At 38.8% G+C, this 72,089-nt stretch overlaps 1 protein-coding gene across 2 annotated transcripts; it reads left to right on the top strand.

Moving 5' to 3' along the window:
• The first annotated feature begins 22,593 nt into the window (after nucleotides 1-22,593).
• LOC114280926 (phytyl ester synthase 1, chloroplastic-like) lies at nucleotides 22,594-54,857 on the top strand. 2 transcript variants are annotated; one of them, XR_014337666.1, is made up of 5 exons: nucleotides 22,594-23,441; nucleotides 24,459-24,617; nucleotides 24,737-24,841; nucleotides 27,438-27,533; nucleotides 54,410-54,857. XR_014337666.1 is itself a non-coding variant. In XM_028223335.2 (4 exons), the coding sequence occupies exons 1-4, from the start codon at nucleotides 23,420-23,422 to the stop codon at nucleotides 54,436-54,438; spliced, it is 315 nt and encodes a 104-aa protein (XP_028079136.2). In that variant the 5' UTR covers nucleotides 22,640-23,419; the 3' UTR covers nucleotides 54,439-54,857. The 2 variants fall into 2 exon arrangements, 1 of the variants encoding a protein (XP_028079136.2); XM_028223335.2 differs by lacking the exon at nucleotides 27,438-27,533 and having other exon boundaries at nucleotides 22,640-23,441.
• Nucleotides 54,858-72,089: the final 17,232 nt, after the last annotated feature.

Genomic DNA, 72,089 nt, shown 5'->3' with positions numbered 1-72,089 from the left:
CATAGGCAACCCTTGGGTTCAACCAACTGCATCTGCATTTTTTTTGTGTGCCCAAGTCTTATGGCCTTGTCAAAATGGGTTGTCTTCGGGCTTTGATATTTACTCACGTCATTTCATGACTTCAAGCTCTGTCAAAGAGGGGCAACTGTAGACACCACATTTTGGACCGCCCTTAAGAGTTGGGCGCCTCAAGTTGATCACCCAATGATGAATGTTATGCTTGTCAAGTGCTTAAAAGTCCTCAGCGGATTGCCACAGCTCTGAACCTCAAAACCCTGCAAACCTTGTGCCTTGTTTTTGCACCAAAACCCTAGCCTTTCAAACCTGACAAACTTGGGACTTACAGACCCATTTTTATGGGCTGCCAGCCATCCCTTTTGGCTACGGGCCACCCTTGTGCCTTGCCAGTCAAGTGTGTGACCTGCTAGCCAGAATTAGTGGCTTGCCGACCACAATTGTGTTTTGCAGATATTTTATGACAACTGTGCCAACTGTTTGCACAGATGCTTGCATCTGCTCCCGTGTGTATGGATGGATGTTTCTGAGGGAGTGGCCTATTTTTCTATAAATATGGGACCTCCTCTCCTATTTTTGAGGGTCAAAAAAATTAGAGCAAAAATTAATTTTCTCTCTCTACAATTCTCTCTCTCTTTTGAAATTTGTTGAGCTTTTGCCTATACACTCTTAACCAAACCATACCATCTTTTGAGTTGAGGTACTTTTGAGCCTATTTTGAGATCTTAGGGGTGTGTATGTGTTGAATTGTTGCTTAAAAGTGTGCTTATCTTCAAGAGGTATAAGGCTTAGCTTGTTTCATTACTTTGGTTGCTTTTTTTTCCTACTGTTTTTGGGTTGTATAAAATTTGTATTTTTGGGCTGAAACTTGTGGTGAAAGGCCTTAAACGGTGGTAGGGTTAACCACCCTTCTTTACACCTTGTCTGCTAAGCCTTTACACTTTTGTTTCCTATCTCTTTGTCCACTTTTTTTGAGCTTTTAAGTACTGATTTTTAGAATTATTTCAATGGCTAAAATCATGTCTTGAGGTCCAAAAATGGAGGGGGTACCCTCCCCTCTTTATGCTTTGTTTACTAGCTTATAAAGCTCCATGTTTTAGCTTATTGTTCTAGCTATTTTTGTCTTAATTCTAGCATGTTTTAGGACCGATTTAGCATTGTTTTAGGATTGTTTTTGGTTGTTCATTGCATTTGAGCCTTGTATTGCATGCTTGTAGTGTAATTGTCCTCATAAGCTTGGTGGTTTAGGCCTTAGCCACCATCCTATTTGAGTTGATAGTATTTGTTTATGGCTTTCCATACTTGTTTTCACCCTTAATCACTTCTACAACCTCCCTACTTTCTTGGCTTTTTGCTTTGCTTTGCTTTGAAAGTTGGTTCAAACTAGTTGCTTGTTTAAAGCATGAGATTGAGGTCTTATGCTTAATGGTTTAATCCCTTTGGGGGTTCATTACTGGCGGCATGATACTTCTCTAATGCCTAAAACAACTTTTTGTTTGATGCTTCTTTCCATTAGAGGACTTAAAGCTCACATTTGGACTTAATGAATTAAAGAATAGAAAGGTAATTAAAATGGAATAATAAAACTTGGACTAAAATGATTCAAGATAATAACTTGGTTTGGGTTCAATCGGACGTTAATTGAACCCTTGAGAGTCTTGGATTGTTTCATACTCATGAGTGATGAAAACGATTCAAGAGTCATTGTCGACCACTTCCCTTGATCAATCAATGATAGGGAGGAGGTTTGAGAGTCTTTATTTGTTGCATTTATTGAACTTGTACACTTTGGTTCATAAGCCATCATGCAATGAAATTGCATCCACTGATGGTTTGTGAATCAAATTTACTACTCCTTTGAGCTGTTTGATGATAAGGACGGGTAAGTTGTGCAAACAAACCCTTGAGAATACCTAGTGCTTGCTCTGTTTGCTCTATGTTGCAGCAGGAAAAACTAGTCATCAGTGGCCGGCAAGCCACCACTTCTAGCTTGCCATCCACCTTTGCAAAATCAGGCAGTGTACTTTTCTAACAAAATAGAGTTAGTTTTGAGGTGAAAAATAATGCAAGTGTTCCACTGCACAACAGAGGCATCTGACAGCAAAACAGTGGCTTTTTTCTAGTGGAAATTCGTACATGCATGAGCACTCCTCGTTTCCCGAGGCAAAGTAATTAGAAGAGCTAGCTTAGTGCTTCTTTCTTGTTTAATTAGTTAATCTGTAATTAATTAGTTCACCTTGATTTGTAATTAATTGATTAGTTAGTTCAATTAGTTAGTTAATTTGTTGTAATAATTAGTTAGCTAGCTTAGTTGATTATTTCATTCGGTTTGTAATTCGTAGTAATTAGCTTAGCTAGTTAGTTTATTCAGACCCTCCTGCGTGAGGGCGCAAATGTTGTAATCACGTGTATGTCTTCTAACCCCACGCCTTTCTCCCTTTTATTTACCTGCTTATGATGGTTTTGTTTAGCATCTCTCATGTTTGCGTCCACTTGTGTTGCATGCATCAAGGCTCGGCGCATCATTCTAACTTGCATTGTAGTTAAACATTCTTTGAATACATGCTTAGATATCGCATGCTATCAAATTGATTCATATGCCATATTAGTAGCCGAGCCTAGTAATTGCATATTGCATATGTTGCATTAGTCATATTGCATAGTTAGGATCACGCATTATTCTAATTCAGTCATTTTTTTTTGGCTTGGAGTACTAGGTGAGCATTTCTGTGTTTTAGCATATTGCATTGTATGCTGATATTGCCATGTCAAAAGCATGTTCACCATGAGGCTAAGTGCCTAGATGAAAAACTCTTTGAATGCTTGTGGATGAAGGCTAGTTGCTTGAATTGGAATAATTTGAGCAATGTACATATGCAATCACTTTTTCAAGTGGTACATATTCAAAACAATTTTCAAAAACAAACATGAAATCAAGTGTTCCAATTTTTGCAAGTTAGTCTATACTTGTGTGTGTGCGCGTCACATAGTAATATAGTTAATAAATCGGAACAATAGTATATAATATAAATAAGAATCACATCATGATTAGTAGAGGTCGATCTTTGATCGGCAAGGGGGGTGCTCTATTCATGATCTTCCCCTCTCAAACCTAAGTTCCTGAGCCGAGACAACTTTGGTGATAACACTTTGGCACGAGTCTCGGATTTTCTAAATTTCCCAAAAATATTTAGTTGGCAACTCTATAATCTGGCAAAGCAGTCGATTTTTGACATTTGATTCAAACTTTGATTTTCCAAAAAGAATTGCTGGATTTGGACTCTTTTTGTGTTTTCACTGTTTCACATTGTACTTTGTGAAATCAGATTTAGAACCACAGGTAGGTCCGAATTGTAGGGCTCTCATCTTCCGAAAGGAGTGCAAAAAGTCGAGCGACGGGGTGGTAACTGAGTTTCGATCATTTGAATAATGTTATGAGAAAATGTTGTATTTGAGTTAAATGGGTTGGCGGGACGTGTTCCCTATTTGCAGGAAAGTCTTGCACAAGTTGTGTCGCGGTACTTAAGTTGGGTTATGTTTAGAACGCTGTTCTTTATGTCATTCATGTGTTGGTCTTGCAGAACACAAATGAGACTGCTTGTGGAACAAATGAGAATTCCTGTGGCAGATTGGGTTTTGTAGAACACAAATGAGAATGCTTGTGGCACAGATGAGAATTCTTGTGGTAGACCAGAACACAAATGAGAATTCTTGTGGCCGCAATGCGTTATGAGTATCATGTATTCCAAGATGACACGACCTGGGTATGTAACCTTAGGAGTGGGCACCTGGAATGGTAAGCAGGAAAGGATACCGGTTTGCCTAAAGCCAAGCTTGGAGTGTTGGGTAGGAATGACATTCCATAGAGAGTTGCCTAGAACTAACTTAATTGACTGTTATTCTTGAAAACTGAAATTTGTTATAAGCTCTACTTGGTTATTACTTCCATTATATATTATGATTATTCCATTATTGTGTATTGGATTAGGAAAAAAGGTGGTGGGAATTCAAAGCTAATGGTGTTTAATACCAAGTACTGAAGACCATTAGCTGGTCAAAGGCGAAACTGAAGCATTTGAAGACGTATGGCTATCCTAGAAAAATTAGAAACTAGTTTGTAAACATGTTTTGAGTTTGTAAGTGATAAATCTCTTGTTGTATTTAAGACATAATTTTGAAATTATTATATATCTATTCATATCTTTTGAATTACCTATTCCTTATTTTCTCATCAATTCATGTAGACATTGTGTTAATACCTTGTTAAGATCTGTTATAACGATTCTGATTTTGACCCGACCCATTACTTGACTTTGAATCTAAGAACCCGCATATTTAACTATTGTTCAGCTCATTTCCATCTTGTTGTTTGTTGAGTTTGGCTATTGAGGGTCTTGGTTGTGTTGGAAATAGGTTGGGAAGTTAGTTATTCAAAGTGTTGTTGCCTATATTTTTGCCTGTTCACTCGAGCGATACTTTTTGTGCTCGAGTGGTCTTTTATAGTTTGTAAAACTACTGAGAGTTTGATATCTTCACTCGAGCGGTCTTTCTTGTGCTCAGCGAACTTTTGCAAGTTTGAACTACTAGAAGGGGGTTATTGTGCACTCAAGAGGTGGTTTTGGTTGCTCGAGCTGGTATTACTTATCGTGTTTATTCACTCGAGCAGTGTTTTGGTCGCTCGAGCGGTCTGTCCGTATATCAGTTCGAGAGGTAGCCATTTTCAGTCACTTTTTCATTTCTCTCTCTCTCTAAACACCCCAAAACAGTAGATCCATACACACACTCTCTCTAGCTCTTATTTCTTGCTCCAAATACTCTCAATCTGTGAGTTTCCTCACCCTACTCCTTTGGAGAAAAACGTTCAATACGTCGAGGGCTTCGTTTTGATCGGAGCATCTAGTGTTTTTGGCACCTTGAAGTTCAACCCTTGTTTCCTCATTGTCTTCTTCTTTGAGGTAGGGATTTCTTTGACTCTTTTATATAATTTTTAGCCTAGTTATTTTCTTTTTAAAAAGGGTTATTGATTTGGGAATTTTTGAGAAAACCTAGGGTTTGGTTTGAAATTAAATGAAGGGTTTTCTAAATTGACTCTTGAAAATGCTTGTGGGAAGATGATTATGGATGATTTATGTTGAGATGGTAGATATCTTTTATTAAAATTGATTTTGTAAGAAAATGGGGTTTTGCCGTAATTTTGGATATTTGAAATTACGAAAGGGAAATGGAAAATGATATTGGATATTATGAATTTGGAATAATGGTTTTGTTAATGATGATGATGGAGTTGGATATGTAATATCACTCCCATGGTAATTGATAAAAATGTATCTTTTAATTGGAATTTATCTATTGAATAGAAATATCTATTTTGGACTATCAGTGGAGGATAGTCTTGATTATTTTAGACATTGTACGAGGATTAGGTTGAATTGAATCTAATTTCTCATACATTGTGTATTGAGCATCATTTAATAATGAACATTGTATATGTATTGGTTTTTCAAAAAAATTGGTGAATACCGTGGTAAATCTGGTTAGGTGGTGTGGTTGTGGTTTTATTATGTTGGCCTGTGTGTCCTTGGTGAAAGTCTAGAAACTCGCGTGGGTAGGTGCCGATCCTTCCGGTTAGTATCGGTAAAATGGCTTGGGTAGTGCTTGTATAGCCTACTGGCAGACACGTATCTAGAGATTCCTAGGGCATTATATTCATTGCCCTGTTTTCTGTACAAAAGGATTATTTTCATGAATTGATATATAATTTGGCATTGCATTGTTTTGAGACGAAAAACGAGGAATGTTTGGCAAATAGCATGCATGTGCATTCACCTTAAAATTTTGCTAAGATTCATATACTGTATTAGAGTATCTCTACTGGGCTACAACTTTCAAGTGCTGATGATATGCCTCCGCCAAGGACATAGCTTGGAAGGACTCGGAGCTTAAGGCTTCCCCTTCTGTTTCTTGATGTACATATTTTTGTTCAAGTTTCGGGCATTACTTGTATTGAGTTTAAACTCATTTTGATGTAACCAAGCATCATCTTGGAAAGTTAGAAGCCATTAGGGCATTTTCTTATTTGATTTTGATTTCTTTTACTCTTGTATCCATGCCATATGCTATAGATTTAGATCTAGGATTTGTGAATATATATCGCATATGTCATCTTTTGTAATCAACAATGATAAAATCAATAGAAGATATAAGATTGTTGATCTATTGTAACACAGTTAGGTAATGAGTTAATGTTAATTATTTTCGGGGCGTTACATCTGCCAAAAAGGTAGTTTTGCTATCTAAGGTGGTTGGACTTTGAAGGGAGGCTATATTGACTTCTCGGACATTCTTGAGATCTTACTTGGTTATTAACCAAAGGACTCATCAGTGAAGTTTTCTACTCGTGTAACCTTAGATAAACCATGTATTTATTTGTTAATATACTCCTTGATGTTCTCGATTTTTAGGATGCCACATCGATACCAAGGCCATCCAAGGTCAACACCTTATCTGTTTGAACCATTTTCCCTTAGCTGCTACATGCACTGGGGTCGACACCTCCTTTCATGGTTTCAACACCTGCTGCAAACCTAAATACTACCAGCCACGTTTTTGGACTCTGCCTTTTGAATTTTTGACTTATTCCTCATATATTTTGGGCCCCAATGACCCATTTTACACCCCCACAATAAATAAAAATATTCTATGTATCTATCTATCTATCTATCTATCTATCTATCTCTCTCTCTCTCTCTCTCTCTCTCTCTCTTTTATACTTTCCTCCATTTTTGAGCTTCAAGCTTTGGTTTCATCCCCCTCCACCAAAGCCATATGGTGAATGCATATGAGATGCCATTACAAAGACATGCATTATCTTTTTAAACAATATTATTCCAGAGTTCAAAATCATAGTTTATATATTTTTGCTTCAAAATAGAAAATATGGCAATAAATACACACACTAGTAATCTCTAAATACATGTTTGCAAGTAGGTAATAAAACCACTACCAAAATCACTTTACCAGTAACTAACCAGAAGGAAGGCATCCTAATTGCATGAATTTCTGGACTTTCACCAACGACACGAAGACCAACTTAATTAACCACAACCACACCTAACCAAATTCATCACAGCATTCACCTATATTTCTCAAAATAATACTTTTCAATGTATAAGTACGAAACCAATGCTCAAATGAAATACATAGGTGATTGGATTTTAGTTAACCTAGTTCTCATGCAATTTCTATAACAAGCAATGCTATCCTCCACCGATAGCCAAAACAGTTATCTCTATTCAATATATAAATTTCAAGAGACAAATATAACTTATAATCTCATATTTTCAATAATTTCAACATAGGAGTAACAATAACATGTCCAATCTCCTCTTTTTCAACTCAAATAAAAATCATAATATTCGTTCATAGATTTCATCAATTTCCCTTTTTGTTCAAAGTCAAGAACTACCAAGAACTTCCACAATGCCAAAATAAAATATATTTCTTTAATATTTCTCATTTGAAATCAATTCCCCTCAAGTTTCCCATACCACCCATTATCATATGCAACCTGACAACATTTTGAAGAAAACATCCCAAAACCCTTCTTTTATAAATCAAATCGTGCCTAAATCAAACCCAAAGTCCACCAAAGTTTAATTTAACCAACTAACCTATAACGAGGTTAAATAACATACAAACCATTAAAGAAACCCCTACCTCAAAGCCAAAAGAAAAGATGAACAACAAGCAAAATCGATAGAGACAAGAATCTGAATTTCTTAGATTAAAACAATCCTCTTCTCAAGCCCAACCTTTAATCTCAAAGCATGAATATCAAGAAATCCACAGATCAAGTGAGATGGAAGGAGTTAAACAAGGATTATAGAGAGAGATGACAACAAAAAGGAAAAAAGATCTTTGTAGAGAGAGATGTCAAAAAGTGAGTAAAAAGTGACTTTCTTCGCAACTTTATATAAACAGACTGCTCGAGCGATGAAATCTACACTTCAGTGTCAGACACAATATATAGCTCAAGCGACGAAACCTAGGCTCGAGCGAAGAAACCAAACTCCCAAAAGTTTAGATTGTAAACAGACTGCTCGAGCGACCAAAACAGTGCTCAAGTGAAGAAATCCATACTCCCAGAAGTTCAGACTGCAAACACAGAATCTGGGAGAAAAGAAAGACCGCTCGAGCAACTAAAACACCGCTTGAGTGAACTCAAGACCACACAACCAAAACCTCCCTAGAAAATTCCAAATCTCACCTGTTTCAACATAACTCAAAAATCCAATTCTCAACTCCAAAAGACGACATAGGATCAGAATAGATGTCAACAACACCAATCAAATATAAAACCCAAAACCAAAGAGTATAAAAGGGTCAGGTCTTAATTTGGGCCGCTATAAATTAGGCCTTAAATCATGAAATTGGGTTGATATTTAAAAGAAATGGGTATAAATGTCGGTTGATAGCTATTGCAGGAATAACTATGGTAAAAGTTAGTTCATATCACATAAATTGTTAATTAGAATTGGCATCATAAACTATGAGAAATGCATGATAGTAAATGTGTTGATGTAGCTTGAATGAAAGGGAGTTGATATTGAAGTATGGAAATATTGTGAATAATCATATTCGTTTATTGAGATGAATTTATATTATTATTATTAAATGTGTAGAGGTTTTATCCTTGGTCGGTGGAGGATGGTATTGGTTGATTGTAGAAGGAGTTATATGTGTGGTGTGTTGTTGGTATAATTCTATAAATTGAAATGATGAATGATATCAGGAATTGATAGATTTAAAATGTTGGAAAGAAGGTTCGTTTCTTTCCAGCTTGTGACTAGTAAAGCGTAGCACTTGATAGAGGTTTTGCCTTCCTTTCGGAGTAGTGCCCAGTAAAGCGTGTGGACTATTGGGCTATATGGAGGTTTTGTTTCCCTCCGGTTAGCCATCGGTAAATCATGGTTCTAGAGATAGGTTCTAGATTTCTTTCCGAAGTAGCGCTTGGTAAACTGTGTTGGAATGGCTTGATGAAGCCGATTGTTGGTATGTTGGTGCTCATTGTTAGTTATGCGATTGTATTCATATATAACATGGTGGTTTGGAGTTAGAGGTTCGAAGTGTGTGATTGGAGTACGTCTATAATGAATTGAATCTCATCACGTAGTTATATGAAACATGTCGGTGTGTGTGTGATTGGTGTTATATGGATTATGGTAAGGTGACAGGTGGTAGTGTAATTAATGTGTATGATATATGATCAGAAGAAGTACATGATTAGTTGGACTAAGATATTTTTTTAAGGCAAAAGGGATTTAAGAAATTCTTTGAATCAATACTGATAAGATGAGGAGATAACAAATGAGTTTTCTTTGAAATGTCAAGTGGGATTTTGTGAAGTATCTACCTATGTATATTTTATTTTGGATATAAAAGAACACATTATTTCTCTACTTATCACTTGTTAGCATTCATGATCAGATATATCTATTGATTTTATTGTCGAGAAATATTGTAGATCCTTACTGGACATATTTGTTCATCCCCTGTTGTTTAACCATTTTCAGGGACGGCGTCGATTACATCAATTTGAAGATCAAAAAGTTATTTATTTTGTTATGAATCCTTCATGTATAATGTAAGGCCATTACAACAAAATGCACTTTTGGCGACTAAAAAAAATTTAGTAGCCAAAAGTTATGGAATTGGCAACTAAAACTAATATTAATCGGCAAAAGTTAAATATTTAGCTACTAATTTTTTTTAGTCCGGGAATATTGATTATTGGCGACTAAAAAAAAATTTAGTCGCTACAAATATTACAATTGGCAACTAAAAAAATTTTTAGTAGCCGTGTAGCTAGTTTTGGCTACTAAAATTGTTTAGTAGTCGAATGAAAAGAAAAAAATTATTTTTTATCTTTGGTGACCAAAATTTTGGTCGCCAAAAGTATATTTTCAGCGACAAAATAATATTTTAGTAGCCGTATAATTAGTTTTAGCTACTAAAATTGTTTAGCAGCCAAATGAAACGAAAAGAAATTTTTTTTTATCTTTGGCGACCAAAAGTTTGGTCGCCAAAAGTATATTTTAGTCGCCAAAAAACTAAAACATTTGGAGGGAGATTTCAAATTTTGGAGGGATTAAACAAGTAATTAGTGACTAAAATATTTAGTCGCGAATTGTTATTAATTATATATGTATTTTGTTTCCAACCCAAACCGTAACAAACCAGCAACTCTATTTACATTTTTATTTATTTATAGAAAATCATTAATACCATCAAAACAAATAATCTATATAATGTAAGAGAGATGCAGCTATAGTAGTCCTGACAATTTATGAGTAAAAATAAAAAAAATAAAAAAGTAAGATTTTATATTATTTGTATATAAAATATATATTCAATATGATTTAATAATCTAAATTACTTCCATATCATGTAATGACTAATAATTTATACGTATATTTAATATTTTTACATATCTATAAATGTATAATCCGAGTTTCAGGTTGCTCGAGTTGTTTAACGTCTTTGCCCAAACTTGCCCAAATTTAATTCAGACTTCTGAATTTTTACCCAAACCCATACCAAATTTGAAAATATCTTGTCAAAGCCCTAAAAAAATCTGGGCTGGGTTCACGTTGGTTAGGTTGAGCCCACCCAAGTTGCACCCTTATGTGATATTTTCCCTTTCAAAAATGTTAACAACACATAATGAATTGATCACATTGCACTAAAATTGAAAGTATGAGGTTTGAATAGCTCTAATTGAAATTACGAAAATTAAAGTGAAATGTAACTTATCTCATCCTCATTAACTGGGAAGTATGAATCCTTAGATTTGAATTTTACCAAGTCCTATATTACTCCCCCTTTCCCTACTATCATTTAAGTATTGTTCAAATTTTACAATAACTTTTTTATCCATAAAATTAAGCTTTAAAAGTTATTAATTTAGATAGTTGTCTTCAATCGTACCACATAAGTTGACATAAAAAATTCTAATAAATAAATAAATAAATGAAAGTGATAACTTAAGGGTGAAAAATAATAATAATAATTTATGGGATAAAGATTAAACAAACTTTTTATTTTTATTTTTTATATTTCCTTTTGAAAAAATCAATTATATTCACATGAAACAAGCTTCTGTGGAATCCATTTTCATGTGGACTAAACGTGCAACTGAGCCCACAGAGCTCATCACAAATCTTATTCCAGTGGTTTAAATAGTTGATTTTATTCTTATTATATTTATTTATTTAAAAATAAATAATTTGTTTTAAAAAATATACCTAGAAGTTAGAATCTTCTTGACAACGGGCTATTTTAGTAAAATCAATTGTCAAAGTCATTCAAAAACTCAAAAACTTAAAAAAATTTCAACTCATATAAAAAAATGTTAAAGATTCCTTCTTATTCACTCTAATTTTTGAATTAGTTTCATTTGGTATAACTTTAAAAAAAAGCCCTCGATATAATTATGTTAAATTTGTAGATTTTATTTTATTTTTTAATCTCAAAAAGGTCAGTATAATTTATTCTTTATTTTGTTCCACTTGTTTTCTTTTGTATAGGAGTTTCTATCATAAGCTAATTTTATTAGGTTGATTGACATTTATAAGAGTTCATCTTCTCATTCTTGTGTTTTTCTCCTAATTCAACTCCCTTTAGGGAGAATTGAACTTATGATCCCTCCTTAGGATTAAACCTTCAGAAGAGTCATGCTTATATAAGGCCCATTTGGAAAACAATTTTTTTAGTAACTTTTTGACTAAAATGTGAGGTACAAAAAAATAACAGTAATGATACGCACACAAAGAACCAAATACAAAACCAAACACATAATTTTTTTAAACTTTCTAATACTTTTTTAACTTTTCCACTGAAATCAACACTTCCAAGCGTGGCTGAATATTAGAGAATGGTGGGTCATATTTATGCAGATTTGTTTAGGGTAAGTTTTATACATATATATATATGCAATAATATTTTTTTTTAAGCATTTACATACATATCTCTTAAACTATAAAAAAAATATTATTTTGATTCCTTAAATTATACAAACATATAAATAGACCTCTTAAATTATTGAGAAGTATTACTTTGTCCCTAAACTATTGATATGTTTCACTTTGACCCCTTCTATTAGGGGGTTCAATTGATGCATTTTTATAATTAAGGAGTTTATTTGTACACTTTTATAGTTTACATATAGCATTATTGTATATATAGATATTTTCCTTTATCTTATATATAATTTATTTATTTATTTATTTTTATTTTTTTAACAACTGTTATCCTACTCAGCAAAAAAACAAAAAAAAAACTCTTTATCTTCTTGATGCCCTCTTTTTTTAACCGTTGGCCATTTGGTTGAATTTTTTTTTTCCTATACTACAAATTGATTATATATATATATATATATATATATATATATATTTTGTTTTTTAGTGAATTTTATAAATATTTATTTTTTAGATACACTTTATCCAAATATGCTTAAAAAATATAATATCTGTTAAAATTTAAAAAAAAAATTCAACAAATACAAAGAATATTAAAAAAAATAAATTTTAATACATTTGCTGACAAAAAATTGATTTAGTCGCTAAATGATATGAGTTTTGGGAGGGAAACAAAATTGTTGCCCGCGTTTCCTCTGTTAGACGAAATGATATTCAAACTCTCTCCCACCCAGACTGTCTCACCACCAAACCTCACACGAAATCACTTCACCGCAGCCCACCGTATGGAGGACGTCGGCACGGCTACTCATAGCCGGAAATCACCACCGCCACAGCCACAGATCATAGGTTCTGTAATATCCTTGTTCTGAAGTATGCTAATTGGTCCTTAACATGAATATGATTATGTGTTTGATATGATTTTGTGTGCCATTATGTGAAAATATGTGGTTTTGAATTTCTATCTATTCACCGTAGGAATATCTGTTTGATTGTCTGCTTTGGAAATTAAATTGAAGGCCTTATCGGCCACAGAAACCGAAATTGACTATGCCATTGTGATTGGCATAATTTTTAGAGCCTACGGTGAAATTTAATTGGAAATTGATTTAGATCAGAATTAATTGATTTAATTAATGAATTAGTGCCCAATTATTTATTATTATTAAATTGGAATTAGTGGGGTTTGTTGTAATAAGGCACTACACCCTCAATTCTCTCTTTATAGCTTCATTTGGCTGATTTGAACTCAAAGAAGAGAGTGGGCCGGCTATAGAGAGAGAGAGAGAGAGAGAGAGAGAGAGAGAGAGAGAGAGGGGGGAGAATTGTGTAATCTTGGCTCAAGGTTTGGGGAATTTGAAGATTAAACTCAAGAAATTGCTATAGTTTGGAAGATTGAGCTCCTAGGTAAGGGAATTCATGAGCTTAATGTTGTAAATTGTGGATTCAAGTTTGATTAATGGTCAAGAACATGAATTAGTTTGATTATAAGGAAATTGAGTTGTATTTGTTGAATTTAAAGTCAATAGATGCATACATGTAGGAAATTACTATGAATTTCCATGTTTGAGCATAAAGTATGTAATCCATGTTGAGTTTTGATTAATGACCATGTATTTGATCATCTCTTCACCAATTAAGTTGAGGATATTGTGTATATTTCACATGCAAGTGCAAATCATGGGAGTTTGAGTCTTGCATGTTTGAATCTAGTGTGTTGGCGATGAGTTTGAGTTAATTTGAGACATGCATGGGATTAAATTATGAAATTGAGCTTCATTGTGTTGTAATTTGGTGTTTATACCATGTTAGAATATGTATATGTGAAGTTTGAGCCAAAATCATGCATTTGGAACCTTTGAACATCAAATTGAAGCTCAATAACATGTTCTGGATTTTCCAGAATTTTGATGTTCGCTCGAGCGGGGAAACCACTGCTCGAGCGTGAAATTCATGTTCCCAATATTTTCTGCAGACATGGTGTTCGCTCGAGCGGGGAAGTTCACGCTCGAGCAGGGAGCCATGTAGAGAGGCCTTCCGCTCGAGCGCCAGAGTTCACGATCGAGCGTAAATTTGACATATCTAGTACTTTTGCAGGCCTCGTGGGTCCGCTCGAGTGGGGAAGTCCACGCTCAAGCGGGGACCCTGTTTTCTGAAATTTTGAAAATGTATTCTGTGTTCCGTTTTCCGTTCTCTTTCGCTTGCAAGCACTCTTAGGCATACATTGAGCATTATAAATGAGTTAAAGAGATAAGAATGAAGCCTAAAGAGGAATATGTGGATTTAAGAACGGATTGAATTGTTTGTGACCCTTTTGTGTTCATGGAATGTGTAGGGTCGAGCTCCAGGGCAAACCAACCAACTGGTCACTGTGAGTAATATTAATATCTTGAAACTTGTCATTTGTCCAATTGCTTATTTCTTTATAAGCCTTATAAGTGCCAGTTTGACATAAATGAATGGGCCAGAGGCCATTTCGACATGAATGAATGGGCCAGACGCCAGTTTGACATGAGTGGATAGGCCAGAGGCCATTTTGACATGAATGAATGGGCCAAAGGCCAGTTTGACATGAATGAATGGGCCAGAGGCCAATTTGACATGAATGGATGGGCCAGAAGCCATTTTGACATGAATGAATAGGCTAGAGGCCATTTCGACATGAATGAATGAATGGATGGATGGGCCAAAGGCCATTTTGACATGAATGAATGGGCCAGAGGCCAGTTTGACATGAATGAATGGGCCAGAGGCCAGCTTGACACGAAAGTTTGAATGGGCCACAAGCCAGTTTGACAAATGAAAGATAAATGGGCCAAAGGCCAGTATGTTTGGAACCACAGTCACTTGACCTAAATTATGTATATATATTTTAAATAGAAATATGAATTGGGCCTAAGGCCGTTTGAAGCATGTTGTTTTACATATCGTTTTTATAACTTCTGTATTTGATATTATTCACTAGGCTATCGCTCACGCTCATTCATGTGTTTGTAGGTGAGCCCAGAGAAGTCCAAACCCAGCCCCAGTTAAGTCTGTGTGGAACAACAAAGGTTTTGAAGAGTCGGCCCTCACGTCTCACGCACGAGACTCGCCTTCGCCGTTTTGCCCTTTTGTTTTGTCTTGTCATATTGGCGAAGACCTTGTATCTATTGTACATAGTTTTAATGGGTTGACTTAGACTATCATGATCCTGTATGTACAGAACCTTGTGCGGTACATATTTTGTTGTGAGTTATTAATGTGCATATGTATGGTTGTTACGATGTGCCATGTAAGCACAGCTCTATGGACAAAGTTTTAAATTGCTTCCGTTTGGCCCCCATTAACTCTGCTAAAATACGTTTGGTTTGGTTTGAGGCCGTAGGTAATCTCATGATTACTGGCCGGTTATGTCCTTAACACAAGGGGCCGGGTTCGGGTCATGACAGAGTGGTATCAGAGCACGAGTTAATAACTCACACACTTGTCCAAAAGAGCAATAAGCGTCTAGAAAAGATCTAGGATGCATTCATGTGATAAGTCTGAATTTGAAAGCATCAAGAATATGCTTAAATGTTTTGATATGAACAATTATGTGTTATAAGTTTGTGATTTTCTTGCATTGCAAATTATCTGAATATATATGCTCTTTAGTATATGCATACTTGTGAATCTTTTGTGTGAAAAATAATGCAAGTTTAATCAGATGGTGAGACCAAGAGGTGATGAAATAGAGGAATCCTCTACTGCCAGAATAGACAGAATGGAAAGACTGATACAGGAAATGGCAGAAACTTTGAGACAGCAACATGAGTGGCAACAACAGTGACAACAACTACATCCGCCACCCCCACCTCCGACACCACCCGTGCCAGATAATCAAAATGATGATCGGATAATAGCTCTCACCAAAGAATTCAAGAAAATGAAACCACCACAGTTCCATGGTGGATTAGATCCGTTGAAAGCCAAGGCATGGGTTCTCGGCATTGTGAAATTGTTTGAAGTGTTCCCTTGCTCGGAGACCCAGAAAGTGCTTCTAGCCACTTTTATGTTAGAAGACGAGGCAAGAAGATGGTGGATGTTAATGCGAGAAAATCACAAGGATGTTGACTGGGTGAAATTTTTAGAAATTTTCTATGACAAGTACTTCCCACAATGTGTTCGGGATAAGAAAGTGTCAGAGTTCAGGGAACTAAGGCAAGACAGTATGAATGTAGCCGAGTATGAGGCCAAATTCACTGAATTGGCCAGGTTTGCACCTCATGTGATTGATACCGATTACAAGAAAGCGAGGCATTTTGAAGGTGGGCTTCGAAGTGACATTTTAGAGAGGGTGAATGTCTTGAAGCTGGAAACCTACATTAGGGTGCTAGACAGGGCTATTATATCAGAAGCTAACATAGCTAGACAGACTAAGTCTACAACTGACTGGAAAGGCAACAAAAGGCAAAGCTTCTTCTCAAAGAAGAAATTTTCGAAAAAGCAAAACACGGGCTCCTCAAATACTTCAAATTCTTCCCGAGACACAGCTCCCATGTGCAATATTTGTAGCAAAAGGCATTGTGGGGTTTGTTACCGTGTGTCAGGGGCCTGTTTCAAATGTGGGAAACAAGGGAATATGGCCTGAAATTGTAATCAGAATGGTGGAGAGCTAGCTGCTAGCTCAACTGCATCGATCCCAAAGCCGGGAAATACTTTGAAGCCTGCTACCACCGGGGATACCGTGAGATAAGGGAGAGTTTTTGCGCTTGTTCCGGGCGATACACGGAATGCCAACGTAGTTGTCTCAAGTACCATTTCTATATGTAATCAGGATGCCTTTGTGTTAATTGACTCTGGATCAACACACTCGTTTGTAACATGTGCATTTCCATCTAGACTAAATAGACCTTTAGAATTATTGCCATATCTGCTATGTGTGTCTGCTCCATCTGGGGAATCTGTATTGTGTGAATCTATATACCGGTTTTGTGGTATGCATGTTGAGGATGCTATCCTATATGTAGATTTGTTACCCTTCAACTCTAGGCATTTTGATGTAATTTTGGGCATGGATTGGTTGACCAAATATTGTGCCACCATTGATTGTGTGACAAAACGGGTTGTGTTTAAACCACCAGAACATAAGGAAATTGTGTTTATAGGTAATGGGGTAATGCCTCCACCTTATTTGATATCTGCAATGAAAGCATGTAAACTGATCAGGAAAGGGTGTTAGGGTTATTTGTGTTATGTGTTGTCTGAACAATCTGCGAATGTTGAATTGAACAGTGTCCCTATTGTTAGAGAATTTCCAAATGAATTACCAGGGGAATTGGTAGACAGGGAGATAGAGTTCACTATTGAAACTGTACCAGGCACCCAGCCCATTTCTAAAACTCCCTACAGAATGGCTACTACCGAAATGAAAGAGTTGAAAGAACAGTTGCAAGACCTGCTTGACAAGGGGTTTATTAGACCTAGCACTTCGCCTTGGGGTGCACCAGTATTATTTGTGAAAAAGAATGATGGAACCCTACGCCTGTGTATCGATTATCGGGAATTGAACAAGGTAACAATAAAGAACAAATATCCCCTACCCCATACTGATGACTTATTTGACCAGTTGCAGGGATCATAGGTGTTTTCTTAGATTGATTTGAGGTCCGGGTATCATTAGTTGAAAGTTAAGGCAGAAGATGTTGAGAAAATCGCATTCAGAACGAGGTATGGACATTTTGAGTTTCTTGTTATGCCATTTGGAGTGACTAATGCTCCGGCAACATTTATGAACTTAATGAACCGAATTTTTAAAACCTACCTTGACGAATTCGTTGTGGTTTTTATTGATGACATTTTGATATATTATAAAGATAGACTTGAACATGAGCAGCATTTGAGAACTGTCCTACAAATACTACGAGAAAGAAAATTATTTGCAAAACTAAAGAAATGTGAGTTTTGGTTGGATGAAGTTGTTTTCTTAGGGCATGTGATCAATAGGGAAGGAATTTCAGTGGACCCACAGAAAATAGAGGCAATTATAAATTGGCCTACACCGACCAATGTAACAGAAGTCCGCAGTTTCATGAGCTTAGCCGGGTACTACAGGAGGTTTATGAAAAACTTTTCCAAGATAGCTGTACCTCTTACCCAGATGACTCGCAAGGGGTAATCATTTGAATGGAATGATGAAAGAGAAGCTGCCTTTCATGAACTGAAAACAAGATTGACCACTGCACCAATTTTGACACTACCTTCAGGTACGGAGAATTTTGTAATTTTCAGTGATGCGTCTTATAAAGGTTTGGGTTGTGTGTTAATGCAAAATGGAAAGGTTATTGCTTACGCCTCCCGACAGTTGAGGCCACACGAGAAGAATTATCCAATACATGACCTAGAATTGGCTGCAGTTGTTTTTGCTTTGAAAATCTGGCAGCATTATCTGTATGGAGCAAAGTGTGAAGTCTACATGGATCAGAAAAGTCTAAAATAATTCTTCACGCAGAAGGAGTTGAATATGCGACAGAGGAGATGGCTGGAACTGATAAAGGATTATGATTTAGAGATTCAGTATCACCCCGGGAAAGCTAACACAGTTGCTGATGCCTTGAGCAGAAAATCAACGAGGAGTATGGCTTGTTTGCTTACTGAACAGAAAGAGATCTTGCAAGATTTTGAGAAGTCTGAAATTGAAGTAGTAATGTGTGAACGGGGCGGATTGATAGCCGCTATTACAGCCGAGCCGGCAATCATTGATGAAATCAAACAGAAATAGAAAGATGATGAATTCCTCAAGAAGGTGATAGATGAATTTGAGACAAGGCCAAAAGCAGAGTTTGGCCTTGTAAATGGAGTGTTGAGATTTCAAAACCGAATGTGTGTCCCAGACATTCCGGAACTAAAAAAGAGGATTTTAGATGAAGCCCAGAAATCAGCGTTTGCTATGCATCCGAGTAACAATAAAATGTATCGGGATTTGAAACAAACCTATTGGTGGCCTAAGATGAAGAAAGAGATTGCAGAATATGTGTCCAAATGTCTTCAGTGTCAGCAAGTTAAAGTTGAACATCATAAACCAGGCGGTCTACTGCAACCTCTCCCTATTCCTGAATGGAAGTGGGAGCATGTGACTATGAATTTGTTGTTGGCCTACCTCGGACTTCTCGAGGTATGGATTCTATTTGGGTTGTAGTTGATAGACTGACTAAATCTGCACATTTTCTGCCTGTCAAAACTATAGTTAATGCTTATAGATTGGCTACTATTTATGTTGATGAGATCGTCCGTTTACACGGAGTTCCGGTATCTATTGTGTCGGATAGAGATCCGAAATTTGTATCCAGATTGTGGAAGAGTTTGCAGGAAGCTATGGGGACGGAACTAAGGTTCAGTACTGCATTCCACTCACAGACAGATGGGCAATCAGAACGAACAATACAGACTTTGGAAGATATGTTTCGGATGTGTGCTTTAGATTTTCAGGGGAGTTGGGAAGACTATTTGCCACTTGCGGAATTTGCATATAATAACAGCTTCCACTCCAGCATCGGTATGGCACCATACGAGGTTTTGTATGGTAGAAGGTGTAGATCACCAAATTGTTGGACAGAGGTCGAGGATAGAGCTTTACTTCTGAGGTTGTGCAAGATACTTCTGAGAAAATCAAAACTATTCGGCAAAGGCTCAAAATAGCTCAGGACCGACAAAAGAACTATGCAGATGTTCGAAGAAGACCTCTTGAGTATGAGGTCGGTGACCACGTGTTTATTCGTGTGTCCCCAATGAAAGGCCAAGCCAGGTTTAGAAAGAAGGGCAAGTTGTCACCCCCTTACATTGGGCCGTTTCAGATTCTAGAAAGGCTTGGTCCAGTTGCTTATAGAGTTGCCTTGCCACCAGGATTCGAACAAATCCATAATGTGTTTCACGTGTCGATGTTGAGGGGTTACCTCCGAGACCCGTTTCATGTGATTGATTACCACCGGGTAGCTATTGATGAAAATATGGAATACGCCGAATGGCCAGAACGAATCGTTGACCGACAAGTGAAACAACTGAGAAGCAAGTCCATCCCAATGGTGAAAGTGGAATGGAAAGAACACTATGGGACGGATGCCATGTGGGAAAAGGAGGATGAAATGCGACTACGCTATCCACATTTGTTTCCCAACGAAGGTAAATTAAGTTTGGAGGACCAAACTTCCTAAACGGGGGAAGACTGTAATATCCTTGTTCTGTAGTATGCTAATTGGTCCTTAACATGAATATGATTATGTGTTTGATATGATTTTGTGTGCCATTATGTGAAAATATATGGTTTTGAATTTCTATCTGTTCACCGTAGGAATATCTGTTTGATTGTCTGCTTTGGAAATTAAATTGAAGGCCTTATCGGCCACAGAAACCAAAATTGACTACACCATTGCGTTTGGCATAATTTTTAGAGCCTACGGTGAAATTTAATTGGAAATTGATTCAGATCAGAATTAATTGATTTAATTGATGAATTAGTGCCCAATTATTTATTATTATTAAATTGGAATTAGTGGGGTTTGTTGTAATAAGGCACTACACCCTCAATTCTCTCTTTATAGCTTCATTTGGCTGATTTGAACTCAAAGAAGAGAGAGGGCCGGCTATAAAGAGAGAGAGAGAGGGGGGAGAATTGTGTAATCTTGGCTCAAGGTTTGGGGAATTTGAAGATTAAACTCAAGAAATTGCTATAGTTTGGAAGATTGAGCTCCTAGGTAAGGGAATTCATGAGCTTAATGTTGTAAATTGTGGATTCAAGTTTGATTAATGGTCAAGAACATTAATTAGTTTGATTATAAGGAAATTGAGTTGTATTTGTTGAATTTAAAGTCAATAGATGCATACATGTAGGAAATTACTATGAATTTCCATGTTTGAGCATAAAGTATGTAATCCATGTTGAGTTTTGATTAATGACCATGTATTTGATCATCTCTTCACCAATTAAGTTGAGGATATTGTGTATATTTCACATGCAAGTGCAAATCATGGGAGTTTGAGTCTTGCATGTTTGAATCTAGTGTGTTAGCGATGAGTTTGAGTTAATTTGAGACATGCATGGGATTAAATTATGAAATTGAGCTTCATTGTGTTGTAATTTGGTGTTTATACCATGTTAGAATATGTATATGTGAAGTTTGAGCCAAAATCATGCATTTGGAACCTTTGAACATCAAATTGAAGCTCAATAACATGTTCTGGATTTTCCAGAATTTTGATGTCCGCTCGAGCGGGGAAACCACCGCTCGAGCGTGAAATTCGTGTTCCCAGTATTTTTTGCAGACATGGTGTTCGCTCGAGCGGGGAAGTTCACGCTCGAGCAGGGAGCCATGTAGAGAGGCCTTCCGCTTGAGCGCCAGAGTTCGCGATCGAGCGTAAATTTGACATATCTAGTACTTTTGCAGGCCTCGTGGGTCCGCTCGAGCGGGGAAGTCCACGCTCAAGCGGGGACCCTGTCTTCTGAAATTTAGAAAATGTATTCTGTGTTCCGGTTTCCGTTCTCTTTCGCTTGCAAGCACTCTTAGGCATACATTGAGCATTATAAATGAGTTAAAGAGATAAGAATGAAGCCTAAAGAGGAATATCTGGATTTAAGAATGGATTGAATTGTTTGTGACCCTTTTGTGTTCATGGAATGTGTAGGGTCGAGCTGCAGGGCAAACCAACCAACCAGTCACTGTGAGTAATATCGATATTTTGAAACTTGTCATTTGTCCAATTGCTTATTTCTTTATAAGCCTTATAAGTGCCAGTTTGACATAAATGAATGGGCCAGAGGCCATTTCGACATGAATGAATAGGCCAGAGGCCAGTTTGACATGAGTGGATGGGCCAGAGGCCATTTTGACATGAATGAATGGGCTAGAGGCCAGTTTGACATGAATGAATGGCCAGAGGCTAGTTTGACACGAAAGTTTGAATGGGCCACAGGCCAATCTGACAAATGAAAGATAAATGGGCCAAAGGCCAGTATGTTTGGAACCACAGTCACTTGACCTAAATTATGTATATATATGTTAAATAGAAATATGAATTGGGCCCAAGGCCGTTTGAAGCATGTTGTTCTACATATCGTTTGTATAACTTCTGTATTTGATATTATTCATTGGGCTATCGCTCACACTCATTCATATGTTTGTAGGTGAGCCCAGAGAAATCCAAACCTAGCCCTAGTGAAGTCTGTGTGGAACAACAAAGATTTTGAAGAGTCGGCCCTCGCGTCTCACGCACGAGACCCACCTTCGCCGTTTTTCCCTTTTGTTCTGTCTTGTCATATTTGCGAAGACCTTGTATCTATTGCACATAGTTTTGATGGGTTGACTTAGACTATCATGATCCTGTATGTACAGAACCTTGTGTGGTACGTATTTTGTTTTGAGTTCTTAATGTGCATACGTATGGTTGTTACGATGTGCCATGTAAGCACAACTCTATGGACAAAGTTTTAAATTGCTTCCGTTTGGCCCCCATTAACTCTGTTAAAATACGTTTGGTTTAGTTTGAGGCCATAGGTAATCTCATGATTACTGGCCAGTTATGTCCTTAACCCACGGGGGCGGGTTCGGGTCATGACAAGTTCTCTCTCACACTCTCTTTCGCTCTCGGTCTGTCTGTGTGTGTCTCTCTCTCTCTCTCGCTCATAGTCTCTCTCTGTCTATCTCTATCTCTCGCTCTCTCCCATCCTTTGTCTTCCCCTTTTCTGATTGTTCATTTAGGGTTTAATTTCGTGTTCATTTAGATTGTTCCTTTGTTTCCCGCTTTTCTGATTTTTTTTTTGTTGCGGTTTCCCCCCCTCTTTTTTTTTTTTTCCCTTGGACGTTGCAAGTAATGGGTTGCAATGCAAGAGTTTCAATCTCCCTTGGATGTGCAGTGTCTCCTGTTTATATATAGTTTATTTCAGTTTCATAGCTTCAACTTTTCTCACAACCTTTAGGTTTGGAAGCTGCTCTGTTTTATGCCCAAATGATTGGATCCCTATATTTTTCATTTTGTTGATCACTTATGTATTGCTCACAAGATGTTTGACGAAATAATTTAGGGTTACATACCATTCTTATGGAAAAACAGAGCTTCAGATTTTATCTTTCCAAGATCACTAGTCTTTGACCACAATCTTTCACTTTGACATTGTCATGCCCATAGCCTAGCATTCAAAATACTGTAATTATAATTTTTTTGGGGTACTAAATGATATTCCTATGAATTTTGTATTCCTTTCTTGTGAGTTGACGATGACTGCCATCTATATTGTTGTTAATGCTGACAATTTAATTTGGTGAGATGAACTAAATTGAACATCATTTGATGGGGGAGTAATTACGGATCTTCACAGGGACTGAATTTTCCCTTTTGTGTATTTTGGTATGGGATGTGAACTACCTTTATTTCTTAGTGTCTCTGATAATTGAAAGTGACCCTTGCTTATATTTCAAATGCCAAATCTGTTGTTGGAAGGTATGGACATTTTTCCTTTGAGCACTAGAGTTTTCTAATTCTTTACCTTCCCCTCTCTCTGTCTCCATCTCTCCATTTTTCTTCTCCTTTTTTTATTGTTTTAAGAAAAAAAGATTTGAAGTCTACCCAAGGGAGTTTCTTGAGCTACAGCATGATATAATTTAGTGCTTGCAAAATAGTGCAATGTCTTTTTCAATGAGTTTGGTAAATGAATTTGTCCTAGTTAGAAATGTAATGGCCAGGAAATAAGTGTTACTCTAGATGTCTTTAGGATCTGTGAGAATAATGGCTGATAATTATGGTTTAACAAGGAGGAAAGAAGAGTAAGAATTGGAATAAATACAAAATAGGTTGTGGGCGGAGAAGAAACAATAGAGGCCTGAATTGTTTGACTTGCATGATCTCAATTGGTGCAATCTAGATCTTGGTTAAACAGTTAGTGTCAACAATAAAAAATCAGGACAAAAGGGCATTAAGGGGGCGAAACTATGCTTGTATTGCAATAGAAGTTATTAATTTATTCTGTTTCATTTTTCTTGGGTCCATTGTGATAGAATCTGCATATATGCTGGTCAAAGAAATTTCTTGTCTTACATTTGCATTGTTCTGTTTGAGTAATACTATGATGATGGAAATTCATGTATAGTTTGGTACTTTTTGATTATTTGTAACCCTAATTCTAATATGGGATTGCTTTGAATACAGAGCTTTTGAAGTTTAGTGCCTGCATATTCCTGTTTATGACCGAACACCATTTGAATGTCTTAAACTTCTGTAACTTGTAAATATCTTTATAAGTATTTCTTTGTGTTGCAATGCTGCTTATGATAGTTCATTTGTGCTGCTGATATAGTTAAATAATGTTGCAAGTTAATTTCGTTCTTTTATTATTCTTATTATTACTATTATTATTATTTTCTTGTATAGTGAGTTTGTTTGTGTATCTTGTATTCCTTTGTCCACAATTTTTTCAGATCCACTTCAAATTAATTAAAATTTACATTTTATTGCGTGTAGACTTGGTGAAATTTGTGGAAGAAATTGTAAGGCTCGAACATGCTTCATTTCCAAATAAGCCAATTTATCTTGTGGGCAATTCCTTTGGGGGATGCCTAGCACTTGCTGTCGTAGCTCATAATCCAACCATTAACCTGGTAGTAATATTAGCAAATCCAGGTCAGCTTTCAAATAGAGAATTTAAGCATTTCATTGTCATTTTTAGAGGACATTTATGATTTCCCTTCTGGTTGGCCAAATTAATGCTAGTAACTAATGTACTCAATTATTTGTTTTAGCAAGTTCATTTGGCTGGTCACAGCTGCTACCTTTGTTCGCTCTCCTAGGGGCTATGCCCAATGAACTTCATATCACAGTGCCTTACCTTCTTAGCTTTGTTATGGGTATATCCTCTGTTGCTTTAAAAAAAATTATTTGCATTCCTAATATTTTTTTGACTTGAATTTGAAGAAATTCAAATTTGTCTGCTGCTTGCAATTGTGGCATCCTTGTTAAATTGCCTATGTGGATTTGATAAAACAATCAAGCACTGTGATCATATGTGACTAAACTGTCTACTTGACTGATTTCTTTCACATCATCTATTCATAATAGTCTTGCACTTTCGCTCATCAACATGACCTTTAATGGTTCATTGAATAAATTTTAAAGCCTGAGCTTCATTCAGATATATGGTTACATGTGTAAATCAGTAACCAATTATACCTATGAGAACGTTACTGATTTGCTCCAGTCATGGAAAATCCACCAGTTGGCCTCAAGAAGAACAACTCTAGCCAAATTTGACGACAAGTTTTAGAAGGATGGGCTTAATGTGAAGCTACCAAACCAAACCCAAGCTATTTGAAAATGTCTGGGAAGCACTTGTAGGTTAGGAGTTAGAGCCAAAAACACCTCAAACTTAACCAAAAAAGGATGTTAAGGGGGTGAAACTATGAACAGCCCCCGAACCAACGTGTGGCTGTCACGAACAGCTTCCCCATCACAAATAGGACCTGTGACAATAGACAGAATGTAATTTGCACTTGTAGGTTGGGAGTTAGAGCCAAAAATGCCTCAAACTTAACCAAAAAAGGGTGTTAAGGGGGCAAAACTATGAAACTGCCCCTGAACCACCATGTAGCTGTCATGTACAGCTGCCCCATCACAAATCGGACTTGTGACAACAAACGGAATGTAATTTGCACTTGTAGGTTGGGAGTTGGAGCCTAAAACGCCTCAAACTTAACCGAAAAAAGGCGTTAAGGGGGCGAAACTACGAAATAGCTCCCAAACCACCATGTGGCTATCACAAACAGCTTCCCCATCACAAATTAGACCTGTGAAAATAGATATAATGTAATTTTCATTTGTAGGTTGGGAGTTAGAGCCAAAAATGCCTTAAACTTAACTAAAAAAGGGCGTTAAGAGAGCGAAACTATGAAACTGCCCCCAAATCACCGTGTGGCTGTCATGAACAGCTTTCCCATCACAAATAGGACCTGTGACAATAGACGGAATGTAATTTGAACTTGTAGGTTGGGAGTTAGAGCCAAAAACACCTCAGACTTAACCGAAAAAGGGCATTAAGGGGGCGAAACTACGAAACAACTACCGAACCACCGTGTGGCTCTCACGAACAGCTTCCCTATCACAAATAGGACCTGTGACAATAGACAAAATGTAATTTGCACTTGTAGGTTGAGAGTAAGAGCCAAAAACGCCTCAAACTTAAAAAACTGTATTGACATCTACAACATATAAAAACAATATATCAAGTTTTGAGACTACTTTTTTTCTTTAAAAGGCTATATTGATATCTATATATTTTCTATATCATTTGATTTGGCTCCCATTGATTAATGGATATGACTAGCATTTACATGCGCTGCTTTGGTACTTTTCCTTGTTCATTTTTAGGATCTTACAAATATGTCTTCATCCAATGCCTTAGTTGGTCGCTAAAAGGGACCATTGGCGACCAAATAATTGGTCGCGGAAAGTCCAATCCATATTAGCCAAAAGGTAACTTTTAGTGACCAAAGTTATAGTTGGTCACCAAAAGTCAACGCCTTCACCCAAAGAAAAATATTCTTTTGCGCTGCCTGGGAGTTGAACTCCTGACCAAGGAGTCACTCTCCATGTACCCAATCCACTCTGCCCATGCGCCCAATCCACTCTGCTATTAACATGCTTGTTGTTCACATTTGGCAGAGAAAATATATAACCCATAAAAATTGAGTTATATATTATTTCATAAAACCTTCAATGCCCAAACAGAAAAATAGAATGTAATTACAGTAGTACCCTTTTTTTTTTTTTAATCTATCCCATCATAACTTTCTGTGACCAACTTATTTTTTGGTCGCCAAAAGGTGATATTCCGCGACCAAATTTGTAGTTGGTCACCAATAGTTAAGTCATTCGCGACCAACTTATTTTTTGATCGCCAAAAGGTGATCTTCCGCAACCAAATTTGTAGTTAGTTGCCAATAGTTAAGTCATTTGTCACCAACTTATCTTTTGGTCACCAAAAGATGACCTTTTGAGACCAAATTTGTATTTGGTCGCCAAAAATTAGCTATTAGCCACCAAAAAATTGTGGGTTGCGAAACATACACATCAGCGACCAAAAAAAATTTAGTTGCAGAAAGTGGACATTTGCGACCAACTCAAAATAGGTGGTTGCCAAAAGTGTTTTTTCTTGTAGTGCAAGTTCCCCATTATTAAGTGTAAAATTTTAAAAATTTTAAACTTCTCTAGTTGAAACAGTGGCCTACTAAATATAGATGCTAACCATCACACTATATTTGCAAAAGGACTCACGAGACAAAATAAAGCTTTGTTAACATCATCAAGAAGGCTTCTTTAGTACCATTTTCATGGGGATAGGTAGAATTTGGGAAACTAATTAGTTGCAACATTAAATTATTTTTCCATTAGAGCAACTTTACTATTTTCATTCTCAGACTTTGTATAATGATATTTCTCTCTATCCAGGCAAAAAGAAGTTGTGTCAAGTTAGATATTTATAGAAAGTTCTCAAATGCATTAGTAGGAACAGTGATTGCTTCAGTTGCTTAGATAGGACATGAGGTATGCTTCTAATGAGTAAACTCTACTTCTAATTTTGATGTGCAATAACATTGGTCTAATTTTGTTTATTAAAATTCATTTCCATTTTCATAAATAGACACAAGCAGAAATCCCAACTACTAGGAGAAGACTACTTGAGTGCTTAATTATTATGTTATGAGTAAAGTGTTCCTCAGTGCCTCATGAATAATAAAATTAGTTTGACATGGACAGTGGATATATTTGTTTCTAAACGAAAGAATGTCACCCCATACTCTTGAAACTCTGCTAATATCTTCCAAGAATGGCATCCATCTCCCAACAATAGATTCATATTTAGAGCAAACAAATTTTTCCATAAGGCCTTGTCCTTTTTGCAATATCTCCACAATTATTTTGATAACAAGCCGAAAACGCCCTAAACTTAGTCGAAAAAGGGTGTTTCGGGGCAAAAATTCAAAACAGCCCCCAAACCACCATGTGGCTCTCACGAACAGTTTCCTAAAGACAAATAGGACTTGTGACAACTGACAGAATGTAATTCGGACCCGTAGGTTGGGAGTTAGAGCTGAATACGCCTTAAACTTACTCGAAAAAAGGCTTTCCGGGGGCAAAAATCTAAAACAGCACATGAACTAGTGTGTGGCTCTCATGGGCAGCTTCCCCATGACATTTAGGACTTGTGACAACTGACGGAATGTAATTCGAACCCGTAGGTTGGGAGTTAGAGTCGAATGCGCCCTAAACTTAGTCGAAAAAGGGCGTTTCGGGGGGCAAAAATTGAAAATAGCCCCCGAATCACCATGTGACTCTCATGGGTAGCTTCTCCATGACAAATAGGATTTGTGACAACTAATGGAATGTAATTCGGACTAGTAAGTTAGGAGTTAGAGCCGAATACGCCCTAAACTTAGTCAAAAAAGGGCGTTTCAGGGACAAAAATTCAAAACAGCCCCCGAACCACCATCTGGCTCTCACAGATAGTTTCCCCATGACAAATAGGACTTGTGACAACTGATGGTATGTAATTTGGACCCGTAGGTTGGGAGTTAGAGCAGAATACGCCCTAAACTTAGTTGAAAAGGGCGTTTCGAGGGTGAAAATTCAAAACAGCCCCCGAACCATCATGTGACTCTCACTGGCAGCTTCCCCATGACATATAGGACTTGTGACAACTGACAGAATGTAATTCAGACCCGTAGATTGGGAGTTAGAGCCGAATACTCCTTAAAGTTAGTCGAAATGGGAGTTTCAGGGGTGAAAATTCAAAATAGCCCCCGACCCACCGTGTGGCTGTGATACCCCTATTCCGTAATATTCTAATTGGTCCTTAATTTGAGTATGATTATGTGTTTACCATGATTTTGTGTGCCATTATGTGATTTTGAAGTTTTATCTATTCACCGTAGGGATATCTGTTTGAATAATTAGCTTTGGAAACTTAATTGAGGGCCTTATCGGCCACAGAACCCGAAATTGATTACGCCATTGTGATTGGCATAATTTTTAGAGCCTACGGTGAAATTTAATTGAAAGACTTATTCGGGCCAAATTAAATTGATTAATTAACGAATTGGTGCTCCAATATGTAATATTAACTTAATGGGGCTTAGTGGGGTTATATGGGACCCTTATGCATTCAACTCCCTCCTTTTATTTCATTTTTAGGGCTGATTAAACTCTCTAGAGGAGGAGAGACCCGAACTAGAGAGAGAGAGGGGAGGAAATCAAAGTTTTGCTCTTAAATCTTGGAAGTCTTGAAGGCAACTCTAGACTTGACCATAAATTGAAAGAATTGAGCCTCTAGGTAAGCATTGATTCTTGAATCCATGAGTTAATGTGTAATCTTGTGTGTTCAAGAGTTGTGGTGATCAATAGCATGATTTGAGCTGGTTTTATTGAAATTGAGGCTTGATATGTGCATGCATGTAGAGAATTCCTATGGAGTCACAAAATCTAGCATGTAATTTGTGAAATTGTGAAAGATTGGTAGTGTAATCCCACATGCAAGCATGTCTTTGTTGAATCTTATAGCAATGAGCACTAATTGCATTATTTGGGATGAATGTGAAGTCAAAATGGGCATGCATGTACAAGACATGGGGGTATAAGTCTTGAATGTTTGAATTTGAGCATGTTGGTGATGGGTTTGAGATATTTTGGGACATGCATGTAGATAAATCATGAAATTGAGCTTCCTGATGTTGTAATCTTGTATTAGTAGCATGTTAGCATGTGTAAATGTGTAATTTGGGCCATAACATGCATGAATTGTTGGTTGAAAGTCGAAATGAAGCTCAGGAACACAGTTCTGGGTTTTCCAGAATTTTGAGGTCCGCTCGAGCGGGGAACCTGACGCTCGAGCGGGAAATGCGGGCTCCCAGTACCTTTTTGCAGACTTGATGTCCGCTCGAGCGGGGTAATTAACGCTCGAGCGTGGGAGCTGTTTTAACAGGACTTCCGCTCGAGCGCCCTATTTAACGCTCGAGCGTATTTTTCATGCAACCAGTACTTTTGCAGGCCTTAAGGGTCCGCTCGAGCGGGTAAGTTGACGCTCGAGCGGGGACCCTGTTTTCTGAAATTTCGTTCATGCATTCTGTGTTCTGTTTTCCGTTCTCTTTCACTTGTAAGCACTCTTAGGCATATGTTAAGCATTATAAATGAGCAAATGAAATGTGAATTAAGCCTAAAGAGAGATATGTGAATTAAAGAACGGATTGAACTGTTAGTGACCCTTTGTGTTCATGAAATGTGTAGGGTCAAGTTCCAGGGCAAATCCACAAGCCGATCACTGTGAGTAATATCAATACTTGAAAGCTTATCAATGTCCAATTGTGTATTCCCTTATAAGCTTTATGAGTTGCTAATTGGGATTATGGACAAAGGTCTGACATGAATGAATACTTGGACCAAAGGTCGTTTTGATATAAATGAATGGGCCAAAGGCCGTTTTGAAATAATAATTGGACCAAAGGTCGTTTTGATATAAATGAATGGGCCAAAGGCCGTTTTGAAATAATAATTGGACCAAAGGTCGTTTTGATATAAATGAATGGGCCAAAGGCCGTTTTGATATAAATGAATGGGCCGAAGGCCGTTTTGACACAGGTGAATGGGCCAAAGGCCATTTTGACATGAATGAATAGGCCGAAGGCCGTTTTGACGTAGATGGAAATCAGAATGGGCCAAAGGCCAATATGTTTAGAACTACAGTCACTCGATCTGAACCTTGTATAAATGTACATATGTTAAGTATGAATATGAATTGGGCCCAAGGCCGTTTGGAGTATATTGCTCTACATATTGTTTATATGACTTTTGTATTTGATATTATTCACTGGGCTATCGCTCACGCTCATTCATGTGTTTGTAGGTGAGCCAAGGGAAGTTCAAACCCAGCCCCAGTGAAGTCTGCTAGGAAAAATCCAAGTTTTGGGGAAGTCAGCCTTGCGTCTCACTCTTGAGACCTATCCTTGCCTCCTTGCCATGTATTTTATATTTGGTCTTGTCAGCAAGGACTTTATGTATATCTGTATATAGTCTGTCATAGGTTGACTCGTTTTGGATGATCCTGTCTGTAATGAATTTTGTGAAACTGTACTTTTGATGTGGGTTATTAACGTATCTGAGTATGGTCTGTTGATGTGCATATAAGCACGGCTCTATGGACAAAGTTTTAATTTTTGCTTCCGTTTGGCCCCTTTACTCTGACAAGTCATCTTATTTCGGTCTGAGGCCGTAGGTAATCACAGGATTACTGGCCGGTCATGCCCTTAACCCATAGGGGCGGGTTCGGGTCGTGACAGAGTGGTATCAGAGCACAAGTTAATAACTCACACACTTGTCCAAAAGAGCAATAAGCGTCTAGATAAGATCTAGGCTGCATTTATAAATATGAGTTTGGAAGCATTGATTATATGCTTAAATGTTTTGTTAGGAATAATTATATGTGTAAGTTGTGAACTACTTGCACTGCAAATTATCTGGAAATGTGTGCCTCTTAGTGTATGCATACTCGTGTATCTTTTGTGTAAAATATAATGCAAGTTTAATCAGATGGTGAGAACCAGAGGTGATGAGTTAGAGGAATCTTCTACTGCCAGACTAGACAGAATGGAAAGACTGATCCAAGAAATGGCAGAAGCTTTGAGGCAGCAACAGGAGTGGCAACAACAGTGGCAGCAACCACACCCGCCACCTCCACCTCCGGCACCACCTGTGCCAGATCATCAGAATGATGACCGGATTATAGCTCTCACTAAGGAATTCAAGAAAATGAAACCACCACAGTTTCACGGGGGATTAGATCCGTTGAAAGCCGAAGCGTGGGTCCTCGGCATTGAGAAATTATTCGAAGTGTTCCCCTGTTCGGAGACTCAGAAAGTGCTTCTAGCCACTTTTATGCTAGAAGATGAAGCGAGAGATGGTGGATGTTGATGAGAGAGAACCACAGAGATGTTGATTGGGTGAAATTTTTAGAAATCTTCTATGACAAGTACTTCCCGCAGTGTGTCCGGGATAGGAAAGTGGCGGAGTTCATGGAACTCAAGCAAGACAGCATGACTGTAGCGGAGTATGAGGCCAAATTCACTGAGTTGGCCAGGTTTGCCCCACACGTGATTGACACTGATTATAAGAAGGCAAGACATTTTGAAGGTGGGCTCCGCAATGACATCCTAGAGAGGGTGAATGTCCTGAAATTGGAAACCTACATTGGGGTGCTTGACAGAGCCATCATATCAGAGGCTAATATAGCCAGACAAGCTAAGCCAGTAACAGAATGGAAAGGCAACAAAAGACAAGGCTTCTTTTCGAGGAAGAAATTTTCGAAAAAGCAAAATACGGGCTCCTCAAATACTTCGAGTTCTTCCCGAGACACAGCTCCCATGTGCAATAATTGTGGCAAAAGGCACCGTGGAGTCTGTTACCGTGCATCAGGAGCCTGTTTTAAATGTGAAAAGCAAGGGCACATAGCCCGAGAATGTAATCAGAACAATGGGAAACTCGCAGCTAGTTCAACTGCATCAGCTCCAAAGCCGGGAAATATTTTGAGATCTGCTACTACTGGGGACACAGTGAGACAGGGGAGAGTCTTTGCACTTGTTCCGAGCGATACACGGAATGCCAATGCCGTTGTTTCAGGTACTATTTCAATATGTAATCAAGACGCCTTTGTATTAATTGATTCGGGATCAACGCACTCATTTGTGACATATACGTTTGCATCTAGACTGAATAGACCCCTAGAGCTATTGCCATATTTGTTGTGTGTGTCTGCTCCATCGGGGGAATCGGTGTTATGTGATTATATATATCGGTTTTGTGACATGCATATTGAGGATGCTACCCTATATGTAGATTTGTTACCTTTGAACTTTAGACATTTCGATGTAATTTTGGGCATGGATTGGTTGACCAAGTATTGTGCCACCATAGACTGCATGACGAAAAGGGTTGTATTTAACCTACCGGAACGGAAAGAGATTGTGTTTGTGGGTAATGGGGTAGTGCCTCCACCATATTTGATATCCGCAATGAAAGCATGTAAACTGATTAGGAAAGGGTGCCAGGGTTATTTGTGCTATGTGTTGTCTGAACAATCTGAGAATGTTGAATTGAATAATATTCCTATTGTTAGAGAATTTCCGGATGTGTTTCCGAATGAATTACCAGGGCAATTGGTAGACAGGGAGATCGAGTTTACCATTGAAACTATGCCAGGCACCTAGCCTATTTCTAAGGCTCCCTACAGAATGGCTACTGCTGAAATGAAAGAATTAAAGGAACAATTGCAAGACCTTCTTGATAAAGGGTTTATCCGGCCTAGCACTTCGCCTTGGGGTGCACCAGTGTTATTTGTAAAGAAAAAGGATGGTACCTTGCGCCTGTGCATTGATTACCGGGAGTTGAACAAGGTAACGATAAAGAACAAATATCCCTTACCCCGTATTGATGACTTATTTGACCAGTTGCAGGGATCCCAAGTGTTTTCTAAGATCGATTTGAGATCCGGGTATCATCAGTTGAAAGTTAAGGCAGAGGATGTCGAGAAAACCGCATTCAGAACGAGGTATGGTCATTTTGAGTTTCTTGTTATGCCGTTTGGAGTGACTAATGCTCCGGCAGCATTTATGGACTTAATGAATAGAATTTTTAAAACCTACCTTGATGAGTTTGTTGTAGTCTTCATCGATGATATTTTGATATACTCTAAAGATAGACTTGAACATGAACAACATTTGAAGACTGTTTTACAAATACTTCGGGAAAGAAAACTATTTGCTAAATTAAAGAAATGTGAGTTTTGGTTGGATGAGGTTATTTTCTTAGGGCACGTGATCAATAAGGAAGGAATTTCAGTGGACCCGCAGAAGATAGAGGCAATTGTGAATTGGCCTACACCGACCAATGTGACAGAAGTTCGCAGTTTCATGGGCTTAGCTGGGTACTACAGGAGGTTTGTGAAGGACTTTTCGAAATTAGCAGTACCTCTTACCCAATTGACACGTAAAAGACAACCGTTTGAGTGGAATAGTGAAAGAGAATCAGCCTTTCAGGAATTGAAGACAAGATTGACCACTGCACCAATTTTGACACTACCTTCAGGTACGGAAAATTTTGTGATTTTCAATGATGCATCTTATAAGGGTTTGGGTTGTGTGTTAATGCAGAACGGAAAGGTTATTGCTTACGCCTCCCGACAGTTGAGGCCACACGAGAAGAACTATCCAACGCACGACCTACAACTGGCCGCAGTTGTTTTTGCCTTGAAAATTTGGCGGCATTATCTGTATGGAGCAAAATGTGAAGTTTACACGGATCATAAGAGCCTGAAATACTTCTTCACGCAGAAAGAGTTGAATATGCGTCAGAGAAGATGGCTAGAACTGATAAAGGACTACGATCTAGAGATTCAGGATCATCCCGGGAAAGCTAATACAGTGGCGGATGCCTTGAGCAGAAAATCAACATGGAGTATGGCTTGTTTGCTTACTGAACAAAGGGAGATTTTGCAAGACTTTGAAAAGTATAAAATTGAAGTGGTAGTGTGTGAACAGGGCGGATTGATAGCCGCTATTACAGCCGAGCCGGCAATTGTTGATGAAATCAAGCAAAAACAGAAAGATGATGAGTTCCTCAAAAAGGTGATTAACGAATTTGAAGCAAGCCCGAAAGCAGAATTCAGTATTTGGAACGAAATGTTGAGATTTCGGAACCGAATATGTGTCCCGGACATTCCGGAACTAAAGAAGAGGATTTTGGATGAAGCCCACAGATCCGTATTTGCTATGCATCCGGGTAACAATAAAATGTATCGGGATTTGAAACAAACCTATTGGTGGCCTAAAATGAAGAAAGAAATTGCAGAATATGTGTCCAAGTGCCTACCGTGTCAGCAAGTTAAGGCTGAACATCAGAAACCAGGCGGTCTACTTCAACCTCTCCCTATTCCTGAATGGAAGTGGGAACATGTGACTATGGATTTCGTTGTTGGCCTACCTCGGACTTCCCGAGGTATGGATTCTGTTTGGGTTGTAGTTGATAGACTGACTAAATCTGCACATTTTCTGCCTGTCAAAACTACATTTACTGCTTACAGGTTGGCTACTATTTATGTTGATGAAATTGTCCGTTTACACGGAGTTCCGGTGTCCATTGTGTCGGATAGGGATCCGAAATTTGTATCTAGATTGTGGAAGAGTTTGCAGGAAGCTATGGGAACAGAATTAAGGTTCAGCACTGCATTCCACCCACAGACAGATGGACAGTCAGAACGAACGATACAGACTTTGGAAGATATGCTTCGCATGTGTGCTTTGGATTTTCAGGGGAGTTGGGAAGATTACTTGCCACTCGCAGAATTTGCTTATAATAATAGCTTCCACTCCAGCATCGGTATGGCACCATACGAGGCTTTGTATGGTAGGAGGTGTAGATCACCTATTTGTTGGACAGAGGTCGGGGACAGAGCTTTGCTTGGGCCTGAAATTGTACAAGACACCTCTGAAAAGATCAAAACTGTTCGGCAAAGACTCAAAACAGCTCAAGACCGACAGAAGAATTATGCAGACGTTCGGAGAAGACCTCTTGAGTATGAGGCCGGCGACCATGTGTTCATCCGTGTTTCTCCGATGAAAGGCCAAGTCAGATTTGGGAAAAAGGGCAAGCTGTCGCCCCGTTACATTGGGCCGTTTCAGATTTTGGAAAGGCTTGGTCCAGTTGCCTACAGAGTTGCTTTGCCACCGAGATTCGAGCAAATCCATAATGTGTTTCATGTGTCGATGTTGAGGGGTTACCTCCGAGACCCGTTACATGTGATTGATTATCACCGGGTTGCTATTGATGAAAATATGGAATATGCTGAATGGCCGGAAAGAATTGTTGACCGACAAGTGAAAGAATTGAGAAACAAATCCATTCCAATGGTGAAAGTGGAATGGAAAGAACACTATGGGACAGATGCTACATGGGAAAAAGAGGAGGAAATGCGTCTACGCTATCCACATTTGTTTCCCGACGAAGGTAAATTGAGTTTGGAGGACCAAACTTCCTAAAGGGGGGAAGACTGTGATACCCCTATTCCGTAATATTCTAATTGGTCCTTAATTTGAGTATGATTATGTGTTTACCATGATTTTGTGTGCCATTATGTGATTTTGAAGTTTTATCTGTTCACCGTAGGGATATCTGTTTGAATAATTAGCTTTGGAAACTTAATTGAGGGCCTTATCGGCCACAGAACCCGAAATTGATTACGCCATTGTGATTGGCATAATTTTTAGAGCCTACGGTGAAATTTAATTGAAAGACTGATTCGGGCCAGATTAAATTGATTAATTAACGAATTGGTGCTCCAATATGTAATATTAACTTAATGGGGCTTAGTGGGGTTATATGGGACCCTTATGCATTCAACTCCCTCCTTTTATTTCATTTTTAGGGCTGATTAAACTCTCTAGAGGAGGAGAGACCCGAACTAGAGAGAGAGAGGGGAGGAAATCAAAGTTTTGCTCTTAAATCTTGGAAGTCTTGAAGGCAACTCTAGACTTGACCATAAATTGAAAGAATTGAGCCTCTAGGTAAGCATTGATTCTTGAATCCATGAGTTAATGTGTAATCTTGTGTGTTCAAGAGTTGTGGTGATCAATAGCATGATTTGAGCTGGTTTTATTGAAATTGAGGCTTGATATGTGCATGCATGTAGAGAATTCCTATGGAGTCACAAAATCTAGCATGTAATTTGTGAAATTGTGAAAGATTGGTAGTGTAATCCCACATGCAAGCATGTCTTTGTTGAATCTTATAGCAATGAGCACTAATTGCATTATTTGGGATGAATGTGAAGTCAAAATGGGCATGCATGTACAAGACATGGGGGTATAAGTCTTGAATGTTTGAATTTGAGCATGTTGGTGATGGGTTTGAGATATTTTGGGACATGCATGTAGATAAATCATGAAATTGAGCTTCCTGATGTTGTAATCTTGTATTAGTAGCATGTTAGCATGTGTAAATGTGTAATTTGGGCCATAACATGCATGAATTGTTGGTTGAAAGTCGAAATGAAGCTCAGGAACACAGTTCTGGGTTTTCCAGAATTTTGAGGTCCGCTCGAGCGGGGAACCTGACGCTCGAGCGGGAAATGCGGGCTCCCAGTACCTTTTTGCAGACTTGATGTCCGCTCGAGCGGGGTAATTAACGCTCGAGCGTGGGAGCTGTTTTAACAGGACTTCCGCTCGAGCGCCCTATTTAACGCTCGAGCGTATTTTTCATGCAACCAGTACTTTTGCAGGCCTTAAGGGTCCGCTCGAGCGGGTAAGTTGACGCTCGAGCGGGGACCCTGTTTTCTGAAATTTCGTTCATGCATTCTGTGTTCTGTTTTCCGTTCTCTTTCACTTGTAAGCACTCTTAGGCATATGTTAAGCATTATAAATGAGCAAATGAAATGTGAATTAAGCCTAAAGAGAGATATGTGAATTAAAGAACGGATTGAACTGTTAGTGACCCTTTGTGTTCATGAAATGTGTAGGGTCAAGTTCCAGGGCAAATCCACAAGCCGATCACTGTGAGTAATATCAATACTTGAAAGCTTATCAATGTCCAATTGTGTATTCCCTTATAAGCTTTATGAGTTGCTAATTGGGATTATGGACAAAGGTCTGACATGAATGAATACTTGGACCAAAGGTCGTTTTGATATAAATGAATGGGCCAAAGGCCGTTTTGAAATAATAATTGGACCAAAGGTCGTTTTGATATAAATGAATGGGCCAAAGGCCGTTTTGAAATAATAATTGGACCAAAGGTCGTTTTGATATAAATGAATGGGCCAAAGGCCGTTTTGATATAAATGAATGGGCCGAAGGCCGTTTTGACACAGGTGAATGGGCCAAAGGCCATTTTGACATGAATGAATGGGCCGAAGGCCGTTTTGACATGAATGAATGGGCCGAAGGCCGTTTTGACGTAGATGGAAATCAGAATGGGCCAAAGGCCAATATGTTTAGAACTACAGTCACTCGATCTGAACCTTGTATAAATGTACATATGTTAAGTAGGAATATGAATTGGGCCCAAGGCCGTTTGGAGTATATTGCTCTACATATTGTTTATATGACTTTTGTATTTGATATTATTCACTGGGCTATCGCTCACGCTCATTCATGTGTTTGTAGGTGAGCCAAGGGAAGTTCAAACCCAGCCCCAGTGAAGTCTGCTAGGAAAAATCCATGTTTTGGGGAAGTCAGCCTTGCGTCTCACTCTTGAGACCTATCCTTGCCTCCTTGCCATGTATTTTATATTTGGTCTTGTCGGCAAGGACTTTATGTATATCTGTATATAGTCTGTCATAGGTTGACTCGTTTTGGATGATCCTGTCTGTAATGAATTTTGTGAAACTGTACTTTTGATGTGGGTTATTAACGTATCTGAGTATGGTCTGTTGATGTGCATATAAGCACGGCTCTATGGACAAAGTTTTAATTTTTGCTTCCGTTTGGCCCCTTTACTCTGACAAGTCATCTTATTTCGGTCTGAGGCCGTAGGTAATCACAGGATTACTGGCCGGTCATGCCCTTAACCCATAGGGGCGGGTTCGGGTCGTGACAGAGTGGTATCAGAGCACAAGTTAATAACTCACACACTTGTCCAAAAGAGCAATAAGCGTCTAGATAAGATCTAGGCTGCATTTATAAATATGAGTTTGGAAGCATTGATTATATGCTTAAATGTTTTGTTAGGAATAATTATATGTGTAAGTTGTGAACTACTTGCACTGCAAATTATCTGGAAATGTGTGCCTCTTAGTGTATGCATACTCGTGTATCTTTTGTGTAAAATATAATGCAAGTTTAATCAGATGGTGAGAACCAGAGGTGATGAGTTAGAGGAATCTTCTACTGCCAGACTAGACAGAATGGAAAGACTGATCCAAGAAATGGCAGAAGCTTTGAGGCAGCAACAGGAGTGGCAACAACAGTGGCAGCAACCACACCCGCCACCTCCACCTCCGGCACCACCTGTGCCAGATCATCAGAATGATGACCGGATTATAGCTCTCACTAAGGAATTCAAGAAAATGAAACCACCACAGTTTCACGGGGGATTAGATCCGTTGAAAGCCGAAGCGTGGGTCCTCGGCATTGAGAAATTATTCGAAGTGTTCCCCTGTTCGGAGACTCAGAAAGTGCTTCTAGCCACTTTTATGCTAGAAGATGAAGCGAGAGATGGTGGATGTTGATGAGAGAGAACCACAGAGATGTTGATTGGGTGAAATTTTTAGAAATCTTCTATGACAAGTACTTCCCGCAGTGTGTCCGGGATAGGAAAGTGGCGGAGTTCATGGAACTCAAGCAAGACAGCATGACTGTAGCGGAGTATGAGGCCAAATTCACTGAGTTGGCCAGGTTTGCCCCACACGTGATTGACACTGATTATAAGAAGGCAAGACATTTTGAAGGTGGGCTCCGCAATGACATCCTAGAGAGGGTGAATGTCCTGAAATTGGAAACCTACATTGGGGTGCTTGACAGAGCCATCATATCAGAGGCTAATATAGCCAGACAAGCTAAGCCAGTAACAGAATGGAAAGGCAACAAAAGACAAGGCTTCTTTTCGAGGAAGAAATTTTCGAAAAAGCAAAATACGGGCTCCTCAAATACTTCGAGTTCTTCCCGAGACACAGCTCCCATGTGCAATAATTGTGGCAAAAGGCACCGTGGAGTCTGTTACCGTGCATCAGGAGCCTGTTTTAAATGTGAAAAGCAAGGGCACATAGCCCGAGAATGTAATCAGAACAATGGGAAACTCGCAGCTAGTTCAACTGCATCAGCTCCAAAGCCGGGAAATATTTTGAGATCTGCTACTACTGGGGACACAGTGAGACAGGGGAGAGTCTTTGCACTTGTTCCGAGCGATACACGGAATGCCAATGCCGTTGTTTCAGGTACTATTTCAATATGTAATCAAGACGCCTTTGTATTAATTGATTCTGGATCAACGCACTCATTTGTGACATATACGTTTGCATCTAGACTGAATAGACCCCTAGAGCTATTGCCATATTTGTTGTGTGTGTCTGCTCCATCGGGGGAATCGGTGTTATGTGATTATATATATCGGTTTTGTGACATGCATATTGAGGATGCTACCCTATATGTAGATTTGTTACCTTTGAACTTTAGACATTTCGATGTAATTTTGGGCATGGATTGGTTGACCAAGTATTGTGCCACCATAGACTGCATGACGAAAAGGGTTGTATTTAACCTACCGGAACGGAAAGAGATTGTGTTTGTGGGTAATGGGGTAGTGCCTCCACCATATTTGATATCCGCAATGAAAGCATGTAAACTGATTAGGAAAGGGTGCCAGGGTTATTTGTGCTATGTGTTGTCTGAACAATCTGAGAATGTTGAATTGAATAATATTCCTATTGTTAGAGAATTTCCGGATGTGTTTCCGAATGAATTACCAGGGCAATTGGTAGACAGGGAGATCGAGTTTACCATTGAAACTATGCCAGGCACCTAGCCTATTTCTAAGGCTCCCTACAGAATGGCTACTGCTGAAATGAAAGAATTAAAGGAACAATTGCAAGACCTTCTTGATAAAGGGTTTATCCGGCCTAGCACTTCGCCTTGGGGTGCACCAGTGTTATTTGTAAAGAAAAAGGATGGTACCTTGCGCCTGTGCATTGATTACCGGGAGTTGAACAAGGTAACGATAAAGAACAAATATCCCTTACCCCGTATTGATGACTTATTTGACCAGTTGCAGGGATCCCAAGTGTTTTCTAAGATCGATTTGAGATCCGGGTATCATCAGTTGAAAGTTAAGGCAGAGGATGTCGAGAAAACCGCATTCAGAACGAGGTATGGTCATTTTGAGTTTCTTGTTATGCCGTTTGGAGTGACTAATGCTCCGGCAGCATTTATGGACTTAATGAATAGAATTTTTAAAACCTACCTTGATGAGTTTGTTGTAGTCTTCATCGATGATATTTTGATATACTCTAAAGATAGACTTGAACATGAACAACATTTGAAGACTGTTTTACAAATACTTCGGGAAAGAAAACTATTTGCTAAATTAAAGAAATGTGAGTTTTGGTTGGATGAGGTTATTTTCTTAGGGCACATGATCAATAAGGAAGGAATTTCAGTGGACCCGCAGAAGATAGAGGCAATTGTGAATTGGCCTACACCGACCAATGTGACAGAAGTTCGCAGTTTCATGGGCTTAGCTGGGTACTACAGGAGGTTTGTGAAGGACTTTTCGAAATTAGCAGTACCTCTTACCCAATTGACACGTAAAAGACAACCGTTTGAGTGGAATAGTGAAAGAGAATCAGCCTTTCAGGAATTGAAGACAAGATTGACCACTGCACCAATTTTGACACTACCTTCAGGTACGGAAAATTTTGTGATTTTCAGTGATGCATCTTATAAGGGTTTGGGTTGTGTGTTAATGCAGAACGGAAAGGTTATTGCTTACGCCTCCCGACAGTTGAGGCCACACGAGAAGAACTATCCAACGCACGACCTAGAACTAGCCGCAGTTGTTTTTGCCTTGAAAATTTGGCGGCATTATCTGTATGGAGCAAAATGTGAAGTTTACACGGATCATAAGAGCCTGAAATACTTCTTCACGCAGAAAGAGTTGAATATGCGTCAGAGAAGATGGCTAGAACTGATAAAGGACTACGATCTAGAGATTCAGGATCATCCCGGGAAAGCTAATACAGTGGCGGATGCCTTGAGCAGAAAATCAACATGGAGTATGGCTTGTTTGCTTACTGAACAAAGGGAGATTTTGCAAGACTTTGAAAAGTATAAAATTGAAGTGGTAGTGTGTGAACAGGGCGGATTGATAGCCGCTATTACAGCCGAGCCGGCAATTGTTGATGAAATCAAGCAAAAACAGAAAGATGATGAGTTCCTCAAAAAGGTGATTAACGAATTTGAAGCAAGCCCGAAAGCAGAATTCAGTATTTGGAACGAAATGTTGAGATTTCGGAACCGAATATGTGTCCCGGACATTCCGAAACTAAAGAAGAGGATTTTGGATGAAGCCCACAGATCCGTATTTGCTATGCATCCGGGTAACAATAAAATGTATCGGGATTTGAAACAAACCTATTGGTGGCCTAAAATGAAGAAAGAAATTGCAGAATATGTGTCCAAGTGCCTACCGTGTCAGCAAGTTAAGGCTGAACATCAGAAACCAGGCGGTCTACTTCAACCTCTCCCTATTCCTGAATGGAAGTGGGAACATGTGACTATGGATTTCGTTGTTGGCCTACCTCGGACTTCCCGAGGTATGGATTCTGTTTGGGTTGTAGTTGATAGACTGACTAAATCTGTACATTTTCTGCCTGTCAAAACTACATTTACTGCTTACAGGTTGGCTACTATTTATGTTGATGAAATTGTCCGTTTACACGGAGTTCCGGTGTCCATTGTGTCGGATAGGGATCCAAAATTTGTATCTAGATTGTGGAAGAGTTTGCAGGAAGCTATGGGAACAGAATTAAGGTTCAGCACTGCATTCCACCCACAGACAGATGGACAGTCAGAACGAACGATACAGACTTTGGAAGATATGCTTCGCATGTGTGCTTTGGATTTTCAGGGGAGTTGGGAAGATTACTTGCCACTCGCAGAATTTGCTTATAATAATAGCTTCCACTCCAGCATCGGTATGGCACCATACGAGGCTTTGTATGGTAGGAGGTGTAGATCACCTATTTGTTGGACAGAGGTCGGGGACAGAGCTTTGCTTGGGCCTGAAATTGTACAAGACACCTCTGAAAAGATCAAAACTGTTCGGCAAAGACTCAAAACAGCTCAAGACCGACAGAAGAATTATGCAGACGTTCGGAGAAGACCTCTTGAGTATGAGGCCGGCGACCATGTGTTCATCCGTGTTTCTCCGATGAAAGGCCAAGTCAGATTTGGGAAAAAGGGCAAGCTGTCGCCCCGTTACATTGGGCCGTTTCAGATTTTGGAAAGGCTTGGTCCAGTTGCCTACAGAGTTGCTTTGCCACCGAGATTCGAGCAAATCCATAATGTGTTTCATGTGTCGATGTTGAGGGGTTACCTCCGAGACCCGTTACATGTGATTGATTATCACCGGGTTGCTATTGATGAAAATATGGAATATGCTGAATGGCCGGAAAGAATTGTTGACCGACAAGTGAAAGAATTGAGAAACAAATCCATTCCAATGGTGAAAGTGGAATGGAAAGAACACTATGGGACAGATGCTACATGGGAAAAAGAGGAGGAAATGCGTCTACGCTATCCACATTTGTTTCCCGACGAAGGTAAATTGAGTTTGGAGGACCAAACTTCCTAAAGGGGGGAAGACTGTGATACCCCTATTCCGTAATATTCTAATTGGTCCTTAATTTGAGTATGATTATGTGTTTACCATGATTTTGTGTGCCATTATGTGATTTTGAAGTTTTATCTGTTCACCGTAGGGATATCTGTTTGAATAATTAGCTTTGGAAACTTAATTGAGGGCCTTATCGGCCACAGAACCCGAAATTGATTACGCCATTGTGATTGGCATAATTTTTAGAGCCTACGGTGAAATTTAATTGAAAGACTGATTCGGGCCAGATTAAATTGATTAATTAACGAATTGGTGCTCCAATATGTAATATTAACTTAATGGGGCTTAGTGGGGTTATATGGGACCCTTATGCATTCAACTCCCTCCTTTTATTTCATTTTTAGGGCTGATTAAACTCTCTAGAGGAGGAGAGACCCGAACTAGAGAGAGAGAGGGGAGGAAATCAAAGTTTTGCTCTTAAATCTTGGAAGTCTTGAAGGCAACTCTAGACTTGACCATAAATTGAAAGAATTGAGCCTCTAGGTAAGCATTGATTCTTGAATCCATGAGTTAATGTGTAATCTTGTGTGTTCAAGAGTTGTGGTGATCAATAGCATGATTTGAGCTGGTTTTATTGAAATTGAGGCTTGATATGTGCATGCATGTAGAGAATTCCTATGGAGTCACAAAATCTAGCATGTAATTTGTGAAATTGTGAAAGATTGGTAGTGTAATCCCACATGCAAGCATGTCTTTGTTGAATCTTATAGCAATGAGCACTAATTGCATTATTTGGGATGAATGTGAAGTCAAAATGGGCATGCATGTACAAGACATGGGGGTATAAGTCTTGAATGTTTGAATTTGAGCATGTTGGTGATGGGTTTGAGATATTTTGGGACATGCATGTAGATAAATCATGAAATTGAGCTTCCTGATGTTGTAATCTTGTATTAGTAGCATGTTAGCATGTGTAAATGTGTAATTTGGGCCATAACATGCATGAATTGTTGGTTGAAAGTCGAAATGAAGCTCAGGAACATAGTTCTGGGTTTTCCAGAATTTTGAGGTCCGCTCGAGCGGGGAACCTGACGCTCGAGCGGGAAATGCGGGCTCCCAGTACCTTTTTGCAGACTTGATGTCCGCTCGAGCGGGGTAATTAACGCTCGAGCGTGGGAGCTGTTTTAACAGGACTTCCGCTCGAGCGCCCTATTTAACGCTCGAGCGTATTTTTCATGCAACCAGTACTTTTGCAGGCCTTAAGGGTCCGCTCGAGCGGGTAAGTTGACGCTCGAGCGGGGACCCTGTTTTCTGAAATTTCGTTCATGCATTCTGTGTTCTGTTTTCCGTTCTCTTTCACTTGTAAGCACTCTTAGGCATATGTTAAGCATTATAAATGAGCAAATGAAATGTGAATTAAGCCTAAAGAGAGATATGTGAATTAAAGAACGGATTGAACTGTTAGTGACCCTTTGTGTTCATGAAATGTGTAGGGTCAAGTTCCAGGGCAAATCCACAAGCCGATCACTGTGAGTAATATCAATACTTGAAAGCTTATCAATGTCCAATTGTGTATTCCCTTATAAGCTTTATGAGTTGCTAATTGGGATTATGGACAAAGGTCTGACATGAATGAATACTTGGACCAAAGGTCGTTTTGATATAAATGAATGGGCCAAAGGCCGTTTTGAAATAATAATTGGACCAAAGGTCGTTTTGATATAAATGAATGGGCCAAAGGCCGTTTTGAAATAATAATTGGACCAAAGGTCGTTTTGATATAAATGAATGGGCCAAAGGCCGTTTTGATATAAATGAATGGGCCGAAGGCCGTTTTGACACAGGTGAATGGGCCAAAGGCCATTTTGACATGAATGAATGGGCCGAAGGCCGTTTTGACATGAATGAATGGGCCGAAGGCCGTTTTGACGTAGATGGAAATCAGAATGGGCCAAAGGCCAATATGTTTAGAACTACAGTCACTCGATCTGAACCTTGTATAAATGTACATATGTTAAGTAGGAATATGAATTGGGCCCAAGGCCGTTTGGAGTATATTGCTCTACATATTGTTTATATGACTTTTGTATTTGATATTATTCACTGGGCTATCGCTCACGCTCATTCATGTGTTTGTAGGTGAGCCAAGGGATGTTCAAACCCAGCCCCAGTGAAGTCTGCTAGGAAAAATCCATGTTTTGGGGAAGTCAGCCTTGCGTCTCACTCTTGAGACCTATCCTTGCCTCCTTGCCATGTATTTTATATTTGGTCTTGTCGGCAAGGACTTTATGTATATCTGTATATAGTCTGTCATAGGTTGACTCGTTTTGGATGATCCTGTCTGTAATGAATTTTTTGAAACTGTACTTTTGATGTGGGTTATTAACGTATCTGAGTATGGTCTGTTGATGTGCATATAAGCACGGCTCTATGGACAAAGTTTTAATTTTTGCTTCCGTTTGGCCCCTTTACTCTGACAAGTCATCTTATTTCGGTCTGAGGCCGTAGGTAATCACAGGATTACTGGCCGGTCATGCCCTTAACCCATAGGGGCGGGTTCGGGTCGTGATAGAGTGGTATCAGAGCACAAGTTAATAACTCACACACTTGTCCAAAAGAGCAATAAGCGTCTAGATAAGATCTAGGCTGCATTTATAAATATGAGTTTGGAAGCATTGATTATATGCTTAAATGTTTTGTTAGGAATAATTATATGTGTAAGTTGTGAACTACTTGCACTGCAAATTATCTGGAAATGTGTGCCTCTTAGTGTATGCATACTCGTGTATCTTTTGTGTAAAATATAATGCAAGTTTAATCAGATGGTGAGAACCAGAGGTGATGAGTTAGAGGAATCTTCTACTGCCAGACTAGACAGAATGGAAAGACTGATCCAAGAAATGGCAGAAGCTTTGAGGCAGCAACAGGAGTGGCAACAACAGTGGCAGCAACCACACCCGCCACCTCCACCTCCGGCACCACCTGTGCCAGATCATCAGAATGATGACCGGATTATAGCTCTCACTAAGGAATTCAAGAAAATGAAACCACCACAGTTTCACGGGGGATTAGATCCGTTGAAAGCCGAAGCGTGGGTCCTCGGCATTGAGAAATTATTCGAAGTGTTCCCCTGTTCGGAGACTCAGAAAGTGCTTCTAGCCACTTTTATGCTAGAAGATGAAGCGAGAGATGGTGGATGTTGATGAGAGAGAACCACAGAGATGTTGATTGGGTGAAATTTTTAGAAATCTTCTATGACAAGTACTTCCCGCAGTGTGTCCGGGATAGGAAAGTGGCGGAGTTCATGGAACTCAAGCAAGACAGCATGACTGTAGCGGAGTATGAGGCCAAATTCACTGAGTTGGCCAGGTTTGCCCCACACGTGATTGACACTGATTATAAGAAGGCAAGACATTTTGAAGGTGGGCTCCGCAATGACATCCTAGAGAGGGTGAATGTCCTGAAATTGGAAACCTATATTGGGGTGCTTGACAGAGCCATCATATCAGAGGCTAATATAGCCAGACAAGCTAAGCCAGTAACAGAATGGAAAGGCAACAAAAGACAAGGCTTCTTTTCGAGGAAGAAATTTTCGAAAAAGCAAAATACGGGCTCCTCAAATACTTCGAGTTCTTCCCGAGACACAGCTCCCATGTGCAATAATTGTGGCAAAAGGCACCGTGGAGTCTGTTACCGTGCATCAGGAGCCTGTTTTAAATGTGAAAAGCAAGGGCACATAGCCCGAGAATGTAATCAGAACAATGGGAAACTCGCAGCTAGTTCAACTGCATCAGCTCCAAAGCCGGGAAATATTTTGAGATCTGCTACTACTGGGGACACAGTGAGACAGGGGAGAGTCTTTGCACTTGTTCCGAGCGATACACGGAATGCCAATGCCGTTGTTTCAGGTACTATTTCAATATGTAATCAAGACGCCTTTGTATTAATTGATTCTGGATCAACGCACTCATTTGTGACATATACGTTTGCATCTAGACTGAATAGACCCCTAGAGCTATTGCCATATTTGTTGTGTGTGTCTGCTCCATCGGGGGAATCGGTGTTATGTGATTATATATATCGGTTTTGTGACATGCATATTGAGGATGCTACCCTATATGTAGATTTGTTACCTTTGAACTTTAGACATTTCGATGTAATTTTGGGCATGGATTGGTTGACCAAGTATTGTGCCACCATAGACTGCATGACGAAAAGGGTTGTATTTAACCTACCGGAACGGAAAGAGATTGTGTTTGTGGGTAATGGGGTAGTGCCTCCACCATATTTGATATCCGCAATGAAAGCATGTAAACTGATTAGGAAAGGGTGCCAGGGTTATTTGTGCTATGTGTTGTCTGAACAATCTGAGAATGTTGAATTGAATAATATTCCTATTGTTAGAGAATTTCCGGATGTGTTTCCGAATGAATTACCAGGGCAATTGGTAGACAGGGAGATCGAGTTTACCATTGAAACTATGCCAGGCACCTAGCCTATTTCTAAGGCTCCCTACAGAATGGCTACTGCTGAAATGAAAGAATTAAAGGAACAATTGCAAGACCTTCTTGATAAAGGGTTTATCCGGCCTAGCACTTCGCCTTGGGGTGCACCAGTGTTATTTGTAAAGAAAAAGGATGGTACCTTGCGCCTGTGCATTGATTACCGGGAGTTGAACAAGGTAACGATAAAGAACAAATATCCCTTACCCCGTATTGATGACTTATTTGACCAGTTGCAGGGATCCCAAGTGTTTTCTAAGATCGATTTGAGATCCGGGTATCATCAGTTGAAAGTTAAGGCAGAGGATGTCGAGAAAACCGCATTCAGAACGAGGTATGGTCATTTTGAGTTTCTTGTTATGCCGTTTGGAGTGACTAATGCTCTGGCAGCATTTATGGACTTAATGAATAGAATTTTTAAAACCTACCTTGATGAGTTTGTTGTAGTCTTCATCGATGATATTTTGATATACTCTAAAGATAGACTTGAACATGAACAACATTTGAAGACTGTTTTACAAATACTTCGGGAAAGAAAAATATTTGCTAAATTAAAGAAATGTGAGTTTTGGTTGGATGAGGTTATTTTCTTAGGGCACGTGATCAATAAGGAAGGAATTTCAGTGGACCCGCAGAAGATAGAGGCAATTGTGAATTGGCCTACACCGACCAATGTGACAGAAGTTCGCAGTTTCATGGGCTTAGCTGGGTACTACAGGAGGTTTGTGAAGGACTTTTCGAAATTAGCAGTACCTCTTACCCAATTGACACGTAAAAGACAACCGTTTGAGTGGAATAGTGAAAGAGAATCAGCCTTTCAGGAATTGAAGACAAGATTGACCACTGCACCAATTTTGACACTACCTTCAGGTACGGAAAATTTTGTGATTTTCAGTGATGCATCTTATAAGGGTTTGGGTTGTGTGTTAATGCAGAACGGAAAGGTTATTGCTTACGCCTCCCGACAGTTGAGGCCACACGAGAAGAACTATCCAACGCACGACCTAGAACTGGCCGCAGTTGTTTTTGCCTTGAAAATTTGGCGGCATTATCTGTATGGAGCAAAATGTGAAGTTTACACGGATCATAAGAGCCTGAAATACTTCTTCACGCAGAAAGAGTTGAATATGCGTCAGAGAAGATGGCTAGAACTGATAAAGGACTACGATCTAGAGATTCAGGATCATCCCGGGAAAGCTAATACAGTGGCGGATGCCTTGAGCAGAAAATCAACATGGAGTATGGCTTGTTTGCTTACTGAACAAAGGGAGATTTTGCAAGACTTTGAAAAGTCTGAAATTGAAGTGGTAGTGTGTGAACAGGGCGGATTGATAGCCGCTATTACAGCCGAGCCGGCAATTGTTGATGAAATCAAGCAAAAACAGAAAGATGATGAGTTCCTCAAAAAGGTGATTAACGAATTTGAAGCAAGCCCGAAAGCAGAATTCAGTATTGAGAACGAAATGTTGAGATTTCGGAACCGAATATGTGTCCCGGACATTCCGGAACTAAAGAAGAGGATTTTGGATGAAGCCCACAGATCCGTATTTGCTATGCATCTGGGTAACAATAAAATGTATCGGGATTTGAAACAAACCTATTGGTGGCCTAAAATGAAGAAAGAAATTGCAGAATATGTGTCCAAGTGCCTACCGTGTCAGCAAGTTAAGGCTGAACATCAGAAACCAGGCGGTCTACTTCAACCTCTCCCTATTCCTGAATGGAAGTGGGAACATGTGACTATGGATTTCGTTGTTGGCCTACCTCGGACTTCCCGAGGTATGGATTCTGTTTGGGTTGTAGTTGATAGACTGACTAAATCTGCACATTTTCTGCCTGTCAAAACTACATTTACTGCTTACAGGTTGGCTACTATTTATGTTGATGAAATTGTCCGTTTACACGGAGTTCCGGTGTCCATTGTGTCGGATAGGGATCCGAAATTTATATCTAGATTGTGGAAGAGTTTGCAGGAAGCTATGGGAACAGAATTAAGGTTCAACACTGCATTCCACCCACAGACAGATGGACAGTCAGAACGAACGATACAGACTTTGGAAGATATGCTTCGCATGTGTGCTTTGGATTTTCAGGGGAGTTGGGAAGATTACTTGCCACTCGCAGAATTTGCTTATAATAATAGCTTCCACTCCAGCATCGGTGTGGCACCATACGAGGCTTTGTATGGTAGGAGGTGTAGATCACCTATTTGTTGGAGAGAGGTCGGGGACAGAGCTTTGCTTGGGCCTGAAATTGTACAAGACACCTCTGAAAAGATCAAAACTGTTCGGCAAAGACTCAAAACAGCTCAAGACCGACAGAAGAATTATGCAGACGTTCGGAGAAGACCTCTTGAGTATGAGGCCGGCGACCATGTGTTCATCCGTGTTTCTCCGATGAAAGGCCAAGTCAGATTTGGGAAAAAGGGCAAGCTGTCGCCCCGTTACATTGGGCCGTTTCAGATTTTGGAAAGGCTTGGTCCAGTTGCCTACAGAGTTGCTTTGCCACCGAGATTCGAGCAAATCCATAATGTGTTTCATGTGTCGATGTTGAGGGGTTACCTCCGAGACCCGTTACATGTGATTGATTATCACCGGGTTGCTATTGATGAAAATATGGAATATGCTGAATGGCCGGAAAGAATTGTTGACCGACAAGTGAAAGAATTGAGAAACAAATCCATTCCAATGGTGAAAGTGGAATGGAAAGAACACTATGGGACAGATGCTACATGGGAAAAAGAGGAGGAAATGCGTCTACGCTATCCACATTTGTTTCCCGACGAAGGTAAATTGAGTTTGGAGGACCAAACTTCCTAAAGGGGGGAAGACTGTGATACCCCTATTCCGTAATATTCTAATTGGTCCTTAATTTGAGTATGATTATGTGTTTACCATGATTTTGTGTGCCATTATGTGATTTTGAAGTTTTATCTGTTCACCGTAGGGATATCTGTTTGAATAATTAGCTTTGGAAACTTAATTGAGGGCCTTATCGGCCACAGAACCCGAAATTGATTACGCCATTGTGATTGGCATAATTTTTAGAGCCTACGGTGAAATTTAATTGAAAGACTGATTCGGGCCAGATTAAATTGATTAATTAACGAATTGGTGCTCCAATATGTAATATTAACTTAATGGGGCTTAGTGGGGTTATATGGGACCCTTATGCATTCAACTCCCTCCTTTTATTTCATTTTTAGGGCTGATTAAACTCTCTAGAGGAGGAGAGACCCGAACTAGAGAGAGAGAGGGGAGGAAATCAAAGTTTTGCTCTTAAATCTTGGAAGTCTTGAAGGCAACTCTAGACTTGACCATAAATTGAAAGAATTGAGCCTCTAGGTAAGCATTGATTCTTGAATCCATGAGTTAATGTGTAATCTTGTGTGTTCAAGAGTTGTGGTGATCAATAGCATGATTTGAGCTGGTTTTATTGAAATTGAGGCTTGATATGTGCATGCATGTAGAGAATTCCTATGGAGTCACAAAATCTAGCATGTAATTTGTGAAATTGTGAAAGATTGGTAGTGTAATCCCACATGCAAGCATGTCTTTGTTGAATCTTATAGCAATGAGCACTAATTGCATTATTTGGGATGAATGTGAAGTCAAAATGGGCATGCATGTACAAGACATGGGGGTATAAGTCTTGAATGTTTGAATTTGAGCATGTTGGTGATGGGTTTGAGATATTTTGGGACATGCATGTAGATAAATCATGAAATTGAGCTTCCTGATGTTGTAATCTTGTATTAGTAGCATGTTAGCATGTGTAAATGTGTAATTTGGGCCATAACATGCATGAATTGTTGGTTGAAAGTCGAAATGAAGCTCAGGAACACAGTTCTGGGTTTTCCAGAATTTTGAGGTCCGCTCGAGCGGGGAACCTGACGCTCGAGCGGGAAATGCGGGCTCCCAGTACCTTTTTGCAGACTTGATGTCCGCTCGAGCGGGGTAATTAACGCTCGAGCGTGGGAGCTGTTTTAACAGGACTTCCGCTCGAGCGCCCTATTTAACGCTCGAGCGTATTTTTCATGCAACCAGTACTTTTGCAGGCCTTAAGGGTCCGCTCGAGCGGGTAAGTTGACGCTCGAGCGGGGACCCTGTTTTCTGAAATTTCGTTCATGCATTCTGTGTTCTGTTTTCCGTTCTCTTTCACTTGTAAGCACTCTTAGGCATATGTTAAGCATTATAAATGAGCAAATGAAATGTGAATTAAGCCTAAAGAGAGATATGTGAATTAAAGAACGGATTGAACTGTTAGTGACCCTTTGTGTTCATGAAATGTGTAGGGTCAAGTTCCAGGGCAAATCCACAAGCCGATCACTGTGAGTAATATCAATACTTGAAAGCTTATCAATGTCCAATTGTGTATTCCCTTATAAGCTTTATGAGTTGCTAATTGGGATTATGGACAAAGGTCTGACATGAATGAATACTTGGACCAAAGGTCGTTTTGATATAAATGAATGGGCCAAAGGCCGTTTTGAAATAATAATTGGACCAAAGGTCGTTTTGATATAAATGAATGGGCCAAAGGCCGTTTTGAAATAATAATTGGACCAAAGGTCGTTTTGATATAAATGAATGGGCCAAAGGCCGTTTTGATATAAATGAATGGGCCGAAGGCCGTTTTGACACAGGTGAATGGGCCAAAGGCCATTTTGACATGAATGAATGGGCCGAAGGCCGTTTTGACATGAATGAATGGGCCGAAGGCCGTTTTGACGTAGATGGAAATCAGAATGGGCCAAAGGCCAATATGTTTAGAACTACAGTCACTCGATCTGAACCTTGTATAAATGTACATATGTTAAGTAGGAATATGAATTGGGCCCAAGGCCGTTTGGAGTATATTGCTCTACATATTGTTTATATGACTTTTGTATTTGATATTATTCACTGGGCTATCGCTCACGCTCATTCATGTGTTTGTAGGTGAGCCAAGGGAAGTTCAAACCCAGCCCCAGTGAAGTCTGCTAGGAAAAATCCAAGTTTTGGGGAAGTCAGCCTTGCGTCTCACTCTTGAGACCTATCCTTGCCTCCTTGCCATGTATTTTATATTTGGTCTTGTCGGCAAGGACTTTATGTATATCTGTATATAGTCTGTCATAGGTTGACTCGTTTTGGATGATCCTGTCTGTAATGAATTTTGTGAAACTGTACTTTTGATGTGGGTTATTAACATATCTGAGTATGGTCTGTTGATGTGCATATAAGCACGGCTCTATGGACAAATTTTTAATTTTTGCTTCCGTTTGGCCCCTTTACTCTGACAAGTCATCTTATTTCGGTCTGAGGCCGTAGGTAATCACAGGATTACTGGCCGGTCATGCCCTTAACTCATAGGGGCGGGTTCGGGTCGTGACAGTGGCTCTCACGAAAAGTTTACCCATGACAAATAGGACTTGTGACAACTGATGGAATGTAATTCAGACTCGTAGGTTGGGAATTAGAGCCGAATACGGCCTAAACTTAGTCGGAAAAGGGCGTTTCGAGGGCAAAAATTCAAAATAGTCCCCGAATCACTATGTGACTCTCACAGCTAGCTTTCCCATGACAAATCCAACTTGTGACAACTGACGGAATATAATTCGGACCCGTAGGTTGGAAGTTAGAGCCGAATACGCCCTAAACTTTGTCGAAAAAGGGCGTTTTGGGGGCGAAAATTCAAAATAGCCCCCAAATCATTGTGTGACTCTCACGGGAAGCTTTCCCATGACAAATAGGACTTGTGACAACTGACAGAATGTAATTCAGACTTGTAGGTTGAGAGTTAGAGCCGAATACGCCCTAAACTTAGTCGAAAAAAGGCGTTTCAGGGGGCGAAAATTCAAAACAAGCCCCAAACCATTGTGTGGCTCTCATGGACAGTTTCCCCATGACAAATAGGAATTATGACAACTGACGGAATGTAATCCCGACCCATAGGTTGGAAGTTAGAGTCGAATACGCCCTAAAATTACTCGAAAAAAGGCTTTCCGGGGGCGAAAATTCAAAACAACCCCCGAACCAGCATGTGGCTCTCGCGGGCAGCTTCATGAGATATCAACTATTTTTTCTTTGATGAGCCATTTATAGGTGTCTCAACAGACATTTCTACATATTTCCTTTTGTGATTGAACTTTATTTTTGTTATTTTTTTTCTCACATGTTCTAATATCCTGAATGAAATGGCACTGACGGACATTAATAAGTAGGGATAGTTTTATATCCAATCTAATGATTCAAGTGCCTTTTGCAAACAATTAATGAGGAAGTTGGTAAAAAGAATACTTTCTATTTACATTGGGCTTTGATATTGGTTTACCCACAGAATTTGGATAGATGTTGCATACAAATAGAAGATTGTTACATTACCTTTATGTTAGTAATGATAGATTTACTAATTTAACAATGTTCTTTATAACAAAAGACTTTAGAAAGACAGATAATTGATTCATCATGGAAGGTTGCTTCTTTGATATGTTATTTGTCACTTGTTGCCAAATTAATTCATGAAGTTAGGCATTTCTTGGTCCAATTCTAATTTTTTTTTTTTTGTTTTTTGTAGATGACTTTGTTGCGTGGACTTGTGGATAATCCATTTTGGTGTATGGAGAAGAAATTTCACTTTTGTATAGAACTAATATAATACTTTTGTCGTCCCTGGCTTTTGTGCAGTTCACTATTACTGATACAAAAAACTTTTGGCAGCCAACAGATAATTACTGGCATGGTACATAGATCACCTTCTGTCATCATACATATATATGACCTTTTGTCGTGGTACATAGATGTACTTTTGTCTTGGTACATACATCACCTGTTGTCGTGGTACAGATTACGATGGTAATTTGTACCATGCCAAATGGTCATTTTACATGGTAGTAAATGTATTTTTTGTATAAAGAGGACTTTGATTTTTGTATGTTTCTATATTTTGTAAGGAATTATTATTTTAGTTTGGACAATAGTTGGTTTGTATGGACTTTGACATTTAAAGTTATTTATTTTTTGTATATGGTTGCAGATTGTGGAATGATTGATAGTATATGTATCATTTTGTTTATATACGTATTACAGGTTGCATGGAATATAGACAGGTTATGGATAAATTATAATTTTGCAATAAAACATAATAACATGTTTTTGGCGACTAAACAATTAGTAGTTAAAAAGAAATCGGGAAAACAGTTTGGGCGACTAAAAGTTTTGTAGCCAAAAGAAAAGAAAAATATTTGGTGACTAAAAGTTTTGTAGCCAAAAGAAAATCAAACATTTGGTGACGAAAAGTTTTGTAGCCAAAAGAGAAGCAAGCATTTGCCGACTAAAAGTTTTGTAGCTAAAAGAAAATCAAACATTTGCCAACTAAGTTATTTTGTAAGTAAAAACAAAAGCTAAAGAACAAAAACATTTTTGCCGACTAAAAATTTAGTAGCCAAAAATGTGGGAGTTTAGGCGACTAAATGTTTAGTAGCCAAAACAAAAACTATTTGCCGACTAAAATTTTAGTAGAAAAAAATGTGAGACTTTAGGCGATTAAATCTTTAGTAGCCAAAAAAATTTGACTTCAGGCGACTAAAATTTTAGTAGCCAGAACACATGTATTTACTTTAGGCGTTAGTAGCTAAAAACTTTTTTCGCGGCTAAATGTTTAGTCGTTAACAATAATTGAGGCTTTTGACGACAAAAAAATTGGTCGCCGAAAATTTGTTATTTAATTTTATTTCTAACATTTTGGCAACTAAAAATTTAGTCAGCAATTGAATATATTTGGCGACTAAAATAATTTTAGTCGCCAATTAGCTTTCCCAACAATTCTTCTGCTACTAATTCTGCGACCAAATAATTTAGTCGCTAAAGCCTTTCGGCGACTAAAAAATGACTTTTGACGACTAAATATTTAGTCGCCAAAAGTGAAAATTCTTGTAGTGGGCCCTCGAAAATTAAAAGTCCCTTACTTTTTAAAATTATTTCTTTGAAATCCCTCAATTTCTTAATTAATTGCAATTTTAATCCTAAGATCAAAATGCATGCGCCAACTGAAAACTTGCAAACCCTAATCGATTTTGGTAACTTAGAAATAATTTCTAACACCATGATAATGATTAATGGACTCCCTAAATATGGAATTACCACTTGAAAACCCTAGATTTTTCCGGTCTTTATCACAATCGTCGGTTAATCGCCTTTTTATTCAAAACAAGAAATCTAAACTGAATTAGACTCTCTAACCCTAATTTAATTTAATTCTACACTAAAATAAATGTTCCAATTCATAAATTAAACCCAAAGCTCCCACATTTTTATTAAATCACAAATTGACCCCAAATAAGTACCATTATTATATATACACTTGTACCCTAAAATTTATTTTATACACTATATTTTACAATTTCCAACATTCGTACACAAGAAAAAAAATAAAACAAGTCCCTCAAATCACCATCATGTGGTCGGCCAATACCTATATAGATACATTGAGTGTACTTTTGAGACAAACTTGCATGAATTAAGAAAAAAATCTTTGACCATGGGTACATACTTATATATAAATGTATATATGCATTGTACTTGTAACTAGGTCGGTTTGATTAAGATAAAACCCTAACAAGATCATGCTTAGGTACTCAATTAAGGCCTCTAATCATCCACTATTCCATTGAATTCAAACTAAATCCAAAATATCCAATCCAATTCCAACCAATGGGAATTCTGGACCTTTTGCACCAATTTTATTATAAAACAACCCCTCCCTTAGCATTTTACATACAAGAACACAAACATAAACACTTCATTTGGCTGAGAGGGAGAGAAGAGAAGAGAGTGAGCTTGGTGGAGGAAAGTGGAGAAAGGAAAGGTCCTACTAGCTAACCAACCAAACCTCAAGTAAGCCACATCACCATCTCTCATTCTATTTCATTTTTCAAATACATGTTATTAGAGTCTTGAAATCATATTTTCAGATTTTTTGTAATGGTGTGCATGTGTTTAAAGTTGATGAATTGGGCTTTAATCCTTCTTATATTCATATTTTCTCTTAATAAATGCAAAACTACCTTTTTCTTCTCATATCTCACATTTTTTTAAAGGCATACCATCACTCTAAAAATCTAAGTTGTTGATACATTATTTAATATGTTTTCATCACAAAAGAAGTGAAAAATTTCCCTTAGTTGGCCTTTTTTCTCACAAATCTTCTTATTTTGAGTATTGTGCATGAAAAATCTGTTTTACAGCCAACTTTCAAATATTCCAGAAACATGTAGAAAAATCTTCTGGACCTCAGTTTTATGTCAAAATCTTCCTTAAGGAGTTCGATTTCAAGGAAAATTGATTTCATTGAAAAAGAGTGAGTGGTTTGTAAGAAAATCCGATTTTTTAACGGTCAATGAATCTGGACAGTGTTGGACTATTTCTTGAATAACTAAAAATCTAGAAAATATATTCCATTTCCAAAAATGTTTTGAAAACTAGATTAAATTCTCTACAAACCATAGGAAGGCCGAGTTCGGGAAAAATCTGAAATAACTTTTTTGATCTTAATCTTTAAGGGTACTGAATCTGGAAATTCTATTTGGCATTGGTATTTTATGCTCATGTGTTCATGAATATGCTTATTAATATATGATCATGTCTTGGTATGATATTACACATGTCATGGTTGTATATCTTTTATTTTAGTCCTTCGATGATGCTTACACTTGTGCAAATTTATTCTTGTTATTTTCTTGTACTAACTTAAAACGTTAATCTAAACAAAAAACTTAATGGGGGCTGATGGTATTTTGATCACATGAGTATTATTATAATATGAAGTTATGTTCAAATTGAATTTGTTAGCAGGACATGTTCCCTTTTGGAAAGTTAAAGTCTTGCGCAAGTGGTTGTTCAGAACCCTTGAACAAAGCGGTTGTATTCGGACCCTATGTGGTTTGATGTAAGGAGGGAATGGGCAAGGCCCTATTTTACCATCTCTTTTGTGGTCCTCAGTTGGCGCTACGTGGTATGTAACCGTTGGTTGTCATCCGGGGTAAGGTCTACAAAGCAGCAAAAGATGTGGTATACCGAATAATCCGAGTTCGATTCTTGGGGTTAGGATGATGAAATCTCTTTGAGAGATTTCTAGATTACTAACAACTAATCTTGTAACCTGTGTTAATTACTTGAATGTCATGTTCTTTTCCCCTATTATTGTAATTACTTTTATGTATTAGATTGGGAAAAGGGGACGGGGTGTGTGCGCGTTTACTAGGCATTCAAAGCTCACGGCATATCATGCTAGGTGCCGAAAAGGAGCCTGTAGCAGAAAACAATGTGCTAGAAACTTTTGAAGATTTTTGGCTGTCCAAGAGAAGTTAGAAATTTCTTTTTGTGCTTTGTATAGTTCATCTCGAATTTTAATTTTTAAATGTAATATTGATGGAACTAATTTTTGTAACTAAGTACATTCTGTATCTATTCTCTTATTATTATATGCTTGTCTTTTTTAAAACCAATATAGTTCCCTACGTTGCTTATGAGACCTTGCGTCAATGCCTTTTAAGATTTGTCAAAAGGGTAGTGTGCTACCTACGAAAGCTGGACTTAGAAGGCAGGCTAATTTGACTCTTCCAGTGATCTGGGATCTTGCTTAGTTATTGGCTATAGGACTCATTAGTGACTTCCCTTGACTACAACCCTTAGTGTAGATTTTGAAGCGTCACATATAGATTGTAGATGAAAGATTAAAATGTTGTAAAGATGATGTTGCTTGTCTATTACAAATATTTATTTAGTAATCTTCAATGTAAGCCCATGGGTCATGTATTGCTATTATTTGTATTAAACATTCTACCATTGTATTTATGTGAGAGAGGACCTTAATTATTTTATTCAGTTTGTGTTACTTTCACAACTATTATTTGGAAATGGACTTTATAGGATGCCTTTTTGGGTTACCGAGCACACCCAACAATTCAGACTCCCGATCTCTTAATCTAGTTTCACGAGTGCAATGTAAAACATAAATGAGAGTCTAGATCCAACAATTTGTACCAAAAAATCCATTTTTATTGCAAAATCTTTGCCTGAAAATGGATTACATCACTAGATCTCAGAGTCGCCACCTAATGTTTTGGAAAGACTAAGAAACCCGTGACTCGTGCCAAAGGCCATTGTCCATCATAACCAAAGTGTCACGCTCAGGAACTTAGGTATGAGGGGAAAAGGTAATGAATTGAGCACCCCCACTCACCCGATCGAAAGATTGGCCTCTACTAAGTCATGATGCGAGTTTTATAATCTCCATATATTCATGTTCTGGTTTTTAATAATGTTAACTTTACTATTTGAAGCAAATAAGTATAGATTGTGTCACTTGTTTTGGTTATGCTTTGATTTCATGCGTTTTGAAAAATCATTTTGCACAACTCCTAATAAAAAGGAGTGAGAAGCATAAGAATCAACTGCATTCCAACACAAGTAACACAACTTCCATCTGCTAGCATTCACATAGATATTCCACTTAAGCACATATCCACATGGTAAAATGCCGAATATAGTAAGTAACATGTACATGTAGGATGCTAAAGCTAAAAATGCTCAGCTAGTACTCCTCTATGGTAAGCAAAAATAATATGCTATATACACACGCATGATCTTACACACTGATAGCTAATACTATGCACTCACAAGATGCAACTAAGGATTCATCTACCATCACGTGACATGTGTATCGTTTCAAGGCATGAGATTAGTGCACAAAATCACCTTTAAATTGATAAAATCCACAAATGCAAATGAACCGAATCCATATGCATGAAAAATGGATGCACAACATAGGTATGATGAATAAAACATGATGCTTTGCAATATACAAGAAACCTATAAATAGAAGAGGTAGAAAGACGTGAGGTTGGAAGTTGTTACAACATTTGAATGAATTGAAGAAGTTACAATATTTGAATGAATTGAAGACATGGAGTTGGAAGCTATTACAATATTTGAATTGATTTAGCCAAATTAAATTGAATCAAAAAAATCTTGAGATAAAGAAAAATGAACTACAAGCAGCAACCATAAATGTCCAGGAGAGCACTCCCCATAAACTGCCATGTTTTGCTCTGCTTTGTCCGGGGACAACGTTCACTGGGCCATACACAAAATCAACTAGCTGAATGGAAATAGGTTTGGACAGTCCTAACCTCCAAGATGAACACTGTTTGTACAAAACAACGAAGCTAAACCAAAACACACCTTTTAGGAGATGATCATCCTCTCCACCTCTCTCTTTCATTGGTAAACTCAAGGAAGAGGTGGAGAAGCCTTAACCCACAATTGGCAACACAACAAACTACTAACAAACTACTAATAACATGATATATACAACAGCCAATCAACTGGAAAAAAAAAAAAAAAAATAGAGGTTGGAAGAAATTCAAGCCTAAGAAATTAAAGAGAACCTACAATCATCTCTTTGTTGATAAGGGCAGGTTAATATCCAAATTCATACTATTAATTAGAGAGAGTAGATTAATACCCACTATTTCTTGGTGGAAGCTTTGCCATTTTAGTAAGAGATTCATCAAAGGCTATTGATAACTCCTTTCCTATTCATGGAATAAAGATATTTCCATCCCTTTCCATATTCACAAAAGATTGAGAGGAGAGTTTTCAATATATTTAACCTAAAATCTCTTACTTTACTTCGAAGGTAAAGGGAAAAACAATCAAAATAACAAAACCAACAACTTCCTCAACCTCAAATCTAAAGGATCATTCAAATGGTTTCATGCAATAACCACATCAACTCATCGAGATTGAGTAGAGATTGAAGCACATGAACAAACATCCTTGAATGATTAGATAAATGATAACGAAGTGCAAAGATATGAAAGAAATTGCACCATATAATCAAATTTGTGGATGAGTGGCTGCTTTTTAACTCCCAACCCATCCACAAGGTTCCAATTAGCATATTTACATACAACAACAATGAACTATACCTCTAGAAAGCAATAAATGAACACCAACATGTAGAAAACGGAAAGAAACAATCAACTCAATGGATGGGTGGCTACTTTCTACTTCCCAACCCATCCATGAGGACTTTATCACATGATTTGAAAGGAGAAACAGTTATTTTAGAGGATTTCACCCTTTCCATTCATTCCTACTATATTCTCCATTTGGTCTACTGAAATGACAATGTTTGAAGTTTTGAAAAGGTAAGCCTCAAGATGTTGTAGAAATGTTTGAAACTGTACATATTGTGACATTACTATTACTCACAGTGATTTGGTCGCGTAATGGTCCCTTCTGGCGAGTGACCTACACATGGCACACACACAACTTAATAAGCACTTAGTTCTTTCCCCAGTTTCTTTAATGAATTTTAATCAGTTCCATTCGTTCCTTCATTTTCTCTCGTGTTTGTACAATACATATGCACATGAGAATAGTTGGAAACCATGTAATTGGAGGCCCGAAAGTCAAAAAAAAGAAAGAAAACAAAATCAGAAAAATCAGCCCTGTTGGTTGCACGTACAGTGGCCTTAGCCGCATGAGCGGGCAAACTTTAGAATCAAATTTGTCCAAAACACAGGGTTGGCCGCTCGTGCGGTGGCCCAAGCCCCGCGAGCGGTCTAGGTTGAAAATTTCAATCTAAAAATCTATATCAAGTTCAGGCTTTCCATATGCACTATCAAGGCTCAATCCAAGCAATTTCACCTCAAAAACATGATCTATGAGCATAATAAACATGAAATCCTACCTCAAGTCGATCATATCTTATTTTAATTTGGCATATTGTAGACACCCCATTTTTGACTGACCTTAAGACTCAGACGTCATCGATTGAGCACTCAGTGATGGTGCATGTTGTACTCGTTCTGAAGTTTCAGAATTTGGCTGAGAGCCTTACCCCCGGACCTCGGGACCCTTTTGTGCTTTGCTTCGGTTTGCGAACTAGGTCTTGTTTTCTCTTCCTGAAGGGAGGGAGAGGTCTCGCAGACCATCTCCCAATGGCCGTAGGCTACTTTTCGTGGTCGTAGGCCACTTTTCCCGTTTGGAGACTAGTTTTTGGTTTTCGAAGCCGTTGGTCGTGCGCCTGGCCGACTTGGTTCGGGACCACTTAACTTTCTCCGTTTGGCACGGTTTTTGGCACACACCTTGTTTCCTCTCTCTAGAGGGACACTGTGGCCCGGGAGACCACCTTCGTGGTCGCACGCCACTTTCGATGCTTAACAGTCAATTTTTGGGGCACCCGGCTACGCGTTTTGACCACCGAACCCTCGTTTTGCATCCGTCTTGGTTCGTTTTTGGCATGGACCTTGTTTTCATTGTTTGGAAGGTGGTACAAGGGTGGGAGACCACATTTTCTCCTTGGAGACCACTTTTGCCCCGCCGACCGGTTTCCTTGACAGGTAACTGGTCTCCCTCACTTTTGGGCCACAATTGCTAGTCTTCCACCACACTACTAGCTTGCATTCAATTGGGAGACCACCATTTGGGATGGCCGACCACCATTCACTCACTTGAACCTTTTGAACTGGTCGGTCGACCAAGGGGAGTAGTCGGCCGCCCACCTGAACTGGTCGACCTACCTCCCTCAGTTCTGTTTCTGTGAGTTGTTGCCACATGTGCCAGCTGAAAAGCACAGAATGGATCCTCCATACACGTGTATGGAGGATCTTCAAGCTTGTTTTTTAGCTTCTTTGAGAAGTTTTGGACCCCTTTGGCTATAACAGAGACCCTCTCCCTCATTAGAAAAGGTTTTGAAATTCTCTAAGGCATATACATCTATCTCTCTCTATATCTCTCCCTTTAGGCTTAGAAATTGTGAAGTTTTTGGCCCTTTGCACATCATCTCCTAGCCTAACCCTTCCAACACCAACCTAAGCTTCTTGGAGGCCTTTTTTAGAGGTTGAGGAGTTATATTTTTGGTCTAGAAGCTACTGGAGTTGCTGAGCTACAAGGGTAACACACGTTCTCCCTTTTAAGGCTTTATTTTGCTTCATCTTTTAGCCATACTTGAAAGTATATTTGAGCTTTGTCATCAACTGAAAAAAGTCTTATTTTAAGGTCTTTAACATGTTTGTTTAAGATCATTTTTCTGTTGGGGGTCATCTACCTCCTTGCATGCTTCATTTTGCCTTATTTTGAGCCATGTATTAGGGCCTTTGCATTGACCTTTGTTTGGCCTTCTAGCCACTGAAGCATGCTTTTTTGAGTGCCAAAATGAGAGAGGGGTGACCCACTCTCCCCTTGTTTTGTTTCCTAGCATATTTGGCCTAACAAAGGAGTCCTTATTTTCATGCTTCCAAGCCATGTTTCAGGCCATTTTTGGTGAGTTTTAGGACCTTCATAGGCTCTGTCCAAAGCTTGTTTTTCCATATTGGGTGTCAATCTTGGATGTGTAGAATAACCCTCTTCATAGCCTATCAAAAAAGCATGTCATTCTTGCATGCATTAACCATATTTCAATGAGTTTTTGGACTTTATTTGGCATGTCATACCTCTGAATTTTTCTGGTTTAGTGACCTCTTGAATGCTTCATATACTTGTAGTGTAAACCCTCTTTACTAGCTTGTATTGCATACTATTTTGGTCTTTGATTCTAGCACTTTTTGGCCATGCCTTAAACTGATTTTGTGCATGTTTTGGACTGCCTTAGCTTTTTTTTTTATGCCTCATGGTCGAATGATGCTTGCTATGCATGGTTATAGTGTAATACCCTTGCCTAGCCTTGAGTTTTGAAGCCTATTGCATGCTTATACTGAGGTGTTTTCATGTTTTGGAGCCATTAAACATGTCATTTCAGAGCCTATACTTGTGCCATATTCCTATGTTTTCCATTCTTTAAACGTGTTTGAGAGTTGTGCATGAATACCTCATTTTTGGACCATTACATGAGCTTCATTTTCATGCTTTGCGAGCCATCATTTTAGTCCATATTTGCTACTATTTTGGCCTGCATAGGGACCGTTTGGGGCTGGTTCGGCTATTTGAGTATTGCTTTGCATGCCTATAGTGTAATCCACTTTACTAGTTTCAGTATTTGGGCCATCTAGCATGCATTGTGTAAGGTGTTTGCATGATTCGGGACCATCTTGTATGTCATTTCAGAGATGAAAAATATGTGATTGTATGCAATATTTCATGATTACCATGCTTTGGTGGAGTTACACTTTGTGCCTTAGGTTTGGTCCCTTGCATTTGTGCATGTTTGCATGTGTGTTATTGCTTCATTTTCATCATGTATGGCCACTAATTTAAGTGTGGCTGAGGCCCATTCATTTTAGTTTGAGTCCATCTTGCGTTATGTATGCCATATCCATGTTGTCGCATGCTTGATCGTCGCATTGTGTATGCCTTGTTCATGTCTTCGTGCATGTCCATCTTCGTATGTGCATTGCGTATGCCATATAGTTCATGTGCATTGAGTATGCCATTCTTAGTTCATAGCATTGTGTATGCTAGTTGCATGTTTGCATATCATCCCTCGCATGCTAGCATGATTAGGTTGCATTGCGTTTAGGGTTGCATGCTAGTCGTATTGTGTATGTCATGTATATTGCATTGTGTTTGGAATAGGGTTTAGTCCAAACACGGGAAACGAGGGACGTTTCGTACTCCAAGTGACGAAACGTGCCTCGATTCTCGGTCGTCAACACTCCGGATTACCCATGATGGAGTTTAGGCCTTGTTATGTTTATATGTGCATTCATTTTACATCGAGTCGTGCAATCCGACTCCTCGGCCATCATGCATCGAGATACGTGATTGGTGGCACGAGGATCGAGGACTACACTCCCTGGAGCTTGTGCAATGATGGGGAGAGTGGTCATGCACACATATGTTGAAAATACTTTGTCATGCTCCTTTCTCGCTCTCTGTTGCAGCAAACCGGGAACCAGCAGCAAAAACGGGTCAGCAGCCTTCTGGAGCTTTGTACAGTGTTCTGGGACCAATTGCAAACAAAGGCAAATCGGGGCATCGCGATGGATTTCCCGACAAGGCGACTTGAGCATGCATACATCCCTATCATTCGGAATAGAGCTAAGGCAGTCCATTTTGTTTAATTTGCATGCTAGTTTCCGTACTTACTTAGTTAATTTGTTAATTAATTAATGTTGTGTAATAATTAGTTTAATTAGCTTAGATTAGCTAGTTTATTCTGTACTATTCATTCGGACCCTCCAAGGAGGGCAATGTTGTAATAAGTGTGCGTGTGTGTGTGATGCATGCCTTCCAACCCCACGTCTTTCTCCCTTTTATTTACCAGTTTATGATGGTTAGTTTAGGGCATGTTTCAATTAGCATACTTATGCTCGCATGTTTGCATTCATTCATCTATCTTGCATGCACCGGGCTCGACGCATCATACTAACTGCATTGTATTTCAATTCCAAGTTGAATACGTGTATCGGTTGTTGCATTCATATGCCATTTTAGAATAGCCGAGCCTATCTTAGTTGCATTTTTGCATTGTGTTGCATTAGCCATCTTAACATGAACTAGGATCATGCATTGATTGCTAACTAGTTTCTGTTTTGGCTTGAAGTACTCGGTAAGTGTTTATGCTTTAGCATCCTTGCATACGTGTAAGTGACTGCCATGATAGCATGTTTACCATGAGGCTATGTGCTTATGTGATATAACTGCCTGAATGCCTGTGGATGAAGGTTGGATTATTTGAATTGGAACAATCCATTGATTGCGAGTTTTAAACCCACTTAAGAGTGGCAAAATCATGTTTTCTTAAGCCCACTTAAGGGTAGCAAATCCACGTCTTAGCCTACTTGCGAGTAGCACCATCAAACCATCTTTCAAATAAACAAACATAAAATGTTTTGTTCCAACTCAAACGATCCAGTCTATACTTGTATGTTGTGTGCATCACATAGTAATTCTAGGCTAATAACCGGAATAAGAGCACATAATGTTTTCAAAACTTAATATCATAGTTAGTAGAGGCCGATCTTTGATCGGGCGAGTGGGAGTGCTCACGAAGTGACCTTCCCCAATCGTACCCAAGTTCCCGAGCCAAGGCAACTTTGGTGATGACAGACACGTGGCCTTAGGCACGAGTCAGGGTTTCCTAAATTCCCCCAAAATAAAACATTTAGGTGGCGACTTTGTATCTGGCAAAGCAGTCCATGTTTGGCACTTCTTTCTAAAAATCAGTTTTTCAAAACGATTCGCCGGATTTGGACTCTTTGATGATTCATCGGTCTTGCATTGCACTTCGCGAGATTAGATACAGGACCGTGACATTGAGTCCAAACTGTAGTAAGCCCAATGAACAAAACGGGATTTTCCCGGGACGTTCGGGGACGTCTACACATATACAACTCTAATTTCCAATGCTTTCATATTTTCATGACATAGATATATATATATATACACATATACAAACATGTATACATGAGTCCAAGGCATGCCAAAAACTATAGATAACAGGGCAATGGCTCAAAATCTTACTCAAGATAACCCAAAACACAAGAATCTAGCCAACTCAAAAGAGTACATGCTCAATTTCATGAGAGTTGATAAGTTTAGATCATAAACTAAAACCCTGGCTTTCATGAGTGTTAAAAATTCAATTTAAGACTTGATTCTAACTAATTGGAGAGATATTTTAAGTATTTAAGTTGATTAACACTTACCTTGAACCAAATCTTTGAATTTTCTTGCAACTTTTCAAGCTCTGAGCTCCTAGATTGAGTTATCTTCTCTCTCTCTCTCTCTCTCTCTCTCTCTCTCTCTCTCTTTTCTCTTCTTTTCTTCTCTAAGTCTCCTCCAGGAGATATTTTTTTGTTTTTGTTGAGTCCCCATGTCCTAACATTAAAGCTCAAGTATACATGTCTATATATATCTAAGCTTATTGAGTCCAAAATGGAACTTTAATTAGGAATTTAACCAAATAAAGTCAATTAAATCATTATGAATCAAATTTTTACAAAACTTCATATTATGTCCCAAAAGTCATACTCATCGTAATTGTAAAGTCCATTTCCGGTTATCGCGCCTCTAAGGCTTCCAATTCAATCCAAATATCACAATTTCAATAGATTTTCTCATAACCGACAGATAAAAATGTATAAACGTGTAATTTACACATTGAAGCATGTAATTTCATATCAAACATTTAACCACATATATAATCATACATATAAGAGGAATTAAAGCATAGGAGAGGGTCGGATTATTACACTCTTCCCCTCTTTAAGAAGTTTGGTCCCTCAAACTTATGTTACCTCAAGTTAAAAATAACTCCGAGTACCGTTGTTTCATTTCCTCTTCTCTTTCCCAAGTGGCTTGTTTCCCGTAGTGTTCCTGCCATTCAACTTTCACCATCGAAATTTTCTTGTTCCATAACTATTTCACTTGTCGATCCAAAATTTGAATCGATTTTTCTTCATAGATCAAGTTGTCGTCCAAAGCAATCTGTTGGTAATCTATAATATGGAACGGATCTTGGAGGTAGCCCCGTAACATGGACACATGAAAAACGTTATGTACTTGCTCCATAATTGGTGGAAGAGCAACACGATAAGCCACTGGACCCACTCTTTCCAGAATTTGAAATGGACCAACGTACCCGAGTGCTAATTTCCCTTTCTTGCCAAATCTACTGTGCCCTTTCATCGGAGTGACTTTCACAAAAACATAATTACCAACCTCAAATTCCAAATCTCTTCGTCGGTGATCCGCATAACTCTTTTGTCTACTTTGGGTGGTTTCAATCTTTGCTGAATGATTTTAATCTTCTCCATCGTCAATTGTACAATTTTAGGTCCAAAAAATGATCTATCACCAACTTCAGTCCAACACACTGGAGAGCGACATTTCCTTCCATATAAAGCTTCATATGGTGCCATTCCTATGCTTGAGTGGATACTATTGTTGTATGCAAACTCCGCCAACGGTAGATACGTTTCCTAACTCCCTTGGAAATCCAAGACACACATCTGAAGCATATCCTCCAATGTTTGTATCGTTCTCTCTGATTGGCCATTAGTTTAGGGGTGGAATGTCATATTGAATTTCAACTCTGTTCCCATTGCATCTTGTAAACTATGTCAAAATCTGGAGACAAATTTCGGATCTCTATCGGATACAATTGAAACTGGAACACCATGTAGCTGCACAATTTCATTCATATACACAGTAGTAAGTTTATCCGCATTATATTGAGCTTTCACGACCAAGAAATGGGCAGACTTAGTTAATCTATCAACAATAACCCATATGGAATTTCGTGCCTCGAGGTGTTCGGGGTAAGCCAACAACAAAATCCATAGTTAGATGTTCCCATTTCCACTCCGGGATTGGGAGGGGTTAAAGTAAACCCGCCGGTCGTTGGTGCTCTGCTTTTACTTGCTAACATTGCAAATATTTCGAAACAAATTTTGCAATTTCCTTCTTCATACTTGGCCACCAAAAATTTTGCTTCAGGTCTTGGTACATTTTAGTATTGCCGGGATACAATGAAAACTTAGACTTATGTGCGTCCTCCATAATCCTTCTCTTAATTTTTGTAACATTTGGAATACACAATCTACCTTTAAATTTCAGCACTGAATTTTCAAGAAAGAACCTGGGCCTTGGCTTCATTTCTATTTCATCACAAATTTTATTTAGGAACTCCTCTTCCATTTGTTTTTGTTTGATTTCTTCAACAAGTGTCGGTTGCGCTGACATTGCTGCTAAAACTACATCTTGCCCATGTAGCACAATTTCCATATCCATTCTTTCCTGTTCAAATAGCAACTGTTTTTGCCCTATGAGTAAACTTGCCAAGTTCCCCATAATTTTTCTACTAAGAGCATCTGCAATTGTATTAGTTTTGCCAAGGTGATAATGGATTTGCAAGTCATAATCTTTGATCAACTCTAACCATCGTCTTTGCCTCATATTTAACTCCTTTTGGGTAAATAAGTACTTTAAGCTCTTATGGTCAGTATAAACCTCACATGTGGTACCATACAAATAATGCCGCCATATCTTCAAAGCGAACACCATGGCGGCTAACTCCAAATCATGTGTGGGATAATTCTTTTCATGAGGCTTGAGTTGGCGAGAAGCATAGGCAATGACTCTTCTATTCTGCATGAGTACACAGCTCAATCCCTTGTAAGAAACGTCACTGTAGATAACAAACCCCTCGGTACCGATTGGTAGAGCAAGAACTCGTGCTGTAGTTAACCTTGTTTTCAAATCTTGGAAAGCAGATTCTCTTTGTTCAGTCTACTCAAACAGAACACCCTTTTGGGTCAATTGGGTAAGTAGCACTGCTATCTTGGAAAAGTCTCTAACAAACCTTCGATAGTATCTCGCTAGACCCTAGAAGCTACGGACTTCTGTCACATTCGTCGAAGTAGGCCACTTCACTATGGCTTCTATCTTGTGTGGATCAACAGAGACCCCCTCCTTATTAATGACATGCCCCAAGAATATCACCTCATGCAACCAAAATTCACACTTCTTCAATTTCGCATATAATTTCTTCTCTGTTAAGGTTTGAAGAATTAATCATAAACGGTTCTCATGAGCTTCCGTACTTTTCGAATAAATGAGTATGTCGTCAATAAACACAACCACAAAGTCATCCAAATAAGGTTTAAAATTGCGGTTCATTAAATCCATTAAGGCTGCCGGTGCATTAGTAACCCCGAATGGCATAACCAAAACTTGTAATGCTCGTATCTAGTTCGGAAGTTAGTCTTTTCAATGTCTTCAGCTTTCACCCTTAATTGATGATACTCGGACCTCAAATCTATTTTTGAAAAGACTTGTGCACATTGTAGTTGATCAAATAAATCATCGATTCTGGGCAAGGGATACTTATTCTTTACAGTTACTTTATTGAGCTCCCAGTAGTCAACACATAACCGTAGTGTCCCATCTTTCTTCTTTACGAAAAGAACCAGTGCACCCCAAGGAGAGGTACTCGGGCGAATGAACCCTTTCTCTAGCAAGTCTTGCAAGTGTGCCTTCAATTCCTTCATTTCAGCCAGTGACATTCTATACGGAGTTTTTGAGATTGGTTGAGTTCCCGGCACTAGATCAATTGCAAATTCAATTTCACAGTCCACTAGATCTCCTGGAAACTCTTCCGAAAAAACATCCGAGAATTCACGAACAATTGGAATATTATCAATACACACATCTGTTGGTTGTTAATTCAAAATACTACACAAATACCCCTAACAACCCTTATGCAACAGTTTACACGCTTTCATAGCCGAGATCAAGTATGGCGAAAAATGAATTCAGATTATCCCGGAGGGCAAAAAATGACTTGCTTAGACATACACTCAATAGTTACATGGTATTTACTTAGCCATTCCATTCCCAATAATATTTCAAAATAATTCATATCAAGAGGCAACAGGTCAGCATATAATTGAACATCCCAAATCAAGATCTAACATGCAAGATAAACAGACTTACATAACATGGAACCCCCCGATAACGAAGAGACGCATAACACATAATGCAATGATTCCTTAGGTCTATTCAAATTACTAGCAAAGGTTTCCGACACAAAAGAATGGGTAGATCCCGAATCAAATAATACGTGAGTAGAGTAACCATCAATAGAGAATGTACCTGATACCACAGCCTCTGTATTTTGCACATCACCAAGAATAAGGGAAAACACTCATCCCTGTCTCACATCATTTTTGGTCCCAGTAGCTTTGGCAGTAGACTTTATTGTTGTTAGAGCTGGAGTTGAATCGACTGAACTTGTAGTAGTTCTATTCCCATTTTGTTGATCTCTCTGAGGGCAATCTCGTACTAAATGTCCCGTCTTTCCACATTTGAAGCAAGCCCCAGTTACTTGGTAACATGTCCCATGGTGTCTCCTCCCACAGTCCAAACAAACTGGTGTTGATTCCCGAGTGAAGGCAGAAGTACTTGAGGTGCCCAAGTTTAGTTTCTTGTTCTGCAATGCCACCAGTCCCTTAGTGCTTGTGCATTCTATCTTTTCCCCTTCCACTCAGAGATTCGATTTTGAGCAACTATATTACCTTCAGCTACTATCGTCCTTTCCAACACATCGACATAGGTAGGCAATTTCAACACATTAATCTGATCCAAGATAGCATTCCGGAGTCCTCCTTCAAATTTTCTTGCTTTTTTGTAGTCCATGTCCACCATGTGTGGCGCGAAATGAGCTAACTCTGAAAACTGTGCTTCATACTCTGCTACTGTCTTGTTCCCTTGCCTTAAAGTCTCAAATTTTGTCACTTTCTTATCGCGCATGCGCTGTGGGAAATACTTATCATAGAAAAGCTCCAAAAATCAAGCCCAGGTCAAATCTTGATGTTCATTTCGAGTGAGTATTCACCACCTCCGTGCTTCATCCTCAAGAGTAAAAGCTACAAGTTGTACTTTCTGTGCCTCGGTACAACAAAAGACTTCAAACAACTTCTCTATACCTAATACCCTTGCCTCGGCTTTCATTGGTTCAATGCCCTCCTTAAACGATGGTGGTTTCATCTTCTTAAACTCTTTTGTCAGTGCAATGGTTCGATCCTTAGCATGATGGTCTTGCACCACTGGTGGTGATATAGGCACTGGTGGTGGTGGTGGTTGCTGTTGTTGTTGTTCCTGTTGCTATCTCATAGTTTCTGCCATGTCCACAATCATCCTTTCCAACCGATCAAGCCGTGCGGAGGTAGAGTCTTCTATATCATCCATTCTTGTCCTCACCATGATCTACATATCAAAGGATTATAATACACACAAAAAGAGACACAAGTGTATATAGACAATGATCATTAATCATCTTTCATAAGAAATTCGCAACGTAGAGAAACATCATACATGTAGCCTAGTCTTTTTTAGACTCCTTATAGCTCAATGGACACGTGTGTGAGATATTTATTCGTGCTCTGATACCAACTATCACGGCCCAAACCTACCCCTAAAAGTTTAGGTCATGACCGGCCCATACATAGGCCTCACAACAACATTAAATAACATAATTTACTCATTTGTGGGGCCTAAAACGGAAATGAACCATGTAATTTCATATCAAACATTTAACCACAGATATAATCACACATATAAGAGGGAATTAAAGCATAGGAGAGGGTCAGGTAATTACATGAAATCCTGATTCCATCTCTGCCTATTTGGAAGCTTCCAACCAGATCCACTGAATTTTTCTCTACATCAATTACTAGGGATGGCAATTTGAACCCGCGCCCCAGTCCCGATTAGAATGGTTTTTCCCCAAAAAGTACCTCCAATGG

The sequence above is a fragment of the Camellia sinensis genome, chromosome 1, assembly GCF_055761805.1.
Source record: "Camellia sinensis isolate YWXY chromosome 1, ASM5576180v1, whole genome shotgun sequence".
In the NCBI taxonomy this organism is placed as follows: domain Eukaryota; kingdom Viridiplantae; phylum Streptophyta; class Magnoliopsida; order Ericales; family Theaceae; genus Camellia; species Camellia sinensis.
This window is presented reverse-complemented; position numbering and strand designations above follow the sequence as displayed.

Excerpts from the sequence above, each read along its gene's own strand:
- LOC114280926 (XM_028223335.2), top strand. The coding sequence starts at position 23,420 with ATGCCAAATCTGTTGTTGGAAG. Across the intron at positions 23,442-24,458 it reads GCCAAATCTGTTGTTGGAAG|ACTTGGTGAAATTTGTGGAA; the intron begins GTATGGACATTT and ends TATTGCGTGTAG. Across the intron at positions 24,842-54,409 it reads CCTTCTTAGCTTTGTTATGG|ATGACTTTGTTGCGTGGACT; the intron begins GTATATCCTCTG and ends TGTTTTTTGTAG.